Source organism: Leiobunum rupestre, chromosome 10, assembly GCF_980474605.1.
Source record: "Leiobunum rupestre chromosome 10, qqLeiRupe1.1.hap1, whole genome shotgun sequence".
NCBI classification, from domain to species: domain Eukaryota; kingdom Metazoa; phylum Arthropoda; class Arachnida; order Opiliones; family Sclerosomatidae; genus Leiobunum; species Leiobunum rupestre.
This window is the reverse complement of record NC_143393.1, coordinates 32,140,488-32,212,576: the sequence shown is the minus strand read 5'-3', so window position 1 is coordinate 32,212,576 and position 72,089 is coordinate 32,140,488. Positions and strand designations below refer to the sequence as shown.

Below are 72,089 nucleotides of genomic sequence, written 5' to 3'. Positions count from 1 at the left end.
ATCCAGTTTCAAAGTTATATCTCAAATCGCACCCGAATAGCGTTAAAATTAGGCCAAAACAAGCTAAGCCTTGTTTAAATTAAAATTAAGTCTATTAAAATATCCGCAATACCCATCCTAATAACTACATCCAGTTTCAAAGTTATATCTCAAATCGCACCCGAATAGCGTTAAAACTATTCCAAAACAAGCTAAGCCTTGGTTAAATTAAAATGAAGTCTGGTAAAATATCCGCAATGACCATCCTAATAACTACATCCAGTTTCAAAGTTATATCTCAAATCGCACCCGAATAGCGTTAAAATTAGGCCGAAACAAGCTAAACCTTGGTTAAATTAAAATTAAGTCTATTAAAATATCCGCAATGACCATCCTAATAACTACATCCAGTTTCAAAGTTATATCTCAAATCGCACCCGAATAGCGTTAAAATTAGGCCAAAACAAGCTAAGCCTTGGTTAAATTAAAATTAAGTCTAGTAAAATATCCGCAATGACATTCCTAATAACTACATCCAGTTTCAAAGTTATATCTCAAATCGCACCCGAATAGCGTTAAAATTAGGCCAAAACAAGCTAAGCCTTGTTTAAATTAAAATTAAGTCTATTAAAATATCCGCAATACCCATCCTAATAACTACATCCAGTTTCAAAGTTATATCTCAAATGACAAATAGCACTCGAATAGCGTTAAAATTAGGCCAAAACAAGCTAAGCCTTGGTTAAATTAAAATTAAGTCTATTAAAATATCCGCAATGACCATCCTAATAACTACATCCAGTTTCAAAGTTATATCTCAAATCGCACCCGAATAGCGTTAAAATTAGGCCAAAACAAGCTAAGCCTTGGTTAAATTAAAATTAAGTCTATTAAAATATCCGCAATGACATTCCTAATAACTACATCCAGTTTCAAAGTTATATCTCAAATCGCACCCGAATAGCGTTAAAATTAGGCCAAAACAAGCTAAGCCTTGTTTAAATTAAAATTAAGTCTATTAAAATATCCGCAATACCCATCCTAATAACTACATCCAGTTTCAAAGTTATATCTCAAATGACAAATAGCACTCGAATAGCGTTAAAATTAGGCCAAAACAAGCTAAGCCTTGGTTAAATTAAAATTAAGTCTATTAAAATATCCGCAATGACCATCCTAATAACTACATCCAGTTTCAAAGTTATATCTCAAATCGCACCCGAATAGCGTTGGCCATGGCTGCGTTCAGCAACTATCAACGGAGAAAAACCGCTGAGTTATCGTTGAGTTATTTTAATCAACGCTACGTCACAAAAATCTAAAAGTTGTTGAACGATTTCTAGTTCGCTGACTTAACGAACAAAATATCGTCTGCTACCCCTCCTTTAACTTTGTCGAATGACGTCACGAAACCGATGAGCAACGGAAAAACCTGCTCCTCCGACCGCTGACTTCGTTGAGCAACATGACGTAGAAACCGGAAGTTAAAAAAAGCGTACAGTAAGCTCAACGCTCAGCGCTGACCTCAGCGCTGAGTCCGCTGAGACCCGCTGAACGTAGCCCATACACGGCTCCTTTAAGTAAGTGCCAAACTTATTTGTTACTTGAGGCCATACACGGCTTCGATAAGTAAGTGTCACACTTATTTGTTACTTGAGGCCATACGCGGCTTCGATAAGTAAGTATCACACTTATTTGTTACTTCTGGCCATACGCGGTTTCGATAAGTAAGTGTCACACTTATTTGCTACTTCTGGCCATACGCGGCTTCGATACGTAAATCACGCACTCTAAGTGTCACACTTATTTATTTTTTCTGGCCATACGCGGCTTCGATACGTAAATCACGCACTCTGCGTAAGGCAAAAACGAACGTCAGCGGTAATGTGGTTTATGCGGCGCCCAAGGGCCCCTAATTTTTCTAGGGCACCGAAACCTGGCAAACCATTTAAATACGTAATTTAAAAAATAAATTAAATTTTTAAGTCACTCAGTTGGGTAATAATCAGCGTGCGTAAATCAACGGCCACAATCGGAAAAGTGGGGCTTTTGCGCCCCCTATTTCCACGACAGAGCGGAAACGTGCGCACATTGTAGAGGTATAGCGGTTATATAGATTAAAACTTAAACGGAATTTAAAAGTCAATCGTATCCAAAATTATAAGACTGCGTATTTTTAAAATAAGACTGCGTATTTTTTTAAAAGTGCCTAAGGGGGGTCGGATAGAAAGGGCTGGCAAAGTGCCGCTAACTAAATTTAACCCGTGAAACTTGGTTGTGCAGATAGTGGCAACCATATTAAGCATTCTTAGAAAAAACGGCGGGGTTATGTCACCCCGTTCAAAAGATATGGAAGATGTTTAAAAGGTGGACGACGACGACGACGACGACGACGCCGACGACGACGACGCCGACGCCGACGCCGCCGACACTTCACAACATTCTAACGATAACAATAGTCCCACTCTATATACATATAGATGTGGAACTAAAAACGAACAATCTTCAGCGGTTAGCTGCTCTTTAAATTAATCATACCAAAAAATATATTCTTTATAAATATCTTTTTTTTTGCGAGAAAGTGGTAATTGATAAGAGCATGATAAGAGGGATAAAGAATGTTTTTTATTCATTAAAAGAAATAATCGCTGATTTTTAGTTTTCAAATATCTTTGTTACGAAAGAACATTTTGTGGTATGTAAAATATTTATTCTTTGACAGATTTATCTATCCGGATAATAATAGTTATCGGTTAACCGTACTAAATTGTTTATCTGAATAAAATAACTGAAACAAATAAGGTGATAATTATTCATTATTCAAATTCGAATAATTGAATCATCTCAGGAATCTGGAATCATACCAGAATTGTGAAATCGCGTCGGGAATCAAACTCTAGTGATGTAATCTTTTTTGGTTAATCATGGAGGATATGAATCAGAATCGCACCAGCTCGATCGCGGATCGCGCCACTGGATCTTTGTTTCTTTTATATTAAACTTATTATTTACCATGGTGAATATTAGTAGAAATTATGTTTAATTCAGAGAAAACGGCATGGTATTAGAAGATAAAACTTATTTTATACAAGACGTTTCGAGCCGAGGCTCTTCTTCAGTCGTTCGTTAGTTTTAATTTGATTTAAAATTTTACCACGCGCCATATTCAAGTTCTAATATCACGCGAGCAGAAGGTCAGCGTGTTAAAAAATAAACAAAAGTTTTACTGATTTTAACAATTTACGTGTGTAATAGAATCAATGTAACCGATAAATCCAAAGTATATGTAAGTCAGTGTGAATTATTAAAATATAAATATAAAATAAAATAAAATTTTAAATCACAATATTACCCCAATTAGTTACTTCTTGACATCCTTTATCTAAATTTAAATTACCTAGTTTACGAATATACAATCCTTCATAGAATTTTCTTTTGTACCAATTGGTTTCCCGTTTTAAAATTTTGTAATCATCCCATTTAATAGAGTGGTTTAACGTAGACCAAATATGTTTTGAAATTCCGTTATTCATATCGCCCTTAGCCACGCAGGATTTATGTTCACGTATCCTGTCTAAAATGGAACGTTTTGTTTCACCAATATACGTTTTTCCACATGAGCAAGGGATTTCATAAATAACGCCTCGAATGGCGGAATCTTCTATTTTAGGTTTTAAATGAGAAATTTGATTTTTTAGTATATTAGTGGTTTTTGATACTAAGTTTATTTTATAATTTTTCAAAATACGTTTAAGTTTCTCTGTGGTTTTAGGTATATAGGGTAAAACTAAAACCTCCTCTTTAGGTTTACTTTTCATATCAGAAGGCATGCTGATTAAGTTTCTGTCAAATATGGTTTCTATAAGTGTTTTTGGATAATCTGATTCAATTAACTGATTTTTAATTTTTAATTTATCCGCAATTGGGTTATCAGATATGGATTCAATATGGTGTTTTAAACCTTTTACGACTGATGTTTTTACATGGTTGGGGTGGTTTGAATTAAAGTTTAAAAAGGTTTTTGAATGAGTAGGCTTTTGGAATAATGAAAAGGTTAGTTTACCATTAACATTTTTAATAAATAGGTCTAAAAAAGGAATTTCGTGGTTAACTTCTAGTTCAAGAGTGAAGTGAATAGAGTTATGTAAATTATTTAAATCATTGTGAAAAGTCGTTAATGAATCCAAGTCTCCCTTCCATACAAAAAATATATCATCCATAAAACGAAGCCAGCAAGCCAAATGATTTTTGTCCATGTCCGACCCAAAAATGGTATCCTCTAGATTTTCCACGAAGAGATTTGCTATAACCGGTGATAATGGATTCCCCATTGCTAGGCCGTCTTTTTGTTTATAAATTTGGGAATTAAAGTCAAAATAAGTACTATTTAAACATAATTCCGAAAGCTTAAGAATTGTATTGATTTTAAGAGGAGATCTTTGTAATAAATTAGGGTCATTTCTCAATTTAGATTCCAATAATTTAAGGGCTTCATTTATAGGGATACTACCATACATATCGGTTATATCAAAACTCCCTAAGACGTCATTCTGGGATAAGACAGGGCAATGGGATTTTAGTTTTTTAATACAATCTTCAGAGTTTTTTAAACAAGAAATATTGTTTCCAATTAAAGGGGAAATTATATTACATAAAATTTTTCCCGTGTTGTACGTTGGGTTTCCATATGAAGCTACTATAGTTCGTAGTGGGTTATTCGGCTTATGAATTTTGGGTTTTCCATAAATATGAGGGGTCTGAACATTGTCATTATAGAATCTAAATTGTTTGCTACGTAGTTTACAAATACATGACGAGGTCGGTTAGCCTTCCAAGACCGGTTGGGATGCTGGGGGGCGCGTATGTCTTCCGAGAGAAGTGAAGTTTGACCCCACGTTTTATTTTAGGTAGTATCATAAGCCTATCATAAGGTCCCCATAATTAAAGGTCTAGAATAGAGCCCCATATTTATGGCATTGTCCATGCGAGAAGAAAATTAACGTACGACGATTGCGCAGTGTGTCAGAATTTATAGTCCGGTGTACCTAGTAACAGAGACCATACCACCGGAGGCCTATCATCATAGTGCCCTACGCCCGCGTCCCCAAGCCCGGACAGGTGACAAATCCAGCATGGGTAGCAGTACCCCACTACTGATGGTCGCACCTTTGACGCAAGCCACTAGACCCAGCAGAAGGTGCAGCAATGGGTGGACCAATCCCCACTTCGCACACAGCAGTGGGATTAAGAATGGATGCTGTAGCAACTCCAGCCGACACCCCACCTATGGAGGCAGGGAGTCAAGCCCTTTGGAGAGAGCTCCTAAAGGGGAACGACGAGCACACAGCAGTCCAAGTAACCCGGCACAGCTGGCACCGGAGATCCCGGTGTGAGTCCAAAAGGCCGGGAAACAGGACCGCCGTGCCCTCATACGGAGGCCCGCCACCCCACAGCAGGCTACCCAATCCACCTAGGCGGCCAGTTTGCACGGACCCTCTCCGTTAGCCTGAGCCGAAGCTCAGTATCCAGCCCCTACCTGACCGAAGTCGGAGGTGGAGATAGGACCATTTGACCAGAGCTAACATCTCCCAGTGCGCCACCGCCCTTATGGGTTACAAGAGCCGGACCCCGACTCCCCGGTAAAGCCACCAGTTATTGCACACTCTGACCCATTAAGGGCCACGACGATTGGGCAGTAGCGACATCTTCTTTTTAAACATTTCTAAATGCCACACAAAACGCGTCTAAATCTCAAATTTGAAAAATAAATACCGTCAGAAACACAACTCTTAATTCTAATAGCCAGTTTTAGGTTCTGATGAATCATTTTGCAAAGATAAGTGTTAATTTTAAGTTTTAAAGTGATAAAATTGCGAATAAGCCTTGGCTACGGTGCTAAGGGCTCACGGTGGAGATTTCTCCCACGTGTTTCTAAGTTTAAAAAAGTTCGCGCACGACTTATGCGCATTTATAGTGCATTTCGCGAAATTTATTTCAGAAATGCATAGTTGAGGACGTAGCCACTAGGGGGTGCAGATTTTGAATACCTACCTCATAATAACGGGTATGTTATCGTAAACAAAATTTGGCCTAGACCTTTGCTTATGGAGACCTTATGATAGGCTTATGGTAGTATTTTAAACAGATGTGCAACCTAATTTACAGAAAAATGGTAAAAGTTGGTTGTAATGGGAATACGTAGTGAACTCTAATGCTGATGGAGGGATACAAAACCTCATTATCAGACTGATAACTTCAAATTCTGCAACGTAGGTTACGGATCCCTTGAAATGTAAAATTTTGTATTTCCTGTTCCCTTTAAAGGAAATAGAACCTCCAACGCGTTCTTTATGGAAGACCCCATCAATTTCCTTTATTCCCTTCACAATCAGCGATTATCAGCGCCGCAGGTGTGAAAAGCCATGGGAGGCAGCGAACAATATTGGAACCCTCGGAGGGCGACAGAAATACCAGTGGTTATATTCCCTTTAAATATATTCCGTTTATGGTTATTTCTTTGTTTATAAGATGCAAAGCAATCTTTATGGAAGACCCCTTCAATTTTTCAAATTACCCTGTACAGTGGCGCCAAACATTTCTAAAGTCAAAGGCAAGAGCGGCCAGATCTGCAAACGTTGGTGTTCCACACGAAATACCAAAGGTTATATTCCCTTTAACATGAATCAACTAAGAGTATGAGAGATCAATTAGGAAATACGGAATTTACGTAAAATTTTTATTATTTTGAATCTTAGCAGAATCTTGAAATCAAGCAGAATCAACGGTTTTTTAAGGAATCCACGGAATCAAGGGTTATTCAGCTTATAGGAGGTTGGATTACTACGCTATACTAGCAGGAATCCATAACGCTACTTGGAATGAGTATCTCCCCATATCCCCTGTGGTATTTTGTGGCGGAACATTGTGGGAGGGGCTAAAAACGCTTATACCGCCTTAAATGACGTCAAATTCAGTGACAAACAAAGGCTTATAAGCTCCGCCTACTATGTTCCGCCACAACGGCGGGGAATCGAAGCCGTTATTCATTCCAAGTAGCGTTATGGATTCCTGATACTAGTTATAGAAACGCGTGTTCCACAATTAATTAGACTTTATCCCCCCCCCCCCCCCTCCTGGGTGATGAAGGGGGAATGGAGGATTTTATGTTAATTTATTAACAGGGCCTTCTATTACATATAAATTGAAGCTCGTGAAAAATAAGAAAAAAATGGAGTCAATTATGAAAATAATTTAACAAAACGTATTTAATTTTATAACTTTGAAAATAAATTGATATTTTCAGTATTTTTTAAAATTGTGGCTATCATTACTCAATGTATATAACTTAGATGACGCTCCCGTGCAATAACGTAAAAAATTGAGATATTTGGAAAAAGCAAGACTGGCTTATGGGCGTCATACGAAAGCTTCCTTAATCGAACCTACAAAAGTTAAATAACCCTAGTTTAAATTTTGGCCAAAAGTATCGCCGCGTGCCGACCGAGTCTTAACTGTGTGAAAGCTGTTTATACAGTAGCTGAAAGATTCACCATAGAAACATTTAAATACAAAAGTAGTCCGCTTATTCCTCATACATTTATTTGACGGAATTTTAAACAGATGGTACGATTTTTTTAAGCTTAAGTCAGTATTCATTTTGGTACAAATGTAAATTAATGCAAGTGTCGGCTCCTATTTTAAGGTTAGTATCATTGGCGAGCGAGAGATGTCACTTACGTAGAGATTTAGTCGAAATTGAAACAAGTTGAGCAAGCAAATAGGCGTTTAAATAAAAGATCATCCATCGCCGATTATAGAGTTTGTGCTACCGCGACTGGACTTATAACGTGTTTGTCTATGGTTTATCTTTATACTGCCATAGCCGTATGAATACATCAGGCCATATAATACAAAAAAACCTAAAAAAATTCTGGCACGGAGACTCTGCATTTGGTCGCCGCTAGAGGCCGCCTATACGCTAGAAATTTTTTGTAAATGACGTCATAATTTTATCTTTTTGATCGAAAAACATCTGCTAGTTTAGCAATAACAAATGGGTAGTTTTCGTAGGACAACATTTTTAAAGGTAGGTTTTATTTATTTATCAATAATTTTTCTTCTATAATTTTAAATGTAAAAGATAAATGATTAGTATTTCTAAGTTATTCAATAGGATTATGACATTAAAACTTAATAGTTAATACAATTTCCTCTCCTTTAATTTCAGGATTGCGTCTGAACTGAGCCTAAGCATAGGCTTTTTCTAATGATTCAATAAAACCAAAAGTTCCTATTAAGCATTCTCTGATCTTTTGAGCAATGGATCGTACCCAGTATATGTATTGCTTTGTAAAAAAACTGCAAAACAAACGATAGAAAAAATATTGGAGATGAAAAGTCAAAAGAAGAAATTGTTGATAAGCTCAAAGGGATTAGTTTTCACACTTTTCCACAAGATAAATCTCAGAGGAAAGCTTGGGCGAAAGCTATTATTATCAAAATGGTTGGGGATGAAGAAAATAAACCAAAGTGTGTTGTTATACCTCATAACTCTCGCCTATGCAGTGAACACTTTACAGAAGCTGATTACTACATAAGATTAGGCACAACTCAAAGGAAAAGGCTTTTGCCTCAAGCTATTCCTTCAAAATTTGAAGATGCCCCAGTTTTAAAAAAACCGAAACTTCAAGATGCTAGTCAAAGTCCTTCGCATTTGGAAAGTCCAGCTAGTAAAAGACCTCCATTAAGTCCTATGGCAGAGGGCAGCTCTAGTCAAAGCCACACAGCTCAAGCCAATTGTAGCACCAACACACGTTTAACTCCTTCAAGCAGAGAAAGTCCTACGTTAAGTCCTGGTCAGAATGTAGCAAAAATTTTATCGCATTTGCAAAATTCAGTGAGAATAAGCCCTTTAGCAGTTGGTATTTTGAATCAACCCTTTACAGTTCAAACCAACAATAGTAATACCAACATATGTTCTACTTCAATTATAGAAAGTCCAAGTTCTATGGCATTTAATGAACCCATGCAGGGTAGTGTAGTCACTTTTAAGCCACATCAGTTAAGAAGGAAAAGGCTTTTTATGGAACCTGAGCCTTGTATCAATCGGAGTCCAAATTACATAAAAAGACTGCTTTCAAGCAGTGATGTTGAGACATCTGTTGTTAAGAAAATTAAAGCTGTACATTCCAACTCATCAAGTCTGTCAGTTTTTCAAGACCCTTTGACTCCATTATGTGTATCTCAAAATATAATTACGTCATTAGATGACCAAGACAATACATATCAGAATCTCACTACGCCATTAGAAATGTCTAGCCAAATATCTAAGGTTGATGTTGGAGTTCAAGCATCAGTCCTAAGTTCTGGAAAATCAAAAACATCCCGAAGATCAATTTCTACTCGAAAACAAGGAAGAATTATTGTTAAACAGAAGAAAACAATATCAAAATTGCAAAGGAAGGTTGAAGATCTCACGATGGAAGTAAAGAAGAAAAGACAAAATAAAGCACTTGATGATCAATTAACACAAATTCAAAATGGTTGCAAAAATGGTAGTTTAAAAGCAAACTTTGTTATGGAACAAGTTATGGCTTTTGGAAAGAAAAAAATAAAGTTTCAAGAAACTACTTTAAAAGTATGTTGCATTTGGAGTAAGAAGTCACCATCAGCCTATCGTTATGCAAAAGAGTTAGGATTTCTTCATTTGCCTGACCCAAAAACGCTGAAACGCTATTTAGGAGCCAGCACTGGGGAAACTGGCATAACGACATTAGTAAAGACAAGGTTGAAGTCCGATTTTAAGAAGCTAGAAAATGACCATCAAAAATATGGATCGGTAATTGTGGATGAAATGTCCATTCATTCAAAATACGTTTACGACAGGAAGCTTGACAAATTCTTTGGTGAAAATGACACAACAGCATCTGAACTTGGAGTAACGGACTGTCTCGCAACACATCTTTTATGTTTCCTGTTTCAAGGATTATCTAGTGACTATCGAATTCCTGTAGCGTATTTTTTTACAGCGAAGCTAGATGCCACATCACTTTACAAATATACATCAGACGTCATTTGTGAAATTGAGAAAGCAGGCTTTACAGTTGTGAGAGTTGTCTCTGATAATGCTAAGACAAACGTAGCTTCTTACAAAATGTTTGCAAATGGTGACCTTTTACCTGAAGTTCAACACCCAAGCAACAGCAACAGAAAACTTCTCTTGGCATTCGATCAATCCCATATAATAAAAAACATTAGAAACCAACATTTGGACAGAGATATGGATTTAATAGGATTAACCATATCATTTGAATTTTTACGAAAGCTTTACAGAGTTCAGAAAGGTAGTATTGTCAAAGTAGCTCGGTTTCTTAGTCGAAAATATGTCTACCCGAATAATATCGAGAAGATGAATGTTGAAAGAGCAGCTAGATTATTTGCTCCGGAAGTCACCAGCGCATTAAAAACTCTCATAAGAATCAACGATTGTGCTATTGAAGAGAGAGAAGACCTCGAAGCCACAATTTATTTTATGGAGATGGTTCGCAAGTGGTATAAGATACACGATATTTGTAACCCGAATCAAGCGATCCGTATCAGAAATGAAAACAAATTGCCATTTTTTGATGTCAATGATGAACGTTTGGATTGGCTTTTAGATGAATTTTTACCATTTATAGAGATGATTCAGCAAAATGCAACCACACCAATGTCCAAATTTAGTCTAGAAACATACGAAGCTATTTGCTTGACTACCAAATCAACTGTTCTACTGGTTAGAAATCTTCTCAATTCTGGATTTTTTATATTCTAACCAGCAAAGCTTCAAGCGATGCGATTGAGATGTTTTTTAGCCATGTTCGTCAAATGGGTGGCTATAACAATACCATGGATGTACGGAGCTGTGTTAATGCAATTGAGTCAACACTTAAAATTGGTATAATCAAGCATTCAAAATATGGCAATGCCACCAGAGAATTTGAGCTTCAAAGCAGTTCTAGTGAACAGCTCAAAGAAATCCAAAGTTTGGCTAGTTTGAAGAAGTCTGAGTGGTCAAAAGGTAATGCATTTAAAGAACTACCAGATTGTGTATTGGGAATACTCAAGCGAATAGAGAAAATAAATGTTAATGGTAAGAATGGTCTGAAAAATATGATTTTTAACCTATGTTTCTGTTAATTTAAGATTCATGTCCAGTCACGTTGCGAAACACAGCAATTGCCATGATAGCTGGTTTTATTGTACGTGTTTCCGAAGAAAATTCATCGTGTCCTCAGTGTGTGGAACTACTTTACCAGCCCAGGAACAACTCTCAAATATTAACATACATTAATTATTGAAAGAAAAATATGAGGAGGATAACAAAAGATTCAGCCACTAAGCCTAGGTCTAACTTATCTAAATCTTCCGAGGGGTCCGACCTTGGATTAATAACATGTTATTAAACTTATTAAACATTATTTATCCAATGTCCGACACTCGTCTAAAATGTGTTCGAAATTTGAAATCTTCAAATCTTTTCGTCCAGATTTTAAGTTTTAACCGGAATTTCATAAATTTACAAAATTGGCAAAATTTACAAATTTTATATGTGATTTGCAAATTTCAATGACATTTGACAGTGATTTGAAAATTTGGATGAGATTTGATAGGGATTTGAAAATGTTAACGAGATTTGATAGGATTTGGAAATTTGGATGAGATTTGATTGGGATTTGAAAATTTGGATGAGATTTGATAGGGATTTGAAAATTTGGATGAGATTTGATAGGGATTTGAAAATTTGGATGAGATTAGATAAGGATTTGTAAATTTTAATGAGATTTGATAGTGATTTGAAAATTTTAATGAGGTTTGATAGGGATTTGAAAATTTGGGTGAGATTTGATAGGGATTTGGAAATTTTATTGAGACTTGATAGGGATTTTAAAATTTTATGAGATTTGATCGTCATTTTAATATTTCAATAATTTGACGGTTTTTCGAAAATATATAGCTCTTTCAAGCTCGGTTCACATTTCTCCGAGCATTTCTTATTATCTCGTATCGATTCAAGGCGCTTCAAACCATTTTCGTCCATAGTCGCGTTCACACTAGAGACTTTGAGAACCGTTTTCGATCGTATTGAGAAATCAAAATTAATTTTGAAAAGTATAAAAAAAAATCCATTTTCAACGATCACTCTATCGAAGTGGCTCAAACAAATTTCAAGTTGACCATTCCAAAACGGTCGAAAACGGTTCTCAAAGGCTAGTGTGAGCCACGTTAATTATCTTCATGTCAGGGATTTTAACGCTCGGATTTTACCGTAATATTCAGGTAGTATTTTTGAGATAGACAAGAGTGTAACAGTACTTTTTAATTTGTAAATTCGATGAAATATCTTTAATTCTGGTTTCAAAAACCAAATAAATATTCTTAAAAGTCTTTCGACAAAATTATACCATCATTTTCAAACGAAAGTAGCTCCTTAGAAACCGAACAACTATAAAACTTGATATTGATAAATTTGTACGGAATCGACGAAGGCTTTTTATTTGGAATCAATTTCTAAATCAAAACCATTACAAAGTATTCCAACAGGCTTTGTAATGCGAAATATCAAAATAATCATAAATATAAAATCCCCTTCCCCTATAATAATTGCTGGTCGAATATTTTGGTGATTCGGTTATTTGTGGTTATTCCGGGTAAGGGAATAGCGAGGAAATCACAGCGCCCCCTTTCACCCCTTATTGATATTCCGATGTGCCCAAGACCACTTGTTGGATTGTCATTTATATTTCTTTTACATTATATATATATATTACATATTATTTATTGTGTTAAAATATGCCCACATGTATTTTACATATTTTTACGTATATATTTATTCTAAAAATTGAAGAGTCGAAAAATAATACGCGAGACAAAATAATGCGAGTTTTTTTTTAATAACGTGCGCTAAAAGAAATTGTAACGGTTCTTTGATTTTTTGGTCTTAAAAGGGTTAAGTTCAGAAGTTGATTTGAAAAGTACTCAGTTTTATGACCGGAGAAAAATAATTTTTATTCAACTAATTTTGAAAGTTAGTCGTGTTTTGTTTAACCTTCGAGCTGTATACGTGTTGACTTGAAGATAAGGTCAGCAACAATCTATATTGGCAAATTCGTTATGTCCAAGATATCATCGATCCCATGAATTGAAGCCCAACCATCCAGCGGTTACGACATATACCACCGCCACCAACATAAATTCTGTGTTCCGCTGTTCCGAATACTTCAACAACATAGCTCCAACCGGACTCTGTCACTACCATAACGTTTCCGCAGTTCAACTGAACATTTCGTGATGAACTTTGTTAGGTAATGGTTGCAACGTATATTTTACATTTCGTTAATGTCGCGAGCACTGCCCAGTTGCTTAATTTGTTAATATTTCATTTAGTTAAATTAGTATTTAGGTAGTTTTAAGTTAGCTTAAATGTTTGGTTTAGATATTAAGGTTAAATTAAATCATTTAGTGTTTGTCAATCTAACAACTGGCTTGATACGTTTCATTACCAATTTCTCCTAGACACCAATTTATTACCGAGGACCCTCGCTAACCCCACCATATAACGTTACGCGAGTAGTCCCGGGCGTGTTCATTCTTTATTATCTCCTTTTTTTTTTAATTGTGGACGGGTACCTTACGGGTTCGCTTACGTCGATTGTCCCTAGGATAAGTAACAAAATTGGAGAACACTTCCTAAAAGATGACAGATTTCCGTTTCCCTATCGTTGACTTAGATTTGTAAATTTTGAAGATTTATTAAATTTCCCGTAGAAATTTATGAATTTTCTCAAGATTTCGTTTTTTGCTTGATTTCATGAAAATTTTAGGAAAACCATCAAATTTATAAGATTTATTAAATTTGTCGGAATCGATAATAATTTTAAATCTTGCCAAATTTTAGAAATTTTGAAATTTTTAAAAGATTCGATCAGAAATTTTCAAATCACTGGCGTGTACGAAATTTAATAGAGTGCTGGACCCCTCGAAATCTTCTAACGCTTTGCTTTTTTTCAAATGTCTTCATTGTTTTCCCTTTCAACTAGTTCAACTCTTTTACGTAAAAATTAAATTGACTTGCCTGGTTCTTAGGCATTAATGCCAATTGAGCTGGTTTTTTTGGAGCCATCTAGAACTGAAAATAAGCGGCCGACCGAAAGAGCTTGTAGGAAATCCCGCCAGGGTCTTTAGCATCGCGTAACACTACTTTTACAAATTTCTGACCATCATTTTCAAATGCTTTAGAGGCGATCTGATTGGGTAACCAAAAGGGAAAGGTACAGAATACCACTAATGCGAGACTTTGTTTATGTCTATTTATTTTTGCTAGGTTTTACGGTGATAACTAACGAATCATTTCGCCATTTGAGTCGGTGATAAGGAAGCTTCGCTTCGATGATAAAAATAGTTGAAAAATCGAATAAAAATCTTGATCGGCAATCGTAAAACTTTAATATTAAATCACAACAAACTTGAAAATTTTAAAACATGTAATAAAATTTAGAATTTAAAAAATATATATATTTGATAGGTATACCCCTCCGCTTAAATATTACTATAGCGAGGACTGTTAACGTGAAATACGGATGGTTCCGAAGCGCTGCTGCTCAAACTGACTCGATGATGGTGGCTCTCGATAACAACCTCTTCGATTTGAGGGGAATTTACTTGAATTTCCGCAACCGGCGTCAACGAGGGAGGCTGGTCTCTCCTCACATTCCGCTCCAGGTAAATCACCTGAATGTTGTGATTCGTAAGTTGCCAATGCTTCCATTGCCGGCGGTAGTAGCGGCAGGTGAGTCCGGTCCAGAGCAGGTACACGACAGCGAGGACCGAGGACAACGCCACCAGGCAGCCGGCCTCCATTCTGTTGCCTTCGACGGCTTGCTGGTGCGCGCCTTCGATACACAGGAAAGCGCCCACCAAAGCCAAAGGTGTCAGCAAAGTGAAGCACACTCCGTCGCCTACCAAACTTCTTTGATAACGTCCCCGGGCTGAGGAATCCTTGAGCCACTGCAAATCATTCAAATTGCGCCCTTAAAATAGGTTTTTCGGTTTACATCAGGGTTGCCGATTTTTATTTGGAAAAAACCTTATTTATTTGATCGGATATTTACTGATTTTAATTGATTTTAATTTTTTATGTATTAAGTCACTCTTTCTTGAAAAATTGATTAATAATTTGAGTTCAACGGGAATGTAAACTAAAATTTCAATTAATCTTAAATAAATTTAATTACCAATATAATCCTCCCAAAAAAATCGCCAAGAAGTAATATTTCCAAGAGCCAGGACCTGCGAGTCACTGTTTAAACAGTGACTTAAAATATGGAAATTTTTCACCTTTATGGCAGCAACAAGCGTTGCCCATGGCTTTCCTTTTTAACCAGGTAGCTTTTTCGACATTAAGGCTTGGCCAAAACACTACGTTCTGTTTACAGGTAAAAAGTTTCCATTATTTCCACATGCTTTATATAAACAATACAATGAGGGTCCTGGCTCTCTGAAATATTACTTCTGGGAGGATTATTTATTTAAGCGCATAATAAAATTTATTTTGTTGTGAATAGGTTTCTATAAAATAAAATGAATAAAAAGTAAAATGGAATATGTTGCTCTTACGTCACAAAACACGGCTTTATTAGTATATTCTTCGCACGCGCGATTTGCACGAGCTAGAAAAACCTATATTATAGAAACATCCATTGACGTTGCAGAGAATTTACTTTCGTAAATTTTCATAAATACATTGAAGTATAACAGGCGATTTAAATAAATAGCGATTAAGGACTAACAACTCTACGCTGGTCGTTACTAGTCTTTATAAGTGCTCGGTAACGATGACCGAGAAATGGCCACAAAGCTTTTATTAAAGGCTTACGGAAAATTGGAACGCTTAGAAAGTAAATTTAACGATTAGTTCGCAAAATGAATTAAATTTAATAAATTATTAAATAGGAAAAAAATTACTATTATAAACATTCTCATTCGTTTCTTAATGTTGTTGTTTTAGAAATTGAGATCTAAACGCGTTTCGCTCATATTTATCGTTATCAAACTAACCTAATTTTGTCAAGAATTTAGTAGTAAGTTTCCACTTGTAATTGGCTTTAGCAGTCGCTAGTGACTTAGGCCTTCGATATTAAGCTTAGCACAGGTCTGCTGACAGCCGATTAAATTCTCCGGATTACCCTATTTTGCAGACTATCATTAAAGGAAATTTTTAAGTGTAATACTTACTCGTATTACGTTAAAATATTTTAGAGAATAAAATCGACTTCTAAACAATAAAATCTTATTTTAACACTACATGTTTCGTCGTCAGGTGTTAGACATGGGTGCACGTCAAAACATGTGTTAAAATAAAAGATTGTGTAAAAGTTAATTTTATTTTCAAAAAATTTTCAACTTATAATATACACAAGACAAAATCGCACGTGAACTATTCAATCTTACTAGTACTATGTTACTTATTCTAATGATAGTAAAAATACGTACATCGAGAAACGATTTAGGTGTTTTCTTCGTTTTGAACTTGTAATGGCACAGCTCGCAGACATCCGAATTTGAGGAACTAAGCCATCTCTCCATGCATGTTACGTGCACCAGACCCATTGTACCTACAAAATACGACCTACGTCATACTTGATAACTATTCATAGTAACAGGTGAAGTCTGGTAGTATTTTCCATTTGAATGCTTGAGATTGGCTCCGAATCAATATCTGGCGTAATTGATCTAACAACGATGAACGGATCAAGAGCAAAATGGAATGCGTTTCGAAGATTCAAAATATATATTGTCGACCTGACAAGAAACGCTCAAAACTTGATCATAGCAGATCTGAGCACACAAATGTAACGCGCGAAAAGCGATCAGAGCAGATCCGAGCACCCAAATGGAACCCGCAAAAGGCGATCAGAGCACGCAAATGTAACGTGCGAAAAGCGATCAGAGCAGATCCGAGCACCCAAATGGAACCCGCAGAAGGCGATCAGAGCACGCAAATGTAACGCGCGAAAAGCGATCAAAGCAGATCCGAGCACCCAAATGGAACCCGCAGAAGGCGATCAGAGCACGCAAATGTAACGTGCGAAAAGCGATCAGAGCAGATCCGAGCACCCAAATGGAACCCGCAGAAGGCGATCAGAGCATGCAAATGTAACGTGCGAAAAGCGATCAGAGCAGATCCGAGCACCCAAATGGAACCCGCAGAAGGCGATCAGAGCACGCAAATGTAACGTGCGAAAAGCGATCAAAGCAGATCCGAGCACCCAAATGGAACCCGCAGAAGGCGATCAGAGCACGCAAATGTAACGTGCGAAAAGCGATCAGAGCAGATCCGAGCACCCAAATGGAACCCGCAGAAGGCGATCAGAGCATGCAAATGTAACGTGCGAAAAGCGATCAAAGCAGATCCGAGCACCCAAATGGAACCCGCAGAAGGCGATCAGAGCATTCAAATGTAACGCGCGAAAACCGATCAGAGCATGCAAATGTAACGCGCGAAAACCGACCAGAGCAGATCCGAGCACCCAAATGGAACACGCGAAAAGCGACCAGAGCAGATCCGAGCACCCAAATGGAACACGCGAAAAGCGATCAGAGCATGCAAATGTAACGTGCGAAAAGCGATCAAAGCAGATCCGAGCACCCAAATGGAACCCGCAGAAGGCGATCAGAGCACGCAAATGTAACGTGCGAAAAGCGATCAGAGCAGATCCGAGCACCCAAATGGAACCCGCAGAAGGCGATCAGAGCATGCAAATGTAACGTGCGAAAAGCGATCAGAGCAGATCCGAGCACCCAAATGGAACCCGCAGAAGGCGATCAGAGCACGCAAATGTAACGTGCGAAAAGCGATCAAAGCAGATCCGAGCACCCAAATGGAACCCGCAGAAGGCGATCAGAGCACGCAAATGTAACGTGCGAAAAGCGATCAGAGCAGATCCGAGCACCCAAATGGAACCCGCAGAAGGCGATCAGAGCATGCAAATGTAACGTGCGAAAAGCGATCAAAGCAGATCCGAGCACCCAAATGGAACCCGCAGAAGGCGATCAGAGCATTCAAATGTAACGCGCGAAAACCGATCAGAGCATGCAAATGTAACGCGCGAAAACCGACCAGAGCAGATCCGAGCACCCAAATGGAACACGCGAAAAGCGACCAGAGCAGATCCGAGCACCCAAATGGAACACGCGAAAAGCGATCAGAGCATGCAAATGTAACGTGCGAAAAGCGATCAAAGCAGATCCGAGCACCCAAATGGAACCCGCAGAAGGCGATCAGAGCACGCAAATGTAACGTGCGAAAAGCGATCAGAGCAGATCCGAGCACCCAAATGGAACCCGCAGAAGGCGATCAGAGCATGCAAATGTAACGCGCGAAAACCGATCAGAGCATGCAAATGTAACGCGCGAAAACCGATCAGAGCAGATCCGAGCACCCAAATGGAACACGCGAAAAGCGACCAGAGCAGATCTTAGGAAAATTGATTGGGGCGATATCGAGTGTTTGAGAGCATTTAAATAGTAAAAATGATTTTTGTACCTGAGCAATAGCAAGGTGAGACCAGGTCTTCCTTGGCGTCTCCTTCGTGGCAGATGCGACAAATCGGGCTGCTGCTGTTGCTGAAAGACCTAAAGAGGGATTGCAAACGAAGACGGCTTCCTTCCAGTGCACGCGAAATGGCTGAGTCCGTCGATTTCATACCGCTTGATCTGGCCGATGACGCCTCCTAGTATGCAATTTCAATTCTCTATAAATATGGAGATGAAATCTGTTCCCCAACATAGGCCTATACACTTCGGAACAGAAGATGTCACGGACATCTAAATACACACAATCCCCCCCCCCCGATGTATTAAATATATTTTGAATATTAAATTCAAATTTGAACCAATTTTCAAACATCTTGTACATTAACTTAATAAACGTACTATATTAACCAAAGTTTATTTTTGTTGAAAATGAGTTTCCTCAACCACCCAGTAAATTCAATTACCATGTCGTTTTACATAAATAACCATAACTATATCATTTCCATGCGTGGAGTTTATATATAACACTTTCATTATGTTTCTAAATAACCATAACCGACTAAGCATTAACAGCCAAAGAGTAATTTTAACTCAAAGAAAAACCCCCCGTTTTATCAATCACCATGTCCATTAATTATGAAAAATATTTCCATCACCCTGTACATTAAATTAATAAGCACAATATAAAAAACTAACAAGGAATTTTTACCAAAGCAGCACTTTTTCAAAAATAAATTTAATCAATGAACATCATAATGTTTAAAAAAACACCCCGTTGAAGAAAATTGCCGCCATTATAAACCTACTAGGGCTTACAAGTCATAAATGACTTAGCCCTGCTCCAAATTATGTAAACAAACAAAGATAAACTAAATAAACTTGAAACTTGAAACTTGAGCCCAATATAGCATAGCCAAAACCAAGATATTATAACATAGCATAGAATAGCCAACACCTTATCTAACAATAGTCAAAAGATAGGATAACTTTGTTATACTAAGCCTAAAACCGAGCCTAAAACGCACCCTGAAACTTTCCAAAGCAGCGCATTATTATTATATTTATTTTATATTATTATTATTAGTCTTTATCGATAGCTAAGCCGCAAAAATATTATTATTTACCTCTAGATTTGGAGGGAAAATTAAAAATCCATGACTTTGGTAGTGTTTCAAACAAAATAAACAAACCTGGCCACACTGCTATCTTTATTAGCCTGGCAGATTAACTTTAACCCTGTTTTTTTAATCCGAAAATAAATTTGTCGGCGGCGTTTTCGACCGTTATTTAGAATTATCGATTAAGACTATCAGTAAATAACCCTACGACGTAGTGTAAATTTGAGAGTTAATTTTCCGTAAAAATTAAATGTAGAAAATTATCCGCAAATCGGAAAAATATAAAATTGAAACATTTTTTAAACACTTTTGGATTTGAAAAAATGAGGCGAAAATGTAGCGAAATTTAAAATTTCAGAACAATATTACGCTAATTATGGAATGAAAACCTTTAAATTTTATCCCGGAAAAATGCGGTACATTTTCTGACTCGCAACTCTAGTAATTTTACTTATACAGCTTTAAGCGAAGTGTACACATACGCGATTTTGCGGGCAATTCGCGATCAAGGGATGTCACGTCGTGCCTACGAAGGTACGTAACATTTTAGAAGCCTATGCATGATACTTCTCTCTCAAGAAAGATATTATACACTTCTGTTTATAGTTAGGCATAATTAATATGTTGTTTCCCATCCCCTCACGCTCGAACAATAACCTTCTTCCTCTTAAATGATAACAAGAATGTATTTATTTATACTCAGGGAGAATGAATATGTCGAGATTATGTTTAGCGTTTCTCCAATGAAACCCGTTGGGCCCCCCGGTATGCTCCTCCGCTTTAATAAAATTAAATAATACTGCAATCTCATTAGTTCTTAAAAATTACGTTTTTTGACGCGATTAACGCTGCTACAAGGACGCAAAAAAATAAGACCGCCTCCTTTTTTAATCCCCCCCCCCTAGCGTGACGGGTTAGGGCCTCAACGTGTCCGTCGATAGTCTCGACATATTCATTCTCCCCGAGTATAAATAAATACATTCTTGATGATAATCAAAAAAGTTCCGTATTTCATTGGTTCACCAAGACTGACGTGATTAAAATACACTGATATTTGGTCACGTGCCTTCCATATTTTATGTTAGGCTTAGACGCCCCGAAACTTATCTAGACCTTTATATACATTTCTTATATCTATGATTTTTACCCACCTATAGTAGTTCAAACTCTGGTCATAAGTATCACCGTCTACCGACTGAGTTTTAAATTGAACGAGTAGACAGCTTTCATATATTCAAAAATCTTTCTGCTCAACCAGTGTGAGAAACAAGGCACTATCACAGGTCAATCGTCAGTTAAAAATTACATGGGCCAGTTTAAAAATTAAATGCTTGGGGTGTTGTTAGTGGCCCTGGTGACCACTTAATTAATTTAAAGTTTTTTCCCTTCAAGATTTTAGTTCATTAAAAAAATTATATATTAATCCCTAAAATGGTTTGGTCTTTGCTTCTATGCTGTGGGCCTTAATTGTGTCAATTGCGTGTATGGGTGGGTGACTGGGTGCCGTGAGTCTGTCCACTATACACTCTACACACAGTATAGAAGCGAATTTAGCAGTTAGCAAAAAGAAATATAAACAGTCTCTCTCTCTCAGTAGGCTTGTTCGAGTCGGGTCTATAGGGAAACGGCAGCTTGCTGCCTTTGACTGTAAGCAGATTTATAGTTCTACTAAGTCTATGCCTTAGCACATATTGTCAAGAATAGATAATATGAAAGTCTGATTTTGAAGGTTAAAAATGGTAAGTGGCCACAGGTCTAGTTTTAAAAAATTCCTTATTTCTCAGCCTGTGCTCAACCGCTGAAAGCTCAACCGAAAAACATAGAAATTGAAAAGATGTCTGCCATTTTTTAACATATTTAGTTGACGGATATTAAGACAGATGGGGCTATATTTCCTAAGTTCGAAGCCAATAACGTCAAGAGAAACTTATAAGTAGTTTTTAAATTCGTACGAGAAATGTTAAGGCCCTATTTTGTTTTAAGTTGGTACGATATAGATCTGCCAGAATACATTTTAAAAATCGGAAAATATAAGTTACAACCGGCTACCCGACGACGATAAGCTCGCGGTTGGACAATATTATTTAGCATTCGCAAACGTTTCGTGAAATCCGTATACCCGACGGAAAAATTAATGTGTTTAAAGGGAGTATAACCCCTCTTGTTTGGTAGGATGTGCTTAGACTATACCGACTAGCTTCTACAAGCCTTCCTACTACTTCCTTGCCCCCCCCCCCCCCTGCTAGAAAGGCTCGTGGAAGCTAGTCTGTATTGTCTAAGCGCACACTACCAAACAAGAGGGGTTATACTCCCTTTAACAACACTATTTCCGATTCTTGAACGTCCGAAAAATATTTGGAGTGCAATATAACTACTTTTCAATATGTACGATTTCATTACCTTCACCGTTATTATACGAGGTTTGGGGGTCTGGGGTCTTCCCGGGTAGGGGTAAGGGGCGAAACCCTCAAATGAACTCCAATAAAACCATTCCCAGATCGTTCACAAAATGCATCGGTACTATAGTCTAACAAGCGTTTCGCGAGTCGGGTTCCCGGTGGTATCATATTTTACAATTCTAATGTTGTAATGTCTTACGGTAGTCGTTGAACTTGTTCTTCTGGCTTGATTTTGTACGTCACGCGTTGCCGACGATGGTTCTAGATCCCGAGGCTTAGCGTCAACCGCGGTCGGAGTCGATTTCGAGGTGGGAGTCTTATTTGTGGATCTCCTACGAGGCTCGGTGTCTTGGGAGACTTCATCAGGGATAGTACGGTACCTGGACGTGCTTGGAGTGCCGAAGTCCATGCCGATGTTTGGAAGGTATATATAATTTTCAAAAGGATTTTGTTTGGAGAGCTTGAAGAGCCACAAACTAGGAACTAGTCGTAAGCGAAAACTTTCAGCTTCAATTTTGTTCGTATCAGGCGGTGCGCTCCGAATTGAACTATGAGTTCTAAAGCAATTTTCAATTAGGATGAATTTTTATCTATATTATTTTTTATTTTAAGGGTTCGATTAAAGGGTATTTAGAACTTAAAAAATATCTATTCTTACACTTTGGTAGTTTTTTCCCCCGTGTAAAATAGGTCCTGAGTTTCTATTTGGACAGAGGTGTAAAAATGGACTGGTTAAGCCAATGGTTTTCAAGCTACATGTTTCACGGGAACCCTTCGCTATCAGAAACAATATAATATCACTGGGAAAACCAAAATGACCCAGATTTCAAATGCATGATTTTTTTAAAAAAATTTATAATTTATAAAAAATAAATTGTTTATAAAAAAAACTGCAGAATTATCAATTTATGAATCAAAACAACACAAATGTCAAGTAGAATAGGCTAGATTATAAATTTTTTATTCGGGTGTTTAACCTTTTTATATACTTTTTGAAATGTTACCGCGGAATCCCTTGTGGAAAACCACTGAGTTAAGCTACTCCTCGAAAACGTAACTTGTAGGAGTGTAGAAGTAGCTTTATTCTGTACAATTTACAAGTTCCCCCGCTTACTTTTACACCTCTGTTTGCCCCGATCTGCTATCACGAAGGGGAGGAGCTATACTTGATTTTAACACAGATATTTCAAACGTAGATGTACGTCTTTAAAGGGACTATGAACTAAATCGAAAAAAATGGTTCGCTAACACGACTTAGTTTTAGTAACTACCGGCAATCACGCCTACCTTCTGATAGACCGGGTCAAGTTCAATATGCTCAAGGTTCAACTCGACCAAATTATATAATACAATCACCGTGTCTGTCTGTCAGGCCTGCGAACGCGTTCGCATTTTCGGGGCAAAGGGTAATCACTGCGTACGCAGTTTCTCGAAGGGTTGGCAAAACTACCGTGTGACGGTGAGCGTTAACGGATGCATTTGCGGTTTGGTTTGGTTGGTCTTTTTTCGTCAACGCTCACCGTCGCGACAGTTTTAACTCAGTTTGATTGGATATTTCGTTAATGTTATGTTTATGTGTAGGTTGTGAATGTTGATTTCGTGTTATGACGGTTATGGGTGTTGAGTTTGTTGTGATGGTTGTGGATGTTGAGTTTGCATGGGCGTTTTCTCTCCAACTTCTTCTGAATGACTTCGGGACGGACCGAGTGCTGAGTGTTATGCAACCTCTCAACGTCCAATGGCAAGGTTTCCACCAATTGTACACGGTATTCGTGTTAGTATCAATTTGCGATTTTTTGGTGCCGGCCGGGAATCGAACCCGGGTCTGCCTCGTGCAAGAGATTTACTCTAACCACTCAGCCACCAACGCTTGTTAATTAATAGTGTTTTTCTAAAAAACAGCTTTGGCGAATGTCCTTTACAAAGTTATAACGTTAGGTACTATAATTTATTCTACATCATTTTAAATATTTATAAATTATATTAATCTTGTATTTATAAATTATTCTACATCATTTTAAATATTTATAAATTATATTAATCTTGTATTTATAAATTATTCTACATCATTTTAAATATTTATAAATTATATTAATCTTGTATTTATAAATTATTCTACATCATTTTAAATATTTATAAATTATATTAATCTTGTATTTATAAATTATTCTACATCATTTTAAATATTTATAAATTATATTAATCTTGTATTTATAAATTATATTAATCTTATATTTAATGAAATATTTATAAATTGTATTAATATTATATTTAATTAAATATTTATAAATTATATTAATCTTATATTTCATTAAATATTTATAAATTATATTAATCTTATATTTAATTAAATATTTATAGATTATATGAATCTTATATTTAATTAAATATTTTAGTATTTTAATGTAAAATTTAATCGTGATCAGGAATTGAACTCGGATCGCATTGTAACAATGCGGATAGTTCACCGCCGAGCCATTGACTTAATTAGGGAAAATATTAAAGTAAAGGAACAATTATGATAAGGCGGGTTTTTTACTTAACGGAATAGTACAATATCTGTATATATTGTTTATTGAACTTTGTTTGTTTATTCTTTGGTACGGTTTTTGGTTTTGTTTTAAATTTTTGTTAAATTCTTAACAAAATTTCGTTAAAACACAGTAGTTCATTGTTACCTTTTAATAACCCTTAGAAAAAAAGGATAATTATTCAAAACTCCCGCGGAAACTATATCAAAGTAATAATATAGCGCCAGCGTGTTGAGAACTATCAATCAAACCGGGTAAAAAATATAATCTCTTCAATTTTTCGAACTTTAGTCAAATCTCGACGGGTAAAAAAAAAAACAAAATAAACGTATATAAGGCCGTTGCCGTCAATATAGAACATTTAGTCTTTCTTAGTTCTTGGCTGTCAGACGAACTACTACAGGACGGGGTCCTGGTGTCGGTCAAAAGTTATGAGGTGACTTTCCTGTTTTAATTAGTATGTTCGGTCTTCGGTCAAGAAAAGAGTTAAATTGTGTTTCGCGTTTGGAACGTGAGTGAATGGACTTAAGTGTATGAACAGTGCGTGTTTAAGACTGAAAGTGTTAAAGTAATTGTGAACTAACTCAAGTCAGCTGTAAGATAAAATTGTTTGTTATTATTTTTTGAATTGGAATAACCTAATTATACCCTTGAAATTATCAACTCAACCTGTGAGGCTAATTAAGTAGAGTGGAAGTAATTAGTAGCGAACAGCTCTCCGCTGTTAATTAAGACAGTTTATAGTTAGGTAGTTTGAATTTAGTTAAAATTACTCAGTATAATTTATGATATTTACTTAAGTGTAAGTGTGTTTTGGTTTATTTTTCAATCACGATGAACTAAGACAAATCTAGTCTTAGACACTTGAGTACCAGTTCTGTACAATTACGTAGAAGGGATATATATTGTTGGGTTATTGATGAAAGTTAAATCTAGAACGTTCCATAGACTGTTCTGAATAAAAATAAACATTTATAATTTTGCATAATTCTGGTTGCCATTTTATTTTCTAATCACTCGCCCACAACATTACAGTTCTGGCAATCCCGAATCAAATAAATTTTCGATATAACGGCGACGGGAAATTATTCTCGTAAATTTATCGCACGGCCTTAGGGAAAATTCTTTTAACAAAATTTCGATAAACTATCGTTTAATTAAAATCGGCCCGGTTTCCGTTAAAATTATAAACCAAAAAGCGAACGGTCGTTATAATACCCTCTGTAGATATTTCTTTCATTAAAATTTGCTTTGTATTATATTCAACTGATAAACTTGTATTGTAAAAAGGGTTTAATTCAATTGTGCATTGTTATAGTACGTCTAACTCACTGTTGTAACTATATCGTATGATATTCTGAATAAATTAAAATTGGTCGTTTCGTCTCAATTATTTTAATTAAAATTTTATACCGGGCGGGATAGAACTGGGATAACATTTTTAACAAATAACTCTAAATTGCGGAGATATATCTTTAAGGGTTATCTCGAGAAATTAATACCACTAGGGACAATTCTTCCGAGAAGAGGTATATTTTGTCTTGCCAACTTGTTTTTATTATACATTTTTGCTCAATTTTGAGCTTAATATTTTGAAGGTCTAGATCGCCATGTGAAGATCGTTCATTTGAAAACCCCTGCTTGAAAGAGTAGTCACATTTGGTCAATTTGGCAATAACAAAGAGCGTGTTTTAGATTTTGCACGAAAGTTACTGTTAAAAATCATTTCTATACATGAGAATGCGATCGAAGGGCTGATCACTACGCACAATCGGTGTACAGGCTTCCCGAAAAGGGTACGTAATCGCTTATTCCGTGTAATCCCAGCGTAATCCTCGTAATCTCGGCGTTATCCGCGTAATCTCGGCCTATTCCGCGTAATCTCGGCGAACTTTGCGTAATCCGCGTAATCTCGGCCTATTCCGCGTAATCTCGGCGTAATCTCAGCATAATCCTCGTAATCTCGGCGTAATCCACGTTATCTCGGCGTAATCCGCGTAATCTCGGCCCATTCCATGTAATCTCAGCGTAATCCTTGTAATCTCGGCATAATCCTCGTAATCTCGGCCTATTCCGCGTAATCACGGCGTACTTTGCGTAATCTCGGCCTATTCCGCGTAATATCGGCGTACTTTGCGTAATATCCGCGTAGTCTTAGCGTACTCAGCGTAATCTTCGCGTACTCCGTATAATCTCCGCGTATACTTAGTGACCCCGCGTAATTTTCGCGTACTCCGTGTAATATCTTTGTAGTCTTAGCCTACTCCGTGTAATCTCCGCGTAGTCTTAGCGTACTCCGCGTGATCTTCGCGTACTCCGTGTAATCTCCGCATACTCCGTGTAATCTCCGCGTAGTCTTAGCGTACTCTGCGTAGTCTTAGCGTACTCCGCGTAGTCTTAGCGTACTCCGCGTAATCTTCGCGTACTCCGTGTAAACTTATCATAATCCGCGTAATCTTAACGTAATCCCAGATTACGTAATCGGTGTACTGGCAAATTGGGAGTGAACAGCCTCTCGTGATTATGTGCTCTTTAATATGAGGTAGAAAGATTAGAATTGGAACAGAACACTGCAAACGAAACAAATAAGCTTTCAACCGTTTTTTAATTATTTCAGTGTATTACTCGTATACAATGAAATAAATACACTCGGAATGTCTAATGGAGGCCTGGCCGGGCTTTAAAAGTCGCTCGATTACTTGGGAATAAGGTGGTGCCAAGGGTATTAGCCTAGCTGATTATTATTAATATTATTACAGACGCCGTGCCTCCTTTCTTCTTTCTTTTAACCATCTAAATAAGTGAATTTATGAAGAACTCTTGGAGGAACTAGAAGAATAATGTTATCAATTCCCCAAAAACTTTGATGTGAGACCGAATCGGAGTTTCTTAAATCCATTTTCTGTAGAAGTTTATTTACCGACTGAACGTCTTCAATTATTTTGCTACTGCATCTAGACAATTAATTTTAAATACACGCGGTACCAGACTTTTATTTTTTAAATATGTATATCAATTAGTCTTTTCAGTTTAAATAGGGCCACGTAGCGGTCAAAGCAAGACCTACTTGATATTCATAACCCTCTCACGTGACTCAATTTAAACTGAATAGGTTGATTTCATATCTTACTCGTATTAAATTTTACTGAGAGGTGTATAAAATAAATAAATAATCAGCTAGACTAATACCCAAGGCACCACCTTAGGCCCAAGTCATCTAGCGAGTTTTAATGCCTTTAAACAGGTGGCCGGGTTACAACGCGTACGAGGGTGGTGGCAAGCCCTTCATGCCACGCGAGCCAACAGCTCCCTACAATAACTATTACCGTTAACCTCGACAAATTTTTATGGGAAGGGGAAACCCCCTTTAACCAGTGGGGAAGAGAACTTGCAAACTCAACGCAGAAGGAGTAGTTCGAGTTTTCACTCAGTGCCACAAGCTGGGATCGAACCCGGCTATTCTTGCTGCGATGCGAAAGCGCTAACCACTCCGCCACCCCATGAATGACCACATATTATTGGTAATAAGTAATTATTTTCCGCGGAATATTTCGCTATCAGAATCAAAATCCACGGAACCGTTGACATTTTAGGAATTAAATATCATCATGGGGTTGGTGGGCAAAGGGGCTGTTCACAAATTACGTAACGTGGTAGGAGGAGGGGGTTGCAAGCGTGACGAATTGTTACGTGGGGGGGGGAGGGAGGGTTCACTAAAATGTTACGTAACACATCTTATTTTTAATATCGTAGAATAAAATTTTCATCACTTCCAGAAACAGTCGCAATTATTAAAAACATAAGCATTTTCATTGGTTTACTCACGTTTAAAAGAATTTAATACCCATATGGGTATAAAGTGTTGCATAAAAATACAGTTGTAATTTCAAATGTAAATTACAAACAATAAAATTTAGTACCTTATCTTATAGTACTTTATTACCAGCATATTAGTTGTTACGTACTATAATAATTTAAGGGGGGGGGGTTCGATATTTGTTACGTAATTTAAGAAGAGGGGTCTTTCCATTTGTTACTCTTTGTTACGAGGGGGAGGGGGGGAGTCCAAAAAGTGGTTTTTCTGCGTTACGTAATTTGTGAACAGCCCCAAAGCCCCCAGCGCAGCGTTTGGAAAATCATATGATTTTTTAAATTATAAAGAAATTATTATACATAATAATAATAATATTTATAATTAAAGCGGCTGAATGATCCATTTCTGAATAAAAACACCAGAAATAGTAAGTAGAATAAACTAGATTAGAAATTGTTTTTTTGGGTTTTAAAACCTTTTATATATATTTGTGAAATCGCGGTTCCCCGGTACACAGGTTGAAAACAACTGAACTAACTTATGGTGTTCCGTCTAACACGATAGGTGAAATTTGCACATTTGTAAGAAATTCGAGTTTGGATGGTTTAGAACTTTAGAAAAAATAACGTTAAAAGTAATCAAAGAGATTGCTACGCCCGTGTGAAAACATAAAGCGTATCAAATTCAACGTAATATAACAATCGTTACAGTCGTCGTTGCGTTATTCGTATACTAGGATATGTAGCAGCTGCTGTGCCTTACTTTTCAGAAACGCATTATCTGTAAAAAAGGCGATTTTGAGATAATTCATAATTTCGATTTCAATATGAAAATAAGAAAAACTACGCCCGCTATTGGACCGGAAATATGTTGTTCGTGTCTTTAAAGGGTCTTTTCAGAAATAGGCAAAGCCAGTCTTTTAAAATATCTTAGCGAATCTCTGAAATAATTGAACGAAATGCATCAAAATGCGTTTTCGCGATTCCCATTGCCAAATGCGTTTCTGTGGATTATTTTCGTAATTTGTGGTTCATAACCCGTTTTTGCACGCGTGTATCTCAGTAACTAAAAGGGCTAGAAATAAACATAATTCATATTTGAAATTAGTACCTTCGAATTATTAAACTCTCATATTCAAACTCAAAACTTCAAAATTGGTTGATAATGCGTTTCTGAAAAGTTGGGCAGTGGTTTGCAAGGACACACCCTCACACTGGCTTAAACAAAACAGTCCTTTCAAAATATATAAGTCAACCTAAATCCTTTCCGTGAGGTATAGCGAATTGAAATCGATAAAAGCTCACCTCGTCGCTCGCGAAGGCTTGTATCACAGGCCTAACGAATTATTAATGAATCTTTCCTGGCAAATGGCCACGGGAGGGCGTAGTGCCACAGACACGAACGCGCCGGAGGGGACGATCTTGTTATTGCTCCAAGATTACCGAGATGGAGGTTTTGGAATATTATCAGATAGAACCACAGACACTAGCTCAGTCAGTGCGGAGCAAACATTTGGGATCACGACCACTGATATTTCGCGTAGTCAGTATAGGGTAGATACGCTTTCATGTCAGGGCCAGAGTCGCGTTTAGGTTATTTATTGTATTTGTATGTTGTGACGTTTTAAAATATTAGTTAGTAGGATAATTTAAGATAATGGCCAATTTTAACTATCAATTCTATTGGATACCTTGTTTCGCGGTTGTGTTCGCGTTATTTAAGGATATGGAAGCCCAAGAATCAACCACCGATAACACTGTAAGTTCCATCGGAAGTTTACACTAATTCCCTTTAGAATATTTTATTCCCTTTTGAATCAAACCCGAAGTATTCCGGGTCGAACGCTGCGATTTACAAAAATGAGCCTAGCTAAGATTATTTGATAATACCTAGTAACATAAGTAACGTAATAAACTTAAGTATGATACCGTACGATTTTCGTTAACAATAGTCTATCGCGGAGTGGTGGCGCAATTGGAAGTTTCGGAAGTGGAATCTCGTCACACCATACAATCTCTTTGTTGGCAAAATTACTAGCAGGCAGGGCCGTCTTAATACCTTTTGGGGCCATGGGCTAAATTATTTCATCAGACCTTTGCGATCCCCAACGGTCAGCCTTTGTTTGTCCGTTGTCTAAATTCTACTTCACAATAATCAAACCAAAGCTTTTAATTTCAAAAGTATAACATAGTCCTACTGAAAATAAGATTTTTACTGACAGTTACTCGCTGTTAGGTCTTAGAAATTGTTGGTACCGTATGATGCGCGATGTGGCGATGAGTCAAATTACTTAAGACGTAACTAAAAGATACATAATATTAAATGAGTATAAATAATATTTAATTAACTAATCCCTTATCCCTAGAGTAGAGGCGGTATGGATGGCCTTTCCAGGGGCCCCAAACTGGCTGGAGGCCCTGGGCTGTAGCCCACTTAGCCCATGCCTTAAGACGGCCCTGCTAGCAGGCTAGTGTGAAATGAAGTGGATGTTTATATCATTAATATTAATGATTATATTACTTCCGGTTGAGTAATTTATAATTATTTTTGATCAGTAATCGGTATTTTTAATGTAGAAAAGGCTTAACTTTTCAGTAAGCCTTGGCTGATTCTTCAGCGGTGATTTCTCAGCTGGTAACAGCTCGCGGATAGTTCTCAGTCCTTAACAACGTAATAAAAAATGGGGACGGTAGAATAGGAAGTGTGTCAGAATTTATAGCCTGGTGTACCTAGTAACCGAGACCATACCATAGTGCCCTACGCGTCCACAGCCCGGACAGGTGACAAAACCAGCATGGGTAGTAGCACCTTACTACTGATGGTCGCACCGTCGACGCAAGCCACTCAACCCAGCAGAAGGTGCAGCAATGGGGGGACCATTTCCCACTTCGCACACAGCAGTGGGAATAAGAGTGGTTACTCTAGCAACTGCAGCCGACACCCTACCTACGTAGGTAAAGAGTCAAACCCTTTTGAGAGAGCTCCTAATTGGGAACGACGGGCACACAACGGTCCACATAACCCGGCAGAGATGGCACCGGAGATCTCGGTGTGCTCCAAAAGGCCGGGAAACAGGACCGCCGTGCTCTCATACGGAGGCCCGCCGCCTCACAGCAGGCTACCCAATCCGCCGAGAAATAGGAAGTGTCATCCTTATGTGTCTTATTTTACTTATGTTATTACGTATGCGAAAATGAAATCCTGTTCGAGAGCTGTGACGTAAATTGGGCGTGAGTTTAGTAACTTGCACGTGTTCAAATTTTACTGACAACTATTTCTAAAATGACCACACAGCTAGATTCCGTGTGAACAAGCTCTCAGTTTGAAATTTTCTTATATTCTACACCGAGACTTACTAATGAATGGTTATGTTACATATAGTGAGAAAGCTTTAAGCTAGGAGCAACAAACACAACACCCCAACAAAAGGAGATCGCAACCCATCAAAAGTCGTGCATTTTCTTGCGTACAGTTTTCATTGGTTAGACGCTGTAGCGCCTGCTGCCGTCGGAAAGGGAAAATTGGGAAATTGTCTTCCCTCCAGCCAGTAAAACGTTCAGCGTAAAGGCTAGTTCAATGAAATATATAAATGACACTGCGTTAGCGTGTTAAAAGGCTAGCTGCATTTCACTTGCGTTTGTTGCTCCTAGGTTTAAGTCTAATTAAGGAAAGGGTCGAGTGCAATGTGCTGAACTTAAAGGAAAGGGTCGCGTGCCGTGGGGTGAATTTAAAGGAAAGGGTCGCACACCTTAGGCTGAATTTAAAGGAAAGGGTCGAGCGCAATGGGCTGAATTTAAAGGAAAGGATCGAGCACCATCAGCTGGATTTAAAGGGTCGCGCATCATGTGCTGAACTTAAAGGAAAGGGTCGCGCACCATGAGCTGGATTTAAAGGGTCGCGCGTCATTTACTGAATTTAAAGGAAAGGGTCGCGCGCCGTGGGTTGAATTTAAAGGAAAGGGTCGCGTGCCGTGGCGTGAATTTAAAGGGTCTCGAGCCACGGGCTGAATTTTAAAGGTCTCGAGCCATATATAACTGAAACGATATCCTAATATAATTGGCCGTATCTACTACCACGAGGTACGAAAGAGGAGGAGCTTCTGGATTTTCACATATATTTTTGAACCGCCGGTGTGTCCCTTTTTAAAAATGAGTGATAGAGAAAACTTGTAGCTGAGTGTAGACGTAGCTCTTTATTATCTGCAATCTACAAGTTCTTCGTTCGTTTTGAAGCTAAGCAATGCTAATTTATTGCGTTTCTCTACTAATTTATCTTGATATGAAGATGACAGAAGTAGTGATTTTTCGAGTATTATTTCTTTATTTTCAGCAAACTCAGCCAATCGAATGTATCACCAGAGATGACTTGAACCCGGAAGTGACGTCAGCGGCCGCCGATTGGTTGGAAATGGAGGTCGCGGCGGGTTTCAGAATATGGCAACTCATGTTCTTAGCTCTTGCGGGACTTATTTGTCTAGGTAATTGTAGCTGCTAGAATTTGTTCCATCTAGTAGCAACAAACGCAAAGAGAACGCAGCTAGCCTTTAAACACGCTAAAGCAGTGTTGTGTACAAATTTCATTGGACGATCCTTTACGCTGAAAGTTTTACGGGCGGGGGGGGGGGAGACAATTTCGGAATTTTCTCCCTCCGACGGCAGCAGGCACTAAGAGGTCTAACCAATGAAAAATGTACACGAACAGCAACGAAACGAAGTTGGCTTGGGTTTATTATATTGTATAATCTGTATTGACCCTTTTATTTTTTTAAATAAATGTAACACTTCTGGTATACCTTTGGTTCTTAACCGACTAAACACAGATCAACTAAAGAATTAGAGAATGTATTCAGTTGAACAGAAACAATTTTGTGTCATTATTTTCCGTAAAAAAACCACGCCCTCTGGTTATCCGCGGTGGCGGATTTAAAGCAACTGTCGGCTCTATCATGGACAAATTAATTAGTCCATGGCTCTATCATTGCCTAGCTGATTATTATTATTATTATTATTTTCGTTATTTAGTGGACACCTTGTATATCTTACTGATAGTGTAATTGGATTCTTAATTTTCCCTACGCTTTTAAAGCAACTGTTAGCTCTATCATTGCCACCTGTATTATGATAAGGCCCTTGTTATTAGAGATGGAAATAAATTTATCCGATTCTTAGAAAAAACGACTTTACTGGAGTGCGTGGTGCCATCTATTATTAGTCGAGAAAGCTAAGATTCTAAATAGCGAAACAAAAAATAATGATAAATTTATAATTAATATAAATTGACCACTTATACTCTACTTAGTGGACTTTAAACCAAAATTATACATCGTAAATTATAATATTTTAAGTTATTGTCAAATTTATAAACGAGCCAATCAACGCCAGGGATACTTTTATGTCCCGCCTTTTGGGTCAAAATGTAGCTTATGGATCTTGTTTTGATCTCGACGCTAGACGTGACCTCTGTTGAAAAAAGACGTTACATGTCGAGCCGACATTTGATTTAAACAACTGGCAGTTCTGTGCTAGAAGACCTTAGGAAGTTAGGATTTTACTTCCAAGTTGGCCAAAATAGTCATATACACTCCGTCAAGAACTAATTTTAAATTAGTTCTTTAATTTATGCGATTAACTACTTGGGATTGGCACGTATAACTCCGGTGTTACGCTGTTATACCGACGCCCCGCACCATTTCAGGCTCCATCTTAATTTTAGGTCTAGAGCGCCATCTCGTGAAAGGAATGGGAAACACTATTCATCAATATTATTATTATAAATATATTATCTTTATGAATGCGTTATATTTTGTAATATTAGCATATAGCATATTAATTACATTTAATTAGTATTACTTTGATTTTTATTTCTACATATAATGTAATTTTAATAATTAGTAGTACAAAAAGGTACTCATTTTAGATTTAACATTACCGTTGCGGTATTTTCCAAAAGTATATTTAGAATTAGTTAGACATTGGGAAGATTTGGTATTTTTAAAACTTGCCATCATTAATACTTTCGACTTCGGTCAATAGATGGCGTCATCTGAGTCATACGAAAATAAATAAAAACATTTGGTAAAACCATAAGTAACATCAAGTACGCATAGAGGTACTAAGAACTATCAATGATAGCATTGTCCCCGTCTGCCGTCTAAGCAGTAGACGGTTCTCTCTCTATGTAAAAATCCATTACACAAAGGCCCAAGTTAGGGTTAAGTCATCGGCAAAGTATAACTTCATGGCGCCAAAATTTAAGTCTTTCATAGTTCTTGGTAACATAATAATATGAAATATTACACTACATTGTTTAAAATTTTCGACACTGACGTTCTCGCCAAGCTCCAGCTTTGACTGAGTTGTATGTTATCGTCCTGGTAGTAGTATCGAATATTTAGAAACTAGGTGGCTCTGTGCTTAGAACTAAACCAATTTTCCGTAATTGCTCTTAAAATCAGTTCGCTGATAATGTTTCTTAATTGACATACTTATTTTTATATGTTACTTATGGTTTTACCAAATGGAAATGATATCTGAGCCGCTTCCAAGTTTTCCAATTGGTTCTTGACCAAAGGCTATAATTGGTTGTTGTTGCATATTCTGTGTTAAGACGAATACATTCTTCTTTGGAATGATAAAAATAAGGACAGAGTTTGACGAGAAAATCATCCAGAATATGTGGAGCAAAACGTCCTTGGGCAAAGCCGCTGAAATTGATCGAAGGCGTGTTATTAAGGGACAACACCCACGTGAGCAGCCACCAGGGCGTATTGACTGGAGAGAAGTTTTCAACGAAATGAAAACTGCTTCTGGGCTTTTAAAAAGCATTTTTTATTCGCTAAAAATACGACGACGACCGTATTTTGAATTATTTATTTAAACCTATTATAGAATGATTTTCAATTCCTTTCATATGACGGATCAAAAAGCGTCCTGGGAGGCTTTTACGGTTTCTCGGAAACGAAATTTCACTGTTCCGCCCGTTTCTTCTTTGACAGTGGTATTTCTCTGCTGTTGTATGAAATGCCGAATTCCCAGAACGAAGCAAGAAATTGAAGCGGATTTCATTAGGAAAAGGCTCTGCAAAAGGTTTAGAACGCATTTGAACAAATTGTCCATCGAAGACGATACCAATTTCAAAGGAGGTGAGTGCTACCATAAGTATATAGCCTCGTAAGTGCTGCTCTTTATAAAGCATTTTACCGTAAGCTTCATTTCATCAAAGAAACAAATAGCCTTCTAGAGAGAAGACGCAATAACTATTGGCAGGAAACTATATAAGGTGGTTTCTTTTCGCCTGTTCTCTGACTAAATATGTACTCTTTTTACCCTAAAACATTTTATTCACCTGTTCCGGGGATGAGAATTACTCCTTCCCACAAACTAGTCGCTTGTTTCGGAGTATTATGGCTACTCTTTTTACTCCTTCTGAAAAGGAGGTGTAAAGGAGTAAATCGGATTTTGTCGTCTGCTGGCCAGAATTTATCTGCTGAAAAGGCCAGCAATTTTTTTACTCCGATTCAAACTATTCGCTACCACTAAATCGGAGTAAAATGACGTCATAGACTTACTCTTCTTACCCTACTCCGAAATCCCGGAACAAGCGAAAAGAAACCACCTATATACGTATCACTTGGAATGTCTAATGATGCATTGGCACCGTGCGGCGAAAACGACTCGAATAACGGGTAGGTCTTACGTTGAATGCATGACGTAGCGCGTTTATTCAAATTCATTGGCTGGCTGCCGTTGCTGGGAAGAAGAACTCACTCGGAAAATAGACTGACCAGAAAATTAACTTCAAGAAACCCCGATTGGTTCTCACACTGAAGATCTGGGATAGTTGGTCACGTTCTTCGGGAAAGTGGTCTATTTCCGCGTAAAATCACGTATTTAAATACTTAATAAAAGAGCAAAGCAAGTAAGTGAGACGATGTTTAACGTCGACTACGAGCCGAGTCCGAGGGGTTGACCACCACGCGTAATCGGTATACAAACCTGTAGCTTTAACTGTACTATTAAGAATACGCGTACTTTGAACTACTAAAGGCTGTACAGAATTTACAGAAGTGATTAGCCCCTCGGCCGAGACCAAACAGACTCCAACTTAGCACGTCGCGATGTAAAATCACTCTTGTAAACTACGCTCGTTTTCATAGTCTTCCTTAGATATTCCGAGTGTATAAATATATTTTTCCTGCTATTGTTTTCTGTTGAACACTGAACTATAAATGGATACCCGAAAAAAAAACCAGGCGGTTCAGCCTTTACATTAGTTACACATAAAGTGTGTTGACCATTACCAATTCGCCACTAACGTTCCGAGAGACAGAGAAATAACTCAAAGGATGAGCCCCAGGTAGCCTAAATTGTTATTTCCTTTCGATCGATTTGGCATTTACATTTTAGCCCTTTCAAAATACACCCGTGACACTCCTATGTTAAAAAGAAAAGTATTTTTTGTAGAAACTAAAACAGCGGCAATACAAATTAAAGAGAAAACTGAAGAACGCTGCTATAAGCTATAAATGGCTACATGTCAACTTATCGAAGCGAAAACGGTTTTGAGATATCCCACCCCGGTTCCAATTCTAAAACTATTTTCTTCAAGACATGCGCAAAAGTAAACTTATAATACTTAAATAATGAATTTACTGGAATCTTTCTGTTAAACGTAAAACAAATTGATATCCATAAATCATCTGTGAATTTATGAATGTGCAGTTTTTGCATGAGCTATCCAACGGCACCAAAGAAAGCGCTGCATTGCTTCAGGAAATCTAACTTCGCCGCCAGAGGGTGCAACTTTAAAATTTTAGTGCCGAGTCAATCCTAGAGGGTAGGTTCATTATCGCTGATCGCGTAGAAACCGATTTCTAATAGACATTCAAGTACGTTAACTTTTCTAGTCCGGTTGCTTAGCGTTGCGTCGTCTGTTAGGCTTTCTGAGTCAAATAAACAGCAAATTAAAATATTTATTTTTTAGTTATTAATTTCAATTCCAATGGTGATTTTATATAATTAAATGACATTAATTTGAAAAACAATCATGATTGTAAAATAGAAAATAATTACGGGTATTAAACTGGAACATAATATTAAGCCTAGGTCAACCCATTCCAAAAAAAGCGTTACGATACGTCACTCATTGGAAAAACGGATTAATTAAAACGAGAGCGGAAAACTTAAGACAGAAAAACACGAAATAATAATTGAAATTCAGAGCTAAACCGAAAAACCCCATATAATTATATTGTAAAAGAAAAAGTCGAATGAATAGAAACACAAAGTAATTTGAAACGTAACCTATAAGAACGTACAGAGATTAATCCTATAAATCATAGAAATTATCTGGAGAAAACTCCTCCGTGGCATCGCAAGTTTATAATATACCAGCTCCCTGTAAGTTAGAATCCGCCATAGATCTAACGTTAAAAGCGATTTATCCCATAAAAAAATCATACGTGACTCCCTGCGGCGAATTTTTGCCCTATCTTTTTAACTTCTTCAACTTCCATCGAGAGCAGAAACGGCTATCTCCATGGATACGAGACGAACAGAAGCGCGCGAAGTTAGCACGTAGAGCCTATCTAGCCCTAACGACGCTTGTTTGTTAGCTGTCGAAATCCTTGGATTGGGGGAAATTCAAACGAAACAACTAATGTGTCCACATTTTGGTACACTATTTTAGTCATTTCAATATGAACAGGTATTGTCGTAAAATATTCTTAGTTTGAAGTTTATCTCTTCACGACAGCTCGCGTTAGGCTTAACGAACTTCGAGCCCGTCGTTGCAATGAGACAGGATTTCACAGGCAAACTCATATTTCGATTTTTTTGCCATCAGATGGCGACACGCCTCGATTTCGACGTCTTGGAAGAATCGCAGTTAACGCACAGTCTCTGTACGATTCTAATTTATAGGGAGCTAGTATATTATAAACTTATGATGGCATTGATTTTGGATTTTTGGAAACCTACAAAAAAGGACGAAAGCTCACTTGCACAGGGGTGCAAGGGGCGTCAGACTCGGGGGGGGGGGATCATTCCCCGAGATGTTCAGTTCGATATTACGGATGTGCTTTATTTTGCAGATAATGCGTTTTTGAAAAGTACGGAAGAGTTGCAATAGGTCTAACTGAGATTTTAAAAGATAACGCCTTTTGGCCCTAGGGAAAACCAGCACTAATTCTTATTGTTATTTTTAAGCTTCAACGTTATAAAAAATGCAACGTAATTGGAATTAGTTCAATTTATTAATAAATTAGTTTTTCTTTATTAATAAATTAGTTTTTCTTTATTAATAAATTAGTTTTTCTTTATTAATAAATTAGTTTTTCTTTATTAATAAATTAGTTTTTCTTTATTAATAAATTACTTTTTCTTTATTAATAATGTACTTTTAGTATAATTTTTGCATCGTTTGCTTATATTTTGATAAGTTTATTTAAGAAAAAAAGTTCTTATGACTTTTTAATTTGTCTGTAGCAGACGCTAGATCATAGGCGCTACCTCTGAGAAGCTACCGCCCTTACGCCACCCACGGACAAAAGATATCCGTATGAGTTGAGTGCCCTCACAGCAGTGGCGGCTTAAGAAGGCTGGGTCCCCGGGGCGGCGGCAGTGTTTTGTGACATCCCCCAGGACCGTGTAGAAGTGTTCACGGGTCCGTCTTCTTCAAGTTCAATCGTTCTGATTTGCACCCCCCCCCCTCGAGCTTCTCTGATGGCACCCCCTGCTGCCCTGGTACCCGGGGCGGACCGCCACCCCGCCCCCCTTAGGCCGCCACTGCCTCATAGTTTACAAATTCTAAAAACTTCCTATTAGATGAGTATGTCTAGCAAATTTTTATACTCTAACATAAGTACTTTTAGAGTTAATAGTAGTGGTGTGCGAGTACTCGAAAATTGCGAGTACTCGTTATCGAGTCCTAGTCCGAGTACTCGGACTAGGACTCGGAATACGTGAAGTATCTAATTGTAAAAACTTGTCCTAAATTGAGGTAAGGTTCCTCGATAGGGGAGGCACCAATTCATGTTAATAGCGTAATTAAGTTAATAAAGCTTCAGAATATAAATTGAATATGATGAAAAATTGACTGTGTATCCCCGCCCCTCTCTCTCTGTATTAAACTGTGAATTATTTTAACATAAGTATACTATCTCAAAAAATTAAAAGTAAATTATTATAATAAGTAACGATATGACGTTATGATAAATTCAGGCCACGGGAAATCTAGAGTGTATACTTCAGTTTGATAGTACCCACTTTAGAAATTAACTTGGGGCTACCTTTAGCAGTGTTGTCATGCGGCAGCGCAATTTGAATGGACCCTTTACTTATCAATGATATAATTATTTAACAAAATTATTAAAATACCCCCATTTGACCTTTTACTATTTTATGAGCTTTAAAAATAAAATAGTAAAAAGTCAAATGGAGAATAACTATATAGTCTTTACTGGAAGTATAGATCTGTTAATTCGTTAAATTTAATATCTATATTAATATTAAGTATAGCAATATACTCTTAATATAATAGTATTAATAAGAATGTTAATTCTCCCTCTATCTCTTTTGCTTATAGGTGCTCTAAAATCTAGTTTTGAATTAAATAAATCATTACGTTACCTATATTTTGCTTTCAAAGCAAATTGCTTTATTTAGCTAAATGACTAGTTTAGTCTATTATCTTGAATCATTATAGCTAGTGGTCTTAATAAGAAGTAGGTGAAGTATCTAATTGTAAAAACTTGTCCTAAATTGAGGTAAGGTTCCTCGATAGGGGTGGCACCAATTCATGTTAATAGCATAATTAAGTTAATAAAGCTACAGAATATAAATTGATTAAACGGGTAGAATTGAAGCCCCTGAAAGTTTCTTTTGCTTAGGGGTAGTGTTAATAAAATTAAGATTGAAGAGATTAAAGCAAGGACACCTCCTAACTTATTTGGGATTGAACGTAAAATAGCATATGCAAATAAGAAATATCATTCAGGTTGGATATGAGGTGGTGTTACAAGAGGATTAGCTTGGTTAAAGTTCTCAGGATCATTGAAGAAATTTGGGTCAATAAGGACAATTATAATAAAAATTGAAAGTGTGATTGTATAGCCCAAAATATCTTTAATTGAAAAATAAGGGTGGAAAGGGATTTTATCTAAATTTCTATTTAACCCTAATGGGTTATTGGAGCCTTTTTGGTGGAGAAAAACAATATGGATAAAAATTAGTGCGGTTAGAATAAAAGGTAGTAAAAAATGTAAGGTGAAAAATCGTGTTAGTGTGGCGTTATCAATTGAAAATCCTCCCCAAATTCAGATTACTAGATTGGGCCCAATATAAGGAATTGCTGAGAATAGGTTTGTGCTAACTGTTGCTCCTCAAAAAGATATTTGTCCTCATGGTAGGACATAACCAAGGAATGCTGTTGCTATTAGTAGAAGAAGAATTATAACTCCTGTTACTCATGTAGTTAAGTTTTTGTAAGAAGCATAGTAAATCCCTCGTGCAATATGGATATAAATACATACAAAAAATATTCTCGCGCCGTTGGCGTGAGAAAAACGGAAAAGTCAGCCATAGTTAACATCTCGTATGATATGGGAGATGGAGTTGAAAGCTATATTAGTATCAGGGGTGTAGTGTATTGCAAGGAAAATACCTGTGATTACTTGAATAGTTAAACAAAGGATAAGGAGTGATCCAAAATTTCATCAGTAAGAAATGTTAGAAGGGGCTGGTAAATCGATTAATGCTGAATTTAAAATTTTTAGAATAGGATGTGTCTTTCGTATAGGTGCTGTCTCTCAAATTAGTGAAGAATCTAGGATTATGTCTGCTTTATCAAAGCAGCCCTTTAAGTTTAAGGTACTTCTCTTTAACATTTTGTTTGTGGCTAATGATTCTTTAGAAAGTTGAGCGAAGGGGGCCACTTGTTTGTGTTGTGATTTTTACGATTGTAATTAGAGTGATAAGAAGATAAGTTATGATAATTGTTATTCATGCAAGCTGTAATATTAGGGAGTTGATTTTAATAATTGTAATTGTATTTAAAGGGAGAGAATTATAGAATATTGAAATAGAGGGGGTTAGTAGAAGTGTTCCTCCCAATAGATTTTTATTTTGAGTCGTCGAGATAGGTTCGTTTGGTGAAAGAGAAGTTATGTATAAAAATAAAATAATTAACCCCCCCAATAGTACTAAGATGATAATGTAACTGATAAGACTTATTTTAGTTAAAAAAAATGCCTTAATTGCTAAACTTACGGTAATAAGAATTAATGCCACAATTAGTGTAATAGGGTGGTTTGAAAACGTAATTAATAGTAGGGTAAAGGTGATAAGGAGGGTAATTAAAACCAGAAAATAGTTAATTTATAATATCAGTTTTGGGGATTGAAGTAATTTTAGATTTTTCTGAGTTTAGCTAAAGGGTCAATTTCCTATTTTGGTTTACAATACCATTGTTTTTAATAAACTACTAAAGCAGAATTATGGAAAGTGTACATAATTACTCGAAGCGGACTCGAGTAAATAGATAATTTGAAAATTACCCGGCGAGTCTAATATTACTCGGCGAGTCCATTATTATTGGGCAAGTCCATTATTTCTCGGCGATTATTTAAACAGCGACCAATAAATTTCAGACGAATTGGCCACGATAATTTAGGACTCGAATTGAACTCGATAAAAATTAGGACTCGAATTGGACTCGTTAAAAACATTCCGAACTCGTATTGGACTCGAAAGCTTTAAACCTAATTCTTTAGGGCTCGAGGACTCGATCAAGTCCTTAATATTTGGACTCGAGACTCGACTCGAATTTCAAAAAACAGGACTCGCACACCCTTAGTTAATAGCCCTTCAACCTGGTCTCTGGTGCATTATTTTTATCACGACCTTCCTGCTTTTATTTAAATTCCCTAGACTGGTCAAATTAGGTGGAATCAAAGCTATTTAAACCTCAAATGCGACAGGGAACACTTTTCTAATTGAAACCAACTTTTTATCTCAAATGGTTCTCGAGATACATTTTAAATGAACTTGAAGACATGGTTCAAGGTCATGAAAATTTCGCTGTCGAGTGACCCCCTGCACGTTCTATGTGTCCAGAAAATTTCAAATTCCTAGCTAAAACAAATTTTGAGTTATTGGCCCTGTATCGTTTTTTAGTTAACACGCTGTATATATTCCTGGTAATACGGTGGCAAATACCGACTAACGCGTAAATCTATTCTGGGCGGTTTCTAAAATCTTGTTTCGTCTGTAGCCCTGGATAAAGTGAAGCAGCTATGCGAGAAGGAGCCGTCTCCCAGTGCCAAGAAGGCCAAGAAGAAGGATAAGGACCTTCTGGAGGGCGGGGAGGACCTGACGGGCAGCCAAAGTGCTCTGGTCGGGAAACCTCCCAAGCTGACCTTCATGGAAAAACTCAGGAAACTGCTCTCTCCAGCCCAAAGAGATGTAAGAATTTCTCGTACAATGTAACTAAACTAAACTCTAGTATCAGCTAAGCTCTCTGGGGTTCAACCGTTTTATAGGCCCATATCATGGGCACCATGAATGGTTTTCATAATATTGGGGGTCAGGAAGGGGAATTATTTTGGTCTGACCTCGTTTAGTGCCGCCATCACTTAGAGGAATTTGAAACTAACAATTTTATTTTTATATTATTTAATCTTAACCAATAGATGTGGTGGCGGAGTGGTTAGCACTTTCGCCTCGCAGCAAAAGGAACCGGGTTCGATTCCAGCTTGTGACACTGTGTGAATACTCGGAACAATCCGTTTGGCGTTGAGTTTGCAAGTTCACTCCACACTGGTTTATGGGGTTTTCCCACGAGCTCTTCGGTTTCCCCTTCCATAAAAACTTGTTGTGGTTAACGTTATTAGTACTATGGCTCGCGTGGCATCAAGTGCTTGCCACCAACCTTCTACGCATTGTAAACGGTTCATACAAAGTTGTGGAAAATGTGGTTAACTTAATTAAAGGAATATTTTTCAGTATTGAAAGTTACTTTATACTCATTTTAAATTTAATTTCATGATTACTTGAATAAAACCAGCTACTAATCAAGTTTTTTTAGTTACTCGACTCGACTTCATTATTACTCAACTCGAATACTCGATGAAAAAAAATTGATACTCGATAACCGACTCGATTGCCTAAAACCACTAATCGCACAGCCCTAGTATGTGATCGTCAAAAATTTGGCCTAGACCTTTGCTTATGGGGACCTTATGATAGGCTTATGGTGTTAGTGACAATGTCTGGGACGGAGTGCTAAGTTCTGCCCCTGTGACCAGGGCCAGATTAAGACTTTATGGGGCCCTAGGCCCAAGTTAATTTTGGGGCCCCCTTTCAATAGCGAGCTAGGCGCTTCCTCAATTTATAATTGAGAAACGGAAGGAAAATTCATTTTGCTGCCAGATTTAGTATGTCGTCAGGGGCTAGACGGCAGTCCGTCAGATAATGTGACAATCAAACGTTTTTGGTTCATATGGAAGGACACATTTACTAAAATTACTGCGGAAAATATTTTGTGAAAAGCAAATGATTAAAGTTTTGTACTTTTATTTTTTTTCGAACCCTCTTGGTGCCCCTTACAGGCTTGGTGCCCTAGGCCCAGGCCTATTCGGCCTATGGGTTAATCCGGCCCTGCCTGTGACAGACTGATGCGGTGAATGGGTATTGTCCAAAAAGATTTAGAAAGCATATATGGATTCAAGGATTGTTGTTTAAAAAGGAAACGGTTCCAAATTATGCGAGGTTTTCTTTTTGCAAATCGACATACTTACATTATTAGTGTTATTATGTTGTTTATGGTCATAATCAACTATTTTCCATCGTATTTGAGTCATTTTAACCACAATAAAATAATAATAACCATCAGCTAGGCTAATACCCAAGGCATCACCTTAGCCCCAAGTCATCTAGCGACCTTTAATGTCTTTAATCGAAGAGGCCGTTTTACAACGCGTAGGAGAGTGGTGGAAAGACCTTCATGGCCATGCCACGCGTGCCAACAGCTCCCTACACTTACTATTACCGTTATCCTCTACAAGATTTTATGGAAAGGAAAAACCCCCTTTAACCAGTGTTGAGAGAACTTGCAAACTCTAAGCAGAAGGAGTTGCTCAGACTCAGAGATTTCACCCAGTGCCTTAAACCGGAATCGAACCTGGCTCTTCTCGCTGCGAGATAAGCTTTAAAACTACTTTACGTGAAACCCCGCGAAAATTTAGTACTGGCGTTTGACACTAGATGGGGTAAGAGTTCTCACATCTTGGACCAATATTTTCGTGTAAGAATGAATTAAATTCTGTCCGATTTGCGAAGAATTTTTTTCTAGGAACCTTGCGATTTGCGCACCTAGAATCTCAATTTTTCAGAAAGTAAATTAAATAGAATGAATAAATTGTTCGGAATTGGTAAACAGCCCTGAAAATTGATATACACGTGCCTTGAACTATACGAAAGACTACCGAACTTTTATTTTTCAAAAAAACCTACTGGAAAAAAATTTATAAGCAAAAAATTCGCTTGTTGCCGAGGACGCGCGCATCTTCGTTTTTGGTGTTTTTGAAATCAAGTTTACTAAGTTGTACCGCATCTCTACAACTTTACGCAAAAAATGGTAAAGGTGGTAAAGTTATGAATTGTTTATGGTGATATGTGTCATAGTACTACTTAAAACCTGATATGAAACCAAATCGAGATATTTTTACTAGGTTATTTTTTAATTTTTGAGTATTACGTCTACCCAATAAATAACAAAAACTTCAAATGCAACTGAAATTGTCTACGCTTATTACAAACTAATGCAATATGTTTTTTAAATAAAAAAATTGGAATTATTATAAATTTATAATTATAAAACATAAATATGAAAATATTGAAATAATTATTTTGCATTACTTGAACATATTCTACGGGTAATACAGAATGTGAAATGTTCTTAACTATCACAATTTATTTCACACGCGCACATAATGGTACATTTGAGTTTAGCCTTCGCGAATTGCCGGTGGTGCAATTAAATGTTTTGCAGCTGCATTTAACTAGATAGGATAAAGTCGATGCTTCAGGTATAGTTGAGCAAATTGCCTGCCATTTGTTTTAAGTTCTTAAAGACCAACCCCATCCTTTGGGATCAACGAAGTCCGGTCTTGGAATTAAACACTGTCCCCATATCAGGTAACCCTGAAGTAGTGACCTCTTTGTGTGTTGTTCTAAACTAATCTGACGTCAAAATAACAAATCGCTCTAATATTGCTCGGCACCCCGATGTTATTTCATTAGGCGACTCCATAACGATAAGTGAGTTCAAGAAATGTATTCCACGCTATTTTCTTACCTCTACCACTGAAGAACGCAGGGCCGTAGCTAGGGCTGGGCAGCCGGGGCGGCCGCCCCGGGCGCCATGCTTGCGATAGGGTATAGGGGCGAGAAAAATTGGTCCATATTATTATATTAGGGGCGCCAAAATTGTAGCTCGCCCCTGGCGCCATTTTCTCTAGCTACGGTACTGGTACACGGTGTCGCAGCCTGTAAAAGCGTTAAACATTTTCGCTATTTTATGTGCCCGCAAGTTATTTAAAATGTTTCCCTGTTCCAAAGGCAATCCACAAATCCTGTAGCTCAAGTGAAGCAAACGCGGAAACTACAAGCGCCACAACATCCGTGTCTACTGTTCGTATCATTAATGCGCTTTTTACCGTCTTTGACCAAAGAATATAAAGCCTCAGGAATGGAAGGTGTAGCTCCGTCTAGTGGAACTTTTGCGCCTCTCGTTTTTAAAGAGAGACCGGGTTGCGTTAACCGTTTCCGGTTACTCTGATTTGCTTTGCCGGAAGTTTCTAGCGCAACCAAATACGCGGCCAATAATATCAATCCTTCCATTCCTGGGGCTTTATATTCTTTGCTTTGACAGCGTGAGCGAGATTGAGAAATATCCTGGAATCAGCTGCTTCATTCAAACAGGGTGATAAATCCTGTAAGTCGGAGCGATGTGGTATAGATGCCAAATCGATTCCCATTGTTGCATACACTGACTTTTCATCTGTAATGTCTTGTCCAAGGAGACTTCTCGAAAGATATTCAAAAAGTTGCGATTTGTTTTCATTAACGCGGAGAAAACTACTCCAATTTTAAGGAATTGGAGAATTAGGTAAAACTCAACATTAGTAACCCGTTCCTCTCATTCCTCTAGCGTGATTTTTCAAATTGTTTGGCAAATAAACGTCCCATACTAACAATTGTAAGTCCAGTCTCTCAGAACTTTAAAGAAATCGCATAATATGCGGAACAAATATTTTTTTGGAATAATCTTCGAATGTTTTAGATGTTCCGGGTCGTAGACTGTTAACAACAACGGCTCCATCAACTATGACTGATTCGACCAATGGAGTCTCAAAAATACTTGAATCAGGTAGCACACTTTCAAGGCATGACACAAACTCCGACTTATTTCCATCATGGACGAATTACGTTTCCATGTCGAAGAGAACCATTCGCTGACCGAGAGGGAGGAAAAGCATGATTCTCGTGTTTAAAAAAGTCTTCTAATCTACCGTTTCTATTCTGACAAGAAAGAAATAATCGAGAAAATAGGGAATAGTCATTTTTGTGAGAAGCGATTTTGGTTTTATCTCTCCCCACACGGCGTTCTATGGGTGAACGTAACAAAGGTAATTTGTTTTTGGGAATTGGAGAATTTATCGTTTTTGGTTTCGCTCCCAATTCAACTTCAAATCTTTCTCCGACAAATTATCTGTATTGTTCTTTCCCGACGCGTTGAATGGTTTTTACCGTGTTAACAACATTTTCGTCCACAATATTTTTAGTATCCAAAGCAAATAAATCGTCACTCTCTTCCATAAAAGGGTTTCCCAATTCCACAATCGCACAGACTAGTTCGCAAACCTCAGAAAAGAACGATGCGTTAACAAAGCTGCTTGGCTGATGCTGAGGCACAATTCTGGCAATGTTTTTAAATTAAAGTTCCATAACGATATTCCAGTAACTGAATTGCGGGTACAACGCGCTCTGAGTATTCGTCTATGCTCACTGATAGGTTCTATACGCTTGTAATTTGAGAATCTCGGAGAATTTGAAGTGCTGCTAAACTAAAACCTGGTGAGCGTTCCCAATATGAAGTATGTGTGATCCTTTAAGATAGGAGTCAGCAATTCCCACTTTAACGAGCGCAGATGTCCACCCACTGTTATTTACCCAGTCTCCTGTACCGGCCGTTATAAATGTACGTCCAACTTCGATATGTATCGTGATTGAAGTTGGCCGTACCTAGGTAACGATTTGAAATTGATATGGTACTTTCCTACGCGCAAAATTCATAATAAATTAACACACCCTTCAAGGCTGCGATGCTAGGCTAATAGTAGTACTTGCATTCCTATGTCACCGAATTCTACGTATAATTTTTGAAATAAAAATTTATATTTTCTAACAATCATTAAACGTAAATTGTCGACTAGACTAAGATAGCCTAAGACAAAAATCGTGATTTCTAAATATCACATCATTCGCTAATATTATTAAAAAATTTAAATTGAAAAAAAAAACTCAAGAGTTGACTAGAGTCAGTCTTGAAAAAGCTGTTAGTGTTACGGTAACCGTACGCTTAAACACACTAGAGTGACGGGGTTTTTATGAACTTTGGCAGTAAATTAGGAAACGTGAAGATTAATTAGTAAATGGATAAAAGGTACTAAAAATGAATATTGTTAATAAACAAAATATTTATACGAACTAGTCGCAGTGCCAATGATTGACGAAATAGAAGCAAGGCGCACCCTGGCAAGTTGAAAAAAAAAAGAGGCAGGGCGCGCCCTGGCCAGATGAAATAAAGAGGCAGGGCACGCCCTGGGAAAAAGGAAAAAAACAAGGTGGGGCGGCGCTCTGGCCCAACAACACCACTGTACAGGGGCAGATCACTAGCAATTACTGGAACTTGACCAGGATTGAGATGTTGAACAAATGCCTTCACAACTGACATCGCGTGTCGTCAGGAGACATGACTAGGAGTTGACAGCGGTTGCCGCGGTGAATGGACCCCGGCGTCGTGAACACAAAAACCCGTTTTTCCCAATAATTCCCGCTTTCTCCTGGTGTCGTATCATAGCAGCGCTATGAGCTGGGATTTGGAGAAGCGAAGAGCGTTTTGGGGATGAACCGAAGTAACGGACCACGAAAGATGATCTTCAAATTCAATTTTTCCTTCGCCTGAAAACCGGTCATAGGTTTCAGTTACTTTGCTTAACGATTGGTTTTCCTCCTCGGTGGCGTCGTAAAGGTGGGATGAGTTTAAACTTGAAGGACCATTTATTCTAGATACCAGAAATTCTTTGCCAATTGCCTCTGGAGAAACGTTTGTGTAAAATGGGGGTAGTAAACAAGTTAAGGCTCTGGTTCGGTTTTCGGTATTGTTTAAGTTACTACGAGATATACCACTACGGTTTGATTTACGTAAGCATTGAACGCTATAACTATATATCTCGCAACTGTGCAAGCGTAGAAGTCTGGGTGCTCTGCTAGGATTCCTTCCTTTAAACGTGGGGAGTTCACTCTCGCATTCGACAGAAAACCCAAATCTTCTAGCTTAGATTGGTACAAATTCGCTATGTCTACAATTTTAAGGGTGTGTGAATGTCCCGGATAAATCTTTAAAGAAATCAATTGTTTCACCAAATACTGCCAAGTGATAAGAATTTTTGTAGTTATTTTTGAAGATTTTTTTCGGTTGAACAGAACTACGAGACATTTGGCGTGGTACGAAGAATTTAGTTCAATTAATTCGCCATCTGAAACTTTACGTAGAAGCGTAACGTCCTGCAAATCTTCGGCGTATCTATGAATGTTTTCATTTTTTCAATAACATGTCAGTGTCTCGACATTTTCCTAAGTTGTTTTGGTCATTCAATTGTTTCGCAATCTTCAAAACTCTGCACTTCAGTGACTCCGAGGCAGTAGCGGCGCTAAGGGTGGGCTGAAGTGGGCTTTACCCCCCCTGCATTTCTGAGAGGGGCCACATATTTATATTAAAGGGGCCACAAATTTATAATTAAGAGGCCACATATTTTAATTTATGAATTTTCTTTATCTCTAGAAATTTGTTTTATTGCCTTTCAAAATCAATTTGTTTACTCAATAAGATAGTAGACCATAAACAGATAGATTCGGGAGGACGGGAGCGGAAATTGAGAGAAAGTTGAATGGACAATAGAAAGAAAAGAAAGGAAATTTATGGAAATACCCCGGGCATGTACGTGTCCCCTCCAGGTCGGATACAAGGTCATATAGGGGTCCAGTAAACCCGACGAGAGCCGCAACAAGAAAACGACCTTACTCTTCTCGCTTCCTGAAAAATGTATAAGGGGTTACTAAATTTGTAAAATGGAATGAAGCTACACTCCATGGTTGTAAGGGCCACAAAATTCTTAGGGGCCACAAAATAATTAGCCCACCTGTGAAAAAACCTTAGCGCCGCTACTGCTCCGAGGTAACCGTATGCAAGATTTTATCGTTTCCATAATTCCCAGAGTTACCAAACAAACACTTTTCTTTATAACATATCCGTTCGAACAGTGGCGTACCGACGAGATATGGTACCCGATTAAAAAGTTTCAAAATGGCGCCCAACTTTATAGAATTATTAAAATTCTATTGAATGAAGAATCAGAATTATCACTGGTTGAAGGAACAATTGGACATTAAAGATGAGAGTGTTTTGGTGCCCCGCTACATGATATCCAGCTTGGGGTCCGGTTAAATATTAACCCCCTTAACCCGGGTCGCTACGCCTCTGGTTTCGAAGTCTCATCGTAAGTTGCTTCACAACGTACTTTTCGTTTGACAGCTCGCCTAAGTTTTGCAGCAGTATACTGTACTCTGCACGACTTATGCCACTTAGCCTTGTTGTTAGTTAAGTTGGCCGCTATTCCGCTTGAATTTTACAAAAAGGATAAGTCAACATAGTTTAGCAATTCACCTTGTTCTCAAACTTTAATAAATCCTTTTCAAGAGACTTGTATGCGGCTCCCACATTTAAGTGCTTTGTCTCAGAAGGGCACTGCAATCTTTATTTCGTATCCTTCTGACAAAGTATACATAGTGACCAATCTATATATTTAGTTCGCGAACTCATTGCACAGCGTACGCAATTTAGAAAACAAAGTCGTAAGTTTAAAAGCATCCATAAAATATGAGTAGTCCTAACTGCAGTTTTTGTCTAAATCAATCTCGCAACAGCCGTTTGAAAACCGCGGAATTAGGTAGAAGAAAACGTGAAAAAAAGAAACAAATATAAATATCTCGATGTGGTTCCATATCAGGTTTTAAGTAGTACTATGACAGGTATCAGCATAAAAAAATTCATAACTTCACCTTCTTTACCACCCCAGCTACAAGCGATTTACCATTATTTATTCGTAAAGTTGTGGAGAACCGATGCAACTTAGCAAATTTTATTTTAAAAACATCGCAAACGAAGATGCACGCGCCCTCGGCAACAACCGGATTTTTGCTTATAAATTATTTCCAGTAGGTTTTTTTGAAAAATAAAAATTAGGTAGCCGAGACTATAGTATACAGGGTGTTTCAAAACGTTATGCAAACAATTTCTACGATGAGTTAAAAGAGCGCCTAGTCCCTGGAATTTGGGGGCAACAAGCGCAAAGCCCAGCAGCAGGGAAATGTGAACAATTAAGGTTTGGGTTCGTGTGATAGGTAAAAAAGTAAACAAATCGAGGTAACCAGCGTAAAAAAAGTAAATTGAAACAGTATTTAAAGTCGTGATGCGGATGGCAATGCTTTGGCTGATCAACGTCTCTACCAGGAAAGGTACCCGAACCAGCGCATCGCCGTCTCACGGACTTTTACCAATGTTCATCGTCGATTACGTGAGACAGGCACATTCTGTGTAAGTTACTTAATTTTTACTTAAACTTATCTGCGACTGGTTCGTTTCAAACGTATTGTTCGTTTTACAGAACAGGAACGAAGTAGGTTGCCCGCCATTTTCAGTTGGTTTGGTGCTTGTTGCAGCCTACTTCCAGGGGCTAGTAGTTCACACTTTGAAGCTCTCTGGCGCTCTTTTAACTCATCGTAGGAAAATGGGAAAAAACAGGCATATTTCTCTTGAAACACCCTGTATATCAATTTTCAGAGCTGTATACCAATTTCGAACAATTCGGGCGTAGCGAGGGAGGGGGGGGGGGAAGCCGCCCCGGGACCCGATGACGCACCCCAAACAAGGAGAGCCCAACGCGTTCTTAGACGGGCAATTTCGTGTGTAAATTTCTTATGGGCTTGATGCTTTAGCGCCTGCCACGGTCGGATGGGAAAAGTTCGAAGTATGTCTTTTCCCCGCCCGTAAAATGCTGGGCCAATGAAAATTGTACACAAGAAAGGGCGTGTAAAGGCTAGCTGCGTTCTCTTTGTCTGTTTGTTAGGGATGTGCGAGTACTGATTTTAGGCAATCGAGTCAGTTATCGAATATCAAATATTTTTTATAGAGTATTCGAGTCGAGTAATAATGAAGTCGAGTCGAGTACTTGATTAAGGGTAAACTTTATCTTATTCGAGTCGAGTAATATTTTTAACTAGTCGGGTTATCGAGTACTTTATTAGGAGCAGCTGGTTTTATTCAAGTAATTATGAAATTAAATTTAAAAGGTGTATAAATAACTTTTAATGCTGAAAAATATTCCTTTAATTTAAATGAACCACAGTTTCCACAACTTGATAGGTACCGTTTATTTCCCCCCAAAAAGTAGTAAAAACCTATCTTTGAACTTTGAAGCAACGAGGATAGAAAAAAACAAATACTCGACGAGTTTAGAGAGCCGCTTATAATAATAATAATAATAATCAGCTAGGCTAATACCCAAGGCACCACCCTAGGCCTAAGTCATCAAGCGACTTTTGAAGCCTTTTAATTCAGGTGGCCGGGTTACACTGCGTAGGAGGGTGGTGGCAAGCCCTGCATGCCACGTGACCGAGCCAACAGCTCCCTACACTAACTATTACCGTTAACCTCAACAAGTTTTTATGGAAGGGGAAACCGAAGAGCTCGGGGGAAAACCCCTTAAACCAGTGGGGAGAGAACTTGCAAACTCAACGCAGAAGGAGTTGTTCCGAGTTTTCACCCAGTGCCACAAGCTGGGATCGAACCCGGCTCCTCTTGCTGCGAGGCGAAAGTGCTAACCACTCCGCCACCCCACTTTCCGGGTACCCAAATATGCAAGTTTTGGTACTCGGTAATCGACGAGTATTTTGCAATTACTTATTCGAGATCGGGTTCGAGTACTCGACCTCGAAAAAGACCGAGGACTTGATGATGTTCGAGTATTCGCACAACCCTACTGTTTGTTGCTCCTAGATTCCAGGTAATGTCTTAACAATTGTTACTCTTACGACGTCACGAGGGGAGAGGTGTTAAAAAAGTCTTTTGGTTACCTAAAGTAATTTGTGAACAGCCCCAATCACTGAAACAACTTTTGTATTTAGAGCCAAGACGAAGAAAATCCGGAGATTCGGGGCGAAGATAATGAAGGGGCGAAAGGGGCCCTAGAAAGTGGCTCAACGGACTCGTCCAACTCCCAGGAGCCGATTAGCATTGTGGGCATCACGGTGGAGCTGGTCAAGGACGAGGAAGACGAAGACGACGACAAAGAGAAACTGAAGGAGGACTCCAACTCGGAAGAGGACACGAAGACGTCCACCGAGAGCGAAACGGAGTCCGACCCTCCGCAGCCTTCAGACGCCAGTTTCCAACGCTCGAGAACTATTGACTAATTTCGGTCAAAGTGGTAACAGGATCTTTTTATTAAAGGGACTATGAACTTCCATGTTAAAAACCAGCCGTAGCGCTTTGTAGTAGATGATTTTTTAATTTAGTTCATACTCCCTTTAAGAGGTCAGCGCCCGTAGTCTGCTCGTAGTGAGGGGAAATACTGCGCAAAGAGGGGATAATATCACAGTGTCTCGTCGCGCCATCTAACGACCGCAAGTAGAACTAATATGATTTTTAGGATGTAATTTATGCTAGACTGAATAAAGGCTGTACACTACGATTGAATTTTAACATTTTAATATTTAATTTCTGTTTAAATTTTACAGTATTAACACAAAAATGAAGAAGATAAAATAATTTATCTTATAATTGTTATGCGTAATTTGGGAGTATAGATGGCGCAAAAGAGCACAGTGAGATTTTTCGCTGACTAACAAGTTGTACAAATAAACTAGAGTGATCTGACCTTTCAATAAAATGATCCTGGTGCTATGTATACTGTCAATTTATATCTTTCTTCTACCTTTAAACTATTACTTTAAATGATAAACTTACAAATTTATACCATGTATTAGTTAGTTATTTATTAACTTATAATTGAAAATTAGCAGTCATTTTGATGTGGAAAGAGAAACCTGGTTACTAGAATGTCTTAAAAGCGAGCTTACTTACTATCACATTAAATCTTTTGCTGGGAAAGCATTCGCAGAGAGCAATAAAAGTGAAACATGTTTCTTGACAAGTTGAAAGTTTTGCGAAACAGTGCATGGAATCACGATTACAAAATCACTATGCTGATAAATATTCTTGCACTATTATTTTATAGTCAATTTATCTATCCAATCATAAAACCCTAGTTTAAAGCAAATTTCGGCTCAACGTGTACTAACTCTTTCTTCAACAGAGATGTCGCTTGCGTTGAATTCAAATCAAGATACTTAAGCTACATTTTGACTGTACAGGCGGGACATAAAAGTACCCCTCGAGTTGATTGGATCGTTTTTAAATTTAAATTATAGTAATTTTTAACAATATATTTTATATTGGATATACAATTTAGGTTAAAGTCCACTAAGTAGAGTCACGAACCCATAAACGTACCAAGAACATAGGAAAGGAAATTTTGCTGGATCGCCTCCTAATCGTTTTTTTTTAAAGAGGCGGAGCTATTGAGTCATCTTCCACTATTGTTACTCCTAAGAAGAAGGCGCGAACCCTTACACATACAGAAAATGACATATTATTTTTAAGTTGCTTTCAAGTTGGCTTTAAGTGGTCGTTATTAAGTTTCAAGTTGGCCTTAAGTGTCCTCCATTAAGCGAAATTAGAGTTGGTTTTAAGTGGTTTTTAAGTCAGTTTTTAGTTAGTGTAAGTAGTTCTTAGATCGCTTATTTTTTGTTTACTTAAGTTACTATAGGCGGAAAATATAAAAAGGCGGGGCTTATTTTGAAAATATAGATTAATAGGCTCCACGACGGGCTAAAGCTATGATTACGTGTTCTTAGTACACAGTGGCGGCCTAAGGGGGGGCGGGGGGCGGTCCGCCCCGGGTACCAGGGCAGCAGGGGGTGCCATCAGAGAAGCTCGAGGGGGGGGGGGGGGGTGAAAATCAGAACGATTAAACTTGAAGAAGACGGACCCGTGAAAACTTCTGCACGGTCCTGGGGGGTGTCACAAAACACTGCCGCCGCCCCGGGGACCCAGCCTTCTTAAGCCGCCACTGTTAGTACGTCTATGGGTTCTTGGTAGAGTATAAGTTTTCTAATTATATAATTAGAAATGATATTCTGACGACGTTATTGTTTCGCTGTTTTGAATTTTAGCTTCCTCTGCCATTAAAAAGGTGGCACTATGTAAAGTCGTTTTTTCGAAGAATAGAATAGATTCATTGCCATCTCTAATAACAAGGGCCTTATCATAACACATGGGGCAATGCTAGAGCTGACAGTTGCTTTAAAAGCGTAGGGAAAATTAAAAAGCCAATTACACTATCAGTAAGATATACAAGGTGTCTACTAAATAACGAAAATAATAATAATAATAATAATCAGCTAGGCTAATACCCAAGGCACCACCTTAGGCCTAAAAATGATAAATACCTGAAAAACGTGTTTTTTTTTAAATTTCAATTTTCTATGGAACATTCCTCGTGTAAAATTGAATGACCTTGAACCAATTCTTCAAGGTCATTCAAAAACTATATCGAGAACCGTTGGGTTTACGGATTTGGTTCCAATTAAAAGTTGTTGCTCGCCATATTATTAGTTCAATTACTTTGATTTGATCAAATTTGACCAATCAGAAGCCGATAAATTGAAGGTTAATGAATTGAACCTGTTTTCTGTAAGATTGGCTGTCATAAGAAAAAATAATTAATTCCTTCCGTTGAACAACACTAATATGAACTCCGTCGTTAATCGAGCTCAAGCATGTATCGTAGCCGACGGTGGCATAATTGAACCGTTGTAAACTATTCAGTATTTATTTGATTTAGTCACATTAAAACTAATCAGATTATTTTATTATCAAACACTGAATTCATTAACCTTCAATTTATTGGCTTCCGATTGGTGAAATCAAAATTATTTGAACTCATAATATGGCCGTAAACCAAACGGTTCTCGAGATAGTTTTTGAATGACCTTAAAGACATGATAATAATAGTTTACGTCTTTCGTCTGGATGTTCCCGAAGCCTCTCGCAGATGGTGTTTTCTTATTTTGCAAAATTGTATCACAAGATAACAATAAGTATGACGCTTTCTACCGTGTAAACAAGGATTCTATATGTGTAAGAGGATATGAGGCGACCCGTAAAACCTGTACAAAAAAACTGCCAGCAGCATCGCACAGTGGGACGAAACGAGAAAAAAGTAGGCGCCGCGAATAACTCCAAACCTGTTTTAGGTAGAAAATTGAAATTTTTAGGTCGCATACACTGAGTAAGGGAATACCTACTATAAAAATTTCGATGACCTTGAAGACATGGTTCAAGGTCATCGAAAAATGACCTCGAAAACCGTAAGAGTTACGAAGATGGTTTCAATTAGAAAAGTGTTCCACGTCCTATTCTAGGTCTACATAGCTTTGATTCAATCGGATTTGCACAACAGAAAGTCGATAAAATAAAGATCAAAAATGCAAATTGACTAATAAAAAGGCGCTCAGTTTTAAATCAAAAGCAAAAAGCTATAATCACCCTAAATCACGCGCTGAATCTTTCTACATATTTTGCTGGACGCTAGAAATGTCGCTTGTAGTCTCTATCGAGTTCAAATTCTTCTATAGTTGGGTGAAGTAGGATACGCGATAAAGGAAAATCGTATTTGGACGTTTTTCATAATGTTTCTGGGAGACATTGTGATTTAGTGCTTTATCTTTATAATTTTATTTGTGCTACAGAGGGACCCGGATGGATATGGGTTATTGATATTTATAAACTAGAATACTACTAGAATCGAGAAATATGACTACTTGTATAATATTATTTAATATTTTTTTTTAAATCTAAGAATTATTCGTATCTTTACACTTTTTAACAGCAACTAAGATTTTAGATGTCCATAGACATAGCAAAATTTTCTTTTTGAAATTGGAAAAATATTAGATCAATGCGTCAAATAACAGAGACTAAAAATATACATAGATAACCTAGAAGTAATTGGTTTTAATTTATGGTTTTTGTATAAAAGAATTAGTTAGGATGACAAACGAGTTTAGTCACTTTAACGGGTTCTATGGCCTCCACAAAATAAAATATGACTTGCAAACAGAAATCTCAGGTATTACAGTATGCTATCGATATAAAGTCATCATAAAATACCCAAGATAAAAATTTTCATCGATTTAAAATTTTCCACAAATGCCCACTTTTTCCCCCGTTTCGTCCCACTGTGCATCGTCGCGGTTAAGAGAGAGCAAAAGTGCATTTAAAATGCGACTACTTGTTTCGATTCCTTCAAGGTCAAATATCGGTGTATTGAAAATGGGCGCGATTCTTTAAGACACTATTTTAGAAAGGATGATTATGTTTTAATTAAAGTAGAGTATATTAAGATGTAAAAAATGTATTAATTCATTTTTTAAGTCTGACACTTTTTTGATTAGACGTATTTAAAACGCGAGTCATAGTTGGCGATTTTTTTAATTGCAGACCGAACAGAAACGAGATATTTGGCCTTGAGGGACTTTAAAAATTTAAATCTGCCTTGAATCAACTGCGGATGACCGGCCTCAATCGCCGTCAGGTTTTATCTCACGCCACATATCCTCTGACACATATAGAATCCTTGGTAGTAGTATATTTGGCTTTGGACATATTTAGACACTTGGGGGCTCTATGCTGAATTAAATCTTGATTCAGTTCGGTTATAATTTTTGCTAATTGTCATACGTATATTTATAAAATGCGCCTGTATAGACCAATTCTAAAATTGTTTAAAGCATAAGCATGGACTAATTAATTAGTCCATGGCATAAGTAACATAACATCAATAAGTATGTTAAAAAGGAAAAATTATAACCCAACTGGTTTTCAGAGTTAAGTTTAGTTCTCAGTACAGAGACCCCTAGTGTCTAAATATGCCTAAAGTGAATGATACTACTACCAAGGACGATAACATGCAAGTTCAAGTCGGAGCTTAAGCTAATAAGAACCACCTGCACATAGGTGCATGGTTCTTATTAACTTAACATTTCGTTCATATTATTATCCAACACTATCCCTCTATTCGCCTTCCGTTGTTATGCCTTGGAGGAATAAAACAAGTATACAGGAGTTGCGGAGAGCTGCGAAATCGGTTTCGTCAGTGACCGTGAACTCGCGCGAGACGGAGGGGTTCAAACGCGACTAGCGCCAGCTGCATACGGAATTTTGCAACTATTCTCATTTTATATCATTGTTTTCGCGTCGTCTGGTTGGTTTTGAAACATTTCTAAATTCTTTGCGCCTTTTTCCAAAATGACTCGTATTTGTTTGGAGGAATAAAACAAACCAGACGACGCGAAAACAATGCTATAAAATGAAAATAGTTGCAAAATCCCGAATGCAGTTGGCGCTAGTCGCGTTTGAACCCCTCCGAATCGCGCGAGATCACGGTCACTGACGAAACCGATTTCGCAGGTCTCTGCAACTCCTGTATACTTGTTTTATTCCTCCAAGGTTATGCAACGCGTTTTGAAATTTTTTATGTTTAGGCTTAGTTTCTCTTTTTAGTGTAATAGTCGCGAGCCAGATTTCCCGCACGGTTCTGATGAGTCCCAAATAGGAATTTCTGGCAATTTTATTTAGTTTTTTTACTCGATGATCTATTATTCCCAATATTCGCGTCTTTATGCTTACTCGAAGACTTATTGTTTTTTAATTTCTACCAATTTGTTTAGGGTTTAGCTTTTTATCCTATTTCATTATGGACTATCACACAAGTTGGAGCTTGGCGAGAATGTCAGTGTCGAAAAAAGGTCAGGAAATTACATTCTTGATCATAGAGATAGAAAAGAAATAGAGGCACTATTGTATCTGGCGAAGTTGACCGCGAGTGCCGACCTCCTTTTTGCCAATGTAGGAAGATGGGCAAATTACGTGGCGCCATCGATGCGCGGTGAAATGAAATACATTATGCCTTTTTGAAAATCAAGTCATTTGATGTAAATTAAAGAAGGATAGATGGCGTTGCAAATTCTGCCCATCTCCGCTTTCATGCATGCGCGGGGGGGATGAATTTTCGCGGTCAAAAACAGGGGTGCCTTAACGCGGTAATCTTCCCTCTATTTCTTTTCTATCTCTATGTTCTTGATAGTATATAAATTAAAAGTTTGGGCTATGAATGGATAAATATTATTAATTTCCTAAAAAAACATCATTTGAAACTATTTTATGTTTAAGTATACACTGACCATCTTGAAAAATTCTACATTAAACATAGCACGGAAAAAATTATATAATTAAGAATTTTTTTAGCTGATTTAAAATTTAACATTTCCGACTGGTGGTGCCATCTGAGAAGACTTCGCGTATTTAAAAATCCAACCGTTGGTGGCGTTACCCATTGATCTTCTCCCTTGGAGTATTCTATTTGGTTTTTTGCACACCTCCATCTTTTTTCGTCTGTCATACCTGCACCACACTATATTGGAAATGTAATATAATATAAAATATATAATTTATAATATATAATATCATATAACATATAACCATGAATGTATTCATTTTAACCATGAATATCGACATTGAAAAATGAAACCAGATTATGTTTCCGAATATTCTGACTCTTCGAACAAGCGTAGACGCAACAAATTATATTTATTTTTTCATGACGTCATTTTGGAGGGGGTTTGCTATTTCGGGCTTTTCTCCCGCCCTAATTTTGGTAGGGCATTCATTTTCACTGCATATTATTTCTGGAGAGAAGAAAATTAACCTTTACTTGGAATGATTATCGCGGCCAGATTTTCGTCTCGATGTGGCTGACGGTTTTTTGACGTCACTATGTTAACTTAACAAACAACAACGTGAGAGGGGAGCACGCGCTAAGGGTATTTTTTCTCTCGTAGGCGGGGCCAAAGCCGTCAGAGTGATCTTACCATACGCGATACGGCACGATTAGAATTCCAAGTAGAGGTATAGATTCCCACGTACGACGATAGGGCAGTAGTGACATCTTTTTCATAATTTCTACATCTCAAATATTATCTTACTTGGGAGAGCAGCCCATTGAGTTGGGAATATTAATCTAGAGATCCAATCAAATCTGCTCCCCGCGAAACAAGTTTTTGAAAAATACGAATGTGCCGTCTGCTCTAAAATGACGATCAAACGTTATCATATGACCCGTGGCGCCATCCATTATTTTGAAGAAAAAAAATCTTTTTGCTTGAAAACGCGTCTTATTTGAAGGAACCATTGAGAGATAGACGGCGCCACGGGTAGAATGATAACGTTTTCTCGTTATTTGGGACGCCGATGGGAGCAGACGACAGTATTCTTATTTTTAAAAACTTGTTTCGCGAAATACTGAAATCCGACGTTTTGATTGGACCTCTAGATTAATATTCCCAACTCAATGGAGCAGCCACGCTCGAGTTGATAAATGCCACACAAAACGCGTCTAAATCTCAAATTTGAAAAATAAATACCTTCAGAAACCCAACTCTTATTTTCAATAGCCAGTTTTAGGTTCTGATGAATCATTTTGCAAAGATAAGTGCTAATTTTAAGATTTAAAGCGTTAAAATTGCGAATAAGCCTTGGCTACGGTGCTAAGGGCTCGCGGCGGAGATTTCTCCCGCGTGTTTATAAGTTAAAAAACGTTCGCGCACGGCTTATGCGCATTCATATTATGAATTTCGCGAAATTATTGTTAGAAATGCGTTGTTTGGGATGTAACCACTAGGAGGTGCAGATTTAAAATACCTACCTCTTAAAAACGGGTATGTGATCGTCAAAAATTTGGCCTAGACCTTTGCTTATGGGGACCTTATGATAGGGTTATGGTTTAACAGGTAGGCGTGTTAAGCGCACGTAGGAATATTAAAAGTTGCGGAGTGACGTTTGCCTGGTTCTTGAGTGACGTAGATCTGACAAGCTTTCATTGAGGAATTCTCTCAATCTCCAACTTATTGTTATTATCCTCTTATGCTTGAGCCAATCAATAGACAGACGTTTGTCGTGGACTCGATCCACAAAACGTTTCCGGGATTGCGCGATTTAACCGGTGAAGAAAATGACTCGAGTGTCTAAGAAAAATACCTGCATTTTATCAAAATTACTTGATAATCATAATTAAAGGAATATTTATTAATATTATTTCCTATTTTCGTTCAATCAAAAAGATTAGTATTAAAAATTTTTAAACTAAATTTCACGCTAAGCCTTGGCACTGAAACTAGTCAAGTTATTTCTAAGGTTTCGACTTTCGAAACGATTCCCTTTTATACCATTTTTGAGCGGTCATTAAGCCCATCCCATCTTAGCGACTGAGGCTAGAATGCAGTTCGATATTCATGATTACATTGAATACATTCATGATATAACGTATACATGTATATATTTTTTTCTCTATTTGTTTTGTTTATTAACTAACCAAATATCTTTTAATTTGTAATCTCGTTTAAAGAGGGCTATAAGTCGCTAGATGACTTGGCCCTCTAACCAAGGGCGTATCTAGGATTTTATTTCAGGGGGGGTTTTGAGGGAAAATTTCAAGGGGGGGTTGCTGACGGAAGTTTCACTGATTTTTATTAGCCACCCCCCCCCCCAAGTCATCAGCATTTCGGGGGGGTTGAACGCCCCCCCCCCCCTTAAATACGCCCTTGCCTCTAACGCCTTTGTAACAAACCAGATTTATAATAAAATATTTGAATTTGAACATATATATGTATAAGAACGTTGAACGATCAAATTGGCGCCTGGTGCCATGATTTAATCGGTTACAGAATAACTCCGCGCTAAAGGTAAAAACCGTTTCTAGCTCAAGCACGCGCTGCACTCGGATTTTAGGGCGGAGTTATTCGGAAACTGATTAAATCATGGCCCAAGCAATGCCTTTTGTTCAACGTTCTTATACATATATACGTTCTTGGTATAACATATATACATATACCGGGAAAGTGTATTTTAATTAAGGATTTGAAATAACGGCAGAAAAATGACTTACGTCTTTTACCACATTGGCCGCAATAGTCATTGTAGTAATATGCCGATTGCTGTCCACTGTTGCAAGGCTTACCAACCTTAGCGAGCGCTTCGCATCGTGTCCCGAGAATTTCACCACCAACTAGGTCTGTCTTCCTGCCACTTCCTGCAAATGCATGGTTAATGCGAATCACAGTATACTCAAGGAATGGGCAGGTAACCTATGATAGTTCCCAAATAGACCAGCAAACTATAGGCGCTTAAATAAAACTATAAGTATATAATATTGTTACATAAGTGTGACACTTCCTATTCTTCAAGACAGACTGCATTACGGGCTTCAATTTAATTCAATTCAATTCAATTTTGGTATATTTATTTTTGTTAACATTTGGTGGTTGAGGGCCAAGTCGCCGTTTTGCGTCCTCTGGCTAACGCGTCACACATAGACTTTGACAGCGCCTCGCTAGAGGGGGGGGGGGATTTTCCTCTTGTGGTGACGTCACTAGCTCTCAGTAAAATGTTTCCCAAAGTAACAAACTTATGGAACAATATTATAGACTTATGATAAAATCATTCAGCGAATGGCTATAGGTACTATTAATACTTACAAGGAGACGACACCGATTTAGTTCAAACTCGGGGGTTTGGTAGACCTTCATGTTACCTGAAAAACCCTAAAGGGAAATGTACCCATAGGCAACCGTTTGGCCATGGCAACCAAAAATGTTTTTGACAACACAAAATGGAAATTTTCCCCTTGAAAATAACATGTTAATCTGATCAATTTTAATTCCCATTTTGTGTTGTCAAAAACATTTTTGGTGGCCATGGCTAACGGTTGCCTATGGAGACATTTCCCTTTAGGGTTTTTCAAGTTACAAGAAGGTCTACCAAACCGCCGAGTTTGAACAAAATCGGTGCGTTACACCACGGTTGTTAGAGCACGGATATGCATGCTACTCTTTATATGGTCCGTGTAAAAGGCCAAAAACGCCGCGATGGTGAACGTTGACGGCCAAAACTCGTTTAGGTCTAACGAAGAATTTTTGCGTAAAGGAGAAAAAATTGTGTGAAGCCTAACCGAAATTGTTTTGCGTTTATTAAGTGAGTGTTGAATTGGTTTGACTTGAAAAGGGACTTTAGTTGGCTTCCTTGGTTAGTCAGCCGAATATGGTAACCGACCAACCGAAAAAAAATATTTAGAGGTCCCCTTTTCATCAAGTATAGGGATAAGTAAAAAGAGACGGTCTTTTATTTAAGCCCCTATTGGCAGAAGTAAATAAACCTAAGTTATCGAAATAGCGCTCAGAATCGGAGTCCAATAAAAGCCAATTTCCATCCCCGTCTTTTGACGCGATAAATTGCACTTGGGCATTGTGGGTATAGCTAATATTATGTATAAAAAATGGTTTCATAAAAACAAAAACTTTTTTTCCGGCCTAGGAGCGCTCAAAGTTTTAAATTCGAGGTCAAAATGTAACTTCATAAGGAAAACGTCTCCAACATGGGGGGGTATCAGTCCGATAACTTCAGTTCATTTACTTCTGCTATTGGCAACTGAGAAGATCCTTCAACGCCATTGTAGGCTGGTTTTTAAATATCCGATGTTTTACCAAATGGAGCCAACAGTCTTAAACGTAGAAATTTTAAATTATCTTAAAGCAAGTAGAGGCTCGACGTGAAGTAGCTCTTTTTCAATAGATGTTGCTAGCATCGAAATCAAAAAGGCGGTACTAATAGGTACCCCTCGCGTAACTCGCGTTGATTGGATCGGTTGTAAATTGGTCAATAACAGCAATTATAAACAATATTTTTACATGGGATATATAATTTAGGTTAAAGGCCACTAAATAGAGCACAAGTTGTCTAACTATAATACTCTACAATGGCTCTCTGACGACGTTATCAATTGGCTATTTTAAATGTTAACTTCCTTTGTCAGAAATAGATGGCACCACGCTCTCTAGTAAAGCCGCGTTTTTCGAAGAATCGGATAGATTCATGGCCATCTCTAATTACAGGGGCCTTTTCATAATACAGGTGGCAATGATAGAGCCGGGAAAATATTAATGTTTTCGTGTATTTTATTAATGAAAATGTTCATGGGTTGAATTTCTGGTTATAGTTTCTACATGAGACATAGTTTTAAATAGTGTAGCATGTTTTTTTTTAATTAATTTTTCTCCCAAATTTTTCAATAGACGCTTACATAAAACCTGTTCAATGATTTCCCTTGAAGTAGTAATACAGAGAGCCAGGACATACTTGTAAAAGCGTGATATTAGGTGAAAACTATTCGCCAGTCGCGAACCGCTCGAACTGTCCTTGCGCAGTCTGTTCGCTACCGAGAACCGTTTTTCGGATCGTTCGGGACTGCCCTAGCAGTACTTACTCAAAAGCAGGTACCATCAAGAAATTCTCTTAAATTCGTCTGCAATAGTTTTTAGACCAGTTAATATGTGTTTTTAGGATTGAATTTCAGACTATTCGTACAACAAGTTCTGAACTGTCCGGGACGTTTTGGTGACGTCATAGCTTGGTCCGAATTAGTTCCAGACTTACGAATAGTTTTCACCCAATTTGATGTGCGAGCTACTTAATATTTTATTATAGAATGGCTCTTTCAATTTCGCACGCGCCTCCAGGAAAAATGGGCGCACGCTATCAACTTTAGCCTTACAAATAAAACTAATTCATTCAGTGACTGGCGCATGCGCGTAGCGGAGGAAAGAAAGGGAGAGCGTTAATTATTGAAGCGCCTATTGAAGTTATTGAGCGTAAATATAAAAGCATTAAAATCGCTCTAAATGCTTGTTTCTCTGTAAATAATTTGCGAATCAGGCTACTAATCACCAAGTGAACTAAATATTATAAAGGTCGAAAGCAAGGACTATATATACGCTTCGCTTACTAGACAGGCGTGTTCTATGTCTCAACTTGCATACCGATTGTGGCTCCATCTCGACGCTGGTCAAAATTTTTCCCTAGCTTGAGCTGTGTTACTAGTGGCGCCTCTATCCGCGGTTCCAAATATTAACCCAGCTTTTACAGTGCTACAGAGGTGTTAACAGGTTTTTTCTAGGAACACACCTGTCTAGTAAGCGAAGCGTATATATAGTCTTTGGTCGAAAGGTTTATAAATAGTAATGTTTTCAGAATTATGGTCTTCAGGGCCATGGTTTCTTTAACAATTTATCTCTAAAAGGAACCACCCCATTGATATAAAAACAATTTGATTTCCTGAACCAGTTAAATCCATAAAGTCCAGTTTATTCCGAAAATGAACTGGTCTTGTACCATTTCATAAAACTGGTCCATAGAACTCTATCAGTCCCTACTAATATGAAAATATCATATAAAGAACCATCTACATTTTCTGTAATTTTTACTGGTTTACAGGGCCAAGTATTTATTTTACCACTTTTGGACCAGTAAACAGTGCTATTTCTTAGTTAATTCCACTTTAGGAGGTTGGATTACGGACGTTTTCGGATGGCGCTCATAAGTCAGACTTGATTTCCCAAAAATTCACCTCTTTTATAGTTATCGCACGGGAGCGCCACCTCGTTTAACTTATTTATTAACTTTGTTAATTACATTCAGTAAAGATAAACGCAATAAACATAAATATTTTTAAAAGTAAATACATTTAATGAAATTAATTTCATAATCGTTCTACCGCTGTATTGTTTCCTTAATCTTCACAAGATTCTATTTATCTGCAACAGAGGGCACTGTTGACAAATAATCATAAAATCCCTCCCATCTCTACCGTCACACAGAGAGACTCAGGGAGATAAAGTTTCTATTACTGGTATAGCGTCATAATCAAACCTCGTAAAAGTTGAATAACTGGGCCGTGATATTGAAAAAATTGCGCAATGTTGTGTTAAATACGAAGAACTAACCGCTGAATTGGCTCCAATCCTTTTTATAAACGCAACACCGAGAGGTGCAATCATCGTTTCTCGAACAAGTTTCTCCGTTGTTCTTGCGCTGCGAAATCGAGACAAATTAGGTCATATCAATAAACGTTTACCGTAATTTTGTACTCACAATTACAGCTGAAGACAATAATCCGAACGCCACTGTGATCAATATAATTGTCCACATTCTAAACGAATAGACCATTTTGCAAAACCAACTGTTATTCAATTCTGTACAAATAAACCGTCTAATCTGCTGTCGTATCGTGATTTATACTGCCAAAAAAAGCGTCATATGAGCTTATCTACACCAAGAATGGACGTAGTTTTCCCTGCACGAGTGTAGAGGGAAGGCGCTTCAATCAGCTCCGAATACGTCAGTTTAAGGGAACCAATGAGATCTGATGGTTTTACGGGAAAGGGGGATTGGAAGTAACGCTCCCGACAGTATTAAATATAGCTCGCGGACTATATATTATATAGAGCTCATCTTTTTCCCCATTTCCACCTCTGCTGCGCGTATATTGGCAATTTATCGGATTGGTCGTGGAAGACGTCAGCTCAGCTAGAGAGACTTTTAGCCCTTTTTTAGGTCGCGCTGTAACCACTTGTCGTATTTTAATTCTGAAAACGGATTTAAAATCAGCGTGTTTCACTTCATAGGCCCGTCTTTTCACGATTTATAATTCAATCAATAACGCCGATAAAATAACAGTTTTGGAAGCCACGAAATTACGGTTTAGAGGCATTCATTTTCTCTCAAGTTTCTCATTGGTGCGCAATGCCGCGCATGCGCTACGGGAAGTTCGTTTTGGCATATGTAACATAATTCCTTATAAGTATGCCACTAGCTCTATTTCTTCACTAACGGTTTGTTTCACAGATATTGCGTCATCCGTACCCTACGGAATATTTGATGTCATATTTGATGTCATCGAATCGCAAATGCCGATTATGCCGTAGCTCAATTAGCTCTACGTCTGATAAACCGTCGGCCATTATTTTAGTAAACAAACCTGTTTGAACAACCAAGGCTTAGGAGTTAAAATGCGCTACAATAGTGTCAAGTGCTGTTAATGCAATTAAATTGCAAATTAATGAAGTTTTCGGATACTCAGGTTCTGAAATAAATTCGAATTGTCAAATAAAAGAAGCAGTTTTAGTAGGATGAATAAAAAGGTTAAAATCTACCGTAGTCCTCCTTTTTACTGGCTCGTGGTGAAACAAACCGTTAGTGAAGATTTTTGAATGGAATAAAGATACAGTGGCATACTTATGAGTAATTATGTTACATATGGTTTTGGGAGTCGTTCATAAAGAACGTAAGTGATAGTTTGTTGTTGGGTGATCCATAAATAATCCTTTGTCACATGTTAAGATTGACAACTATATTTGAATGAAGAGAAAATTAATTTTCGAGTTTTAATAAATGGTCATATATTATAACCAAAACAGTTCTTTGAACTGAAAAAACTGTTTAGAGCTCTTACCAGTTAAAGCCTTCAAGGTGTAAATATTACTTTTAATCTAATTTTATATCTTCATTTATTTAGTAATGTAGTCAACCATAAATAATATTTTGTGTGAGCTTATATACGCAGGAACGTCCTGCCCCCATGAACAATAAGAGATTAAAATTGTAAATTTTAGGAGAAGTACAGGAATAAAAATAATGATTGATAGACCCTTTTCGGTTAAAAATATGGCCATGGACATCAGTCCCAAAAATAGGGTATTTGTCATTTGGAAGACTGAATGTATGGTTGACAGTTGACTACATTACTAAATAAATGAAGATATGAAATTAGATTAAAAGTAATATTTGCACCTTTAAGGCTTTAACTGGTAAGAGCTCTAAACAGTTTTTTCAGTTCGGAGAACTGTTTGGGTTATAATACATAAATACTGGTCTACACCCAGACTTAATGTAGCTGTTCATTGTTTACGATCTGAAATCGATAGGTTCCATCTTTCCGACGTCAGTAGATGTTGCAAGTATAGATTTATAGAGCGCAATGAAATAGACAAGTTACAGAGTTTAAGTCAGTGTAGGCGGACGAATAAAAGAGTATATAAATATATTTTTTAGTTGGTCGTGTACCCTGCTTTACCGCGCAATAACTGAAACCGGGAATCCATAGCTCTACTTGGAATGCTTATCGCGGCAGATTTTCGTCTCGATGTGGCTGACGGTTTTTTTGCCGCCACTATGTTAACTTAACAAACAACAACGTGAGAGGGGAGCATGCGCTAAGGGTATTTTTTCTTTCGTAGGCGGGGCCAAAGCCGTCAGAGTGATCTTACCATACGCGATACGGCAGGATAAGCATTCCAAGTAGAGGTATGGATTCCTGCTAAAACCGATTAAATTGCTTTTCGTGTTTCCCACTTTATCAAAATATTTCAACAAGAGATGCTTAAATAAAACCTGTTCAGCGATTTGCCTAGAATTAGTAATACAGAGAGCCAGGACATGCTTGTAAAAGTGGTATATTTTAGAGTACGCGCTGCTTAATATTTCAATAGAAGGGCTCGTTCAATTTCGCCCGCGCCTCCTGAAATACAAAAAATTGGCGCGCGCTATCAACTTTAGCCTTCCAAATAAAAGTAACACAAACACGTGACTATTTTATTCGGTGAGTAGCGCATGCGCGTAGGGGTGGAAAGGAAAAGAGAGCGGCATTTATTGAAGCGCCTAATCCTATTCGAATGTATCTGGCAATGTGATTTATGTGCAATTTGGGGGGGGGGGGTACGAAAACATACATTGGGCCCCGATGGAAATCTCGGGATACAATGTCTTGTCTTCATTAGTTTCTTAACTTGAAATATCTATTAACCATTTCACATTTAAGACACGTTTGTTATTTAAATATGAATATGAATCATCATCCGATTTAAATAAACCCCGACACTTTGGTCTTCCTTTAGACATTCCATGTGTATATTTATATATTTCCCTGATATGGGATTTATATGAGGCGCGTGTAGCGAGGCGAGCAGTGGCCACAAAAACGCTTTTGATGACCTAGTTAGAGAATGGACGGTTTTTCTGACCGAGGCATAGTTCGAAATATTTATATCTAATAATTTTTTAAGATATCCTTTCGATTATACAAAAAAAATATTAATATGATATACCTTTATTAATGTAAATTGTAGTAGTAGAGGTATTTATTTTAAGAATAGGTGATAGCATAAATTGTTTTGGTCTTAGCTAACTTGTTAAAATGTTCCCGGAAATTCGTAAAAGCACTGCTAACTTCTATAACGCGCTTCCGCGGTCGGGGTTGGCCGTGGCCAAAACATAGGGGCTGCGTCACTAAGCCTAGGTTAAAAAAGTCTCTTTCATTTTTTTGTCGAGATTTTTTTATTGGTAAAAATATTACCCATCTCTTAATTCGCTATCGCGTGGCGATTTTTTACTGAGCACTCTTTGAAAAAATTAGTAGACCTTTTGCCATTTTATTATACGTGTTTACGAATGCAAGCCATTAATTAATTAGTTAGCTTCATCATTTCACGATAGTCGGTGATGGCTGAAGCCATCGATTTTAATGGCGCTTCCACGAGTAACGCTGCTGAAACACGAGAACTAATTGCTGATTACAATTTGAAATTAGTAAAATGTCAAAATTTTATAGCGAAATTCAATCTTAATAAGTTTTTCAAATATAACGGTTCTATACCTATTACCGGTACTGATGTCGCTGGCCCAAACAAGCTGTTAACCTGCAAACTGTGTCATGAAAGCGAGAGAGGAGATGGAGCAGCAAATTTCGAACGGCACATACAGGTACGTCGACTCAATCTTAAGTAACTCTTAAAGGAATCTGCAAACAACGTTGCATTTTTTAAGTTACCGTGCGATTATATTTCCCGCCTCACCTACGCGTATCTTCGACGCCTACTTTTGTATTCCAACTATTCCCAACTCTTCGCTAATATCTGCAAAACAGGTTGCTAGGGCTGAGCGAGTACTCGATCATCATCGAGTACTCGAAATTTTTTATAGTTGCACCCCCCAGCCGCATATAAATGAAATGATACCTACTATAATTTACCTACTGCAACCTAACCTAACTCAACCCTGCCCCTGCCTAAACTTAACTACATAATTACCCGTCTAAAAATCTCGATCGAGTATCCGAACTTTTTCATGACAAATCGATTACTCGAATAAGGAAATTTTGGTCTTAATCGAGTATTCGATTATCTGACTCGACTACTCGATGAAACATTTTTAGATACTCGATAACCGACTCGATCAGCAAAAACTACTACTCGCGGATCCCTTTAATATATGATCTATCAATAGAGTAACGGCAGCTTTGGCCATGGCCGCTATTGTGGTCGCGATTATTTATGAATAACGGAAAAGTATACTCTACTCTATACACGAATGTGTGATTTACGAAACCAAATTAATGCCCGCAGCCAACCAAGACGTCTTTGACAGAGAAGTCATTTAAGAAGTAACGAGAAGTAGAACTATCAGTCGCGAGATTCGCAACCACAGACGTTTCTTCGCGGTTTTCCGCTCCTAACAGCCCCGTAAGCATCTCCGTTACCAATTGTAACCCTACTACGACTGACGGTCCTTATAAACTTATATATTTTACAAGATCGGACATTATATGTTTCATTGAATATTATAGAAAAAACACAGGGACGTTGCACTTTCGTCACATAGTGACAGTTTGGAAAGTCGCGGTGAACTAGTAAAATGTTAGCAAATCGAGAAGGTCCCGTTGACGTCTGCCCAGCAACTGCGCTTCAAACAGACCATGGTTGACCCAGTCGCTATCGATGGTCTTCCACTCAGCTTCACCGAAGGAAAGGCTTTTAAAGCTTTCGTGGCTATGTTTTTGCCTCAAATTAACCTTCAATGTCGTCGGACTGTTACGAGTGATTTGAAAATGATTGTTTCAGAAGAAATATCAACTAAACTAAAGGATTTGCTTAAGGACGTGTCGTTCTTACACCCAACGCTTGATTTATGGAGTGCACGAACGAGGGAAGCCGTCCTAGGCGTTAAATGCCAATTCATCAACGATAACTTCGAGCTCCAAAATCGCACCCTCGCATTCACGCACTTCCAAGCTGCACATACTGGTGAAAATATTCTGTCAAAAGTTGAAGAAATTCTTCGTGACCTATAGGCGTGAAATCAACCCAGGTACTTTATTATCTAATTATTTTATCAAATATTTTAAAATTGGTTTGTTTTATAACGTAAAATTCTTAATATTCCTATAGATTGTAACAGTTTGGGCTGATAATGCGAGTAATATGGTAAAAGCTTTAAACCTTCAAGTGGTCAACTCTGAGCCTTGGGACATTGAGGGTTCCAGTGAGGAGTCTGACTCGTTCGAATAATTAGATGATGGTAAATAGCAGTGTCTTCTTGTACATGTTTAATCCGCTGCTGCAACCTTTTTTAGAAGCACGCGGTAACACTTTTAATTCCACGTAAACATTTAACCCTGTAAAAGCGGAAGTTAATGAACCGAAGTTATCGAAACGCAATAACCATAATTATGCGCACCGCAAAGGGCTGCTTAGCCAGAGTCACGATTCTCGCCTCTCTGACAACGGATGGCACTAAAGCGCGATACTATGTCTCAACAATTATACTTCTATAGGCTGTTTGATAACTTTAGTTCATTTACTTCTGGTGAACGCTAGGCTACCAAATAAGTAATATAAAAAATCGGATGATCATTTATTTAGCGTGGAACGATTAAAGCTGGATGATGGTTGAAAACACAATTTCAAAACCCAAGTGGACGAGACTAGGCTGTGTCGCGCACACGCTCCAGTTAGTAGTTTTAAACAGCCTACGAAATGACCAATCGTCGAAGACAGTTCGTGAATACGTCAATGGAGTTATAATGTTCTTTCTCAAGTCCACGAAATATACTTAAAAACTACGCGCTGTAACGGGCGGGTTGGATTTGGTTTGCCCCGTGAAAACCAGGTGGGATTCTTTTTGTTTTGCCATGGAGCTTTTCTTAATGGTATTTATAACATTATACAAAAACAGTAAATGAGTCGAGTTTACTGAAATAATCCCCGAAATACGTACGTAAGCCATATTTATTTATCAAAATCTAGCAAAGTTGGAACGTTACATATTTGAAGAATCGAGAGGATAGTCACTCAAACGGAAAGTGACAATTGTTAAAGGAAATACTACCCCTAGATTCTTTTCACCCCCTTAAGGTGGCACTTTTTGCCACTGCCGCCTTTTGGCTTTATATATATCTGACGCTGAAAGCGCTCCAGATTAGTAAGTTTTGTAA

At 37.7% G+C, this 72,089-nt stretch overlaps 3 protein-coding genes across 3 annotated transcripts; 1 reads left to right on the top strand and 2 right to left on the bottom strand.

Annotated features, from left to right (window-relative positions):
* Positions 1-14,438: 14,438 nt before the first annotated feature.
* LOC149925406 (E3 ubiquitin-protein ligase MARCHF3-like) lies at positions 14,439-22,638 on the bottom strand. The gene is made up of 4 exons (XM_090159964.1): positions 22,269-22,638; positions 18,563-18,749; positions 16,510-16,631; positions 14,439-15,024 (listed from the first exon to the last, which is right to left on the bottom strand). The coding sequence occupies exons 1-4, from the start codon at positions 22,476-22,478 to the stop codon at positions 14,557-14,559; spliced, it is 987 nt and encodes a 328-aa protein (XP_090016090.1). The 5' UTR covers positions 22,479-22,638; the 3' UTR covers positions 14,439-14,556.
* A 7,501-nt stretch (positions 22,639-30,139) lies between these two features.
* Positions 30,140-53,499, top strand: LOC149925405 (uncharacterized). Its single transcript, XM_090161745.1, has 5 exons — positions 30,140-30,172; positions 32,744-32,891; positions 35,409-35,555; positions 42,683-42,873; positions 52,939-53,499. Exons 1-5 carry the CDS (start codon positions 30,140-30,142, stop codon positions 53,224-53,226), a joined length of 807 nt encoding a protein of 268 aa, XP_090017871.1. The 3' UTR covers positions 53,227-53,499.
* Positions 53,500-57,813: 4,314 nt separating this feature from the next.
* On the bottom strand, positions 57,814-66,055 carry LOC149925404 (uncharacterized). The gene is made up of 4 exons (XM_090159998.1): positions 65,915-66,055; positions 65,767-65,854; positions 61,878-62,021; positions 57,814-59,348 (listed from the first exon to the last, which is right to left on the bottom strand). Exons 1-4 carry the CDS (start codon positions 65,987-65,989, stop codon positions 59,188-59,190), a joined length of 468 nt encoding a protein of 155 aa, XP_090016124.1. The 5' UTR covers positions 65,990-66,055; the 3' UTR covers positions 57,814-59,187.
* Between the last annotated feature and the right edge of the window lie 6,034 nt (positions 66,056-72,089).

Bases quoted from the DNA above. Each gene is read 5' to 3' on its own strand.
- LOC149925406 (XM_090159964.1), bottom strand. From the start codon at position 22,478: ATGGACTTCGGCACTCCAAGCACGTCCAGGTACCGTACTATCCCTGAT. The intron at 16,632-18,562 runs GTACAAAAATCA...CGTATTTTGTAG, and splicing joins CTCACCTTGCTATTGCTCAG to GTACAATGGGTCTGGTGCAC. The intron at 15,025-16,509 runs GTACGTATTTTT...AATGATTTGCAG, and splicing joins CACCTAAATCGTTTCTCGAT to TGGCTCAAGGATTCCTCAGC.
- LOC149925405 (XM_090161745.1), top strand. From the start codon at position 30,140: ATGGAAGCCCAAGAATCAACCACCGATAACACT. The intron at 35,556-42,682 runs GTGAGTGCTACC...TTTCGTCTGTAG, and splicing joins CGATACCAATTTCAAAGGAG to CCCTGGATAAAGTGAAGCAG. The intron at 42,874-52,938 runs GTAAGAATTTCT...TTTTGTATTTAG, and splicing joins TCTCTCCAGCCCAAAGAGAT to AGCCAAGACGAAGAAAATCC.
- LOC149925404 (XM_090159998.1), bottom strand. From the start codon at position 65,989: ATGGTCTATTCGTTTAGAATGTGGACAATTATATTGATCACAGTGGCG. The intron at 62,022-65,766 runs GTTAGTTCTTCG...ATGCATTTGCAG, and splicing joins GGATTGGAGCCAATTCAGCG to GAAGTGGCAGGAAGACAGAC. The intron at 59,349-61,877 runs GTAAGTCATTTT...TTTCCAATATAG, and splicing joins CGGCCAATGTGGTAAAAGAC to TGTGGTGCAGGTATGACAGA.